This window comes from Mauremys reevesii, linkage group 21, assembly GCF_016161935.1.
Source record: "Mauremys reevesii isolate NIE-2019 linkage group 21, ASM1616193v1, whole genome shotgun sequence".
Lineage (NCBI taxonomy): Eukaryota > Metazoa > Chordata > Testudines > Geoemydidae > Mauremys > Mauremys reevesii.
The window spans coordinates 8,560,153-8,628,573 of NC_052643.1; the positions used below are offsets into that span (position 1 = coordinate 8,560,153).

The 68,421-nt window shown below is 51.7% G+C and overlaps 4 protein-coding genes across 8 annotated transcripts; 2 read left to right on the top strand and 2 right to left on the bottom strand.

Moving 5' to 3' along the window:
• Positions 1 to 3,455: 3,455 nt before the first annotated feature.
• On the bottom strand, positions 3,456 to 22,243 carry DRAXIN (dorsal inhibitory axon guidance protein). Of its 3 annotated transcripts, none has more exons than XM_039509537.1 (7): positions 21,827 to 22,243; positions 11,603 to 12,084; positions 9,641 to 9,828; positions 8,791 to 8,902; positions 7,634 to 7,723; positions 7,226 to 7,315; positions 3,456 to 5,250 (listed from the first exon to the last, which is right to left on the bottom strand). In XM_039509537.1, the coding sequence occupies exons 2-7, from the start codon at positions 12,060 to 12,062 to the stop codon at positions 5,138 to 5,140; spliced, it is 1,053 nt and encodes a 350-aa protein (XP_039365471.1). In that variant the 5' UTR covers positions 12,063 to 12,084; positions 21,827 to 22,243; the 3' UTR covers positions 3,456 to 5,137. The 3 variants fall into 3 exon arrangements, with proteins under 3 accessions (XP_039365471.1, XP_039365472.1, XP_039365470.1); XM_039509538.1 differs by lacking the exon at positions 21,827 to 22,243 and adding an exon at positions 21,462 to 21,718; XM_039509536.1 differs by lacking the exon at positions 21,827 to 22,243 and adding an exon at positions 12,715 to 13,317.
• A 3,664-nt stretch (positions 22,244 to 25,907) lies between these two features.
• On the top strand, positions 25,908 to 35,703 carry MAD2L2 (mitotic arrest deficient 2 like 2). The gene is made up of 10 exons (XM_039508979.1): positions 25,908 to 26,042; positions 28,180 to 28,231; positions 28,924 to 29,042; positions 29,687 to 29,758; positions 31,451 to 31,551; positions 31,682 to 31,776; positions 32,623 to 32,696; positions 34,223 to 34,315; positions 35,062 to 35,320; positions 35,361 to 35,703. The coding sequence occupies exons 2-9, from the start codon at positions 28,192 to 28,194 to the stop codon at positions 35,101 to 35,103; spliced, it is 636 nt and encodes a 211-aa protein (XP_039364913.1). The 5' UTR covers positions 25,908 to 26,042; positions 28,180 to 28,191; the 3' UTR covers positions 35,104 to 35,320; positions 35,361 to 35,703.
• A 2,174-nt stretch (positions 35,704 to 37,877) lies between these two features.
• Positions 37,878 to 46,320, bottom strand: LOC120387812 (F-box only protein 6-like). 2 transcript variants are annotated; one of them, XM_039508976.1, is made up of 6 exons: positions 46,202 to 46,320; positions 44,047 to 44,333; positions 43,035 to 43,161; positions 42,243 to 42,338; positions 41,549 to 41,684; positions 37,878 to 38,469 (listed from the first exon to the last, which is right to left on the bottom strand). In XM_039508976.1, exons 2-6 carry the CDS (start codon positions 44,303 to 44,305, stop codon positions 38,287 to 38,289), a joined length of 801 nt encoding a protein of 266 aa, XP_039364910.1. In that variant the 5' UTR covers positions 44,306 to 44,333; positions 46,202 to 46,320; the 3' UTR covers positions 37,878 to 38,286. The 2 variants fall into 2 exon arrangements, with proteins under 2 accessions (XP_039364910.1, XP_039364909.1); XM_039508975.1 differs by lacking the exon at positions 46,202 to 46,320 and adding an exon at positions 45,558 to 45,841.
• Positions 45,203 to 56,284, top strand: FBXO2 (F-box protein 2). 2 transcript variants are annotated; one of them, XM_039508977.1, is made up of 6 exons: positions 45,203 to 45,528; positions 50,633 to 50,908; positions 52,445 to 52,571; positions 52,664 to 52,759; positions 53,198 to 53,333; positions 53,786 to 56,284. In XM_039508977.1, the coding sequence occupies exons 2-6, from the start codon at positions 50,659 to 50,661 to the stop codon at positions 53,918 to 53,920; spliced, it is 744 nt and encodes a 247-aa protein (XP_039364911.1). In that variant the 5' UTR covers positions 45,203 to 45,528; positions 50,633 to 50,658; the 3' UTR covers positions 53,921 to 56,284. The 2 variants fall into 2 exon arrangements, with proteins under 2 accessions (XP_039364911.1, XP_039364912.1); XM_039508978.1 differs by lacking the exon at positions 45,203 to 45,528 and adding an exon at positions 48,638 to 48,703.
• Positions 56,285 to 68,421: the final 12,137 nt, after the last annotated feature.

Here is a 68,421-nt window from a genome sequence, read left to right on the forward strand (position 1 = left end):
GTATCGTATGAAGCCTTAATCAAAAGCCTTGAGAGATCACTCATGGGATACTTCCCTGAGGTTGAGCGTACCAAAGTAGGTGAGAATGCCTGATGGAGGCTGCTTTTAGGGACTAGTGACATGTGCTCATGCAAGGCGCAGCCAGGAAACCAACAGCCTTGATTCTTTCTCATGGAAGCCATGTACAAATGGCAGCATTTACACCATGCTTTATGAGACACAGACCCTGAATAGCATGTGCTTCAAATGCTCAGTGCTTCAATGGCTTGAACCTGAAGCAGTTGCCTGCACTGTGGACTGACCAGAGTGATGAGCAGTAAAAGCCACCCCGATGCTAAAATTAGTTCAGCCCATTACAGAGCAGAGAGAGATTCCCAAATGGTTTAATTTGTGCCTTGCAAAGAGCCTCCCATCTCCCTTTAACTCATCATTTTGGCAACTGTCACTTGTGGACAGGAACATCCCCGAGGCGCAGCGATATTTGCAGAGCAGGCAGCTGCTGAGATGATTATGGCAGATCAGCAGGTTGGCCTCTCTCTTTCATTCCTAATGACGCTCACTTTGGAGCAGCAGCTCCAAACCACATGTGTCATTTCTCCAGAGCAGAATTTTAGGGGAGGCTCTCTCACCCAGCTTCACTGCATGTGCACTCCTTCAGGAAGGGCGCTTTTGAAATTGCTCCAGGAAGTCCTGCTATGCTTGGTTTGGGGACAGTCCAAAGCCCATTGAGGTCAGTGGGAGACCTTCCAGATCCCACTGGATCAGGTCCTATACCGCCTGCAGCAGTGGAGAAGCTGGCCCTGCACGAATGCTTCATCTGCAAGAGCTTAACCTTTGAGGGTGACGTGCAGAATTGGGATTTCTTTGATTTTCCTACCTCTGAGTTTTCTGGGGTTAATGCCACAAAGGCAGCATGGCCATTGATTGCTGCAGTGGGGCTGGGAGACCCTGGAAGAGAAATGGAGAGGCCATAGACGCAACCAGCATTAGCATCTCTCCTCTTTCTCTGCCAGTGCTGTCCCGTTCCCGAAGCCATTGCACGGGCTGGCTCCGAAAAGCTTTGCGGCACCTTAGCAGTAAGTCAGGTCTTGCAGCCTGAGCCAGGGGGTCTGGGACGCTGGGCTCAAATTCAACAGCTTGGGGTGTTAGCGACTTGACAGCTTTTCCTTCAGTTGCGCTGGAATCCAGAAGGCCGTTTTCGAGCTGGTGCAGAAATCCGGAGGTTGCATTCCCATCTCACGCTAATTTAGCTGAGCAGGGCACACGCGGTCTGAAGCTCACCTCTACATAGAGCTTTTATAGTCAAGCCCCTGAACATCATGTCTTGCTTTGGAAAGCTTTTAACTTTTTGCAGTGGATTCTTTGTTCCCCCTGTCCCCACACCCGAGTGATAGATCTAGCAGTATCCCTTGATTTAGAACAGCAGCAGCCATTTTTGCAGGCATTAATGGACTAATGTGTCCTTTACAGCTAACTAATCCTGCCAGCCAGGGAATTTTGGTTGTCTAAATGCTGCTCTTTGTACCCGCCGGTAATTGCAGCTATGAAAACAAAAGCTAGGTTGAGGTCCCTTGGAAAGCCTAACGGCGCAGTGATTTGTAACTGTGTTTGCTGCTGTTTAAAGCTGCTTCCAGCTTGATATGATGATTTGTGCCCACTAGCTAATACACACTATGGCCCAGATCCTGCAGCGAGCTCCGCATGGGCAGACCCCTTCCCCTACACGGAGCGCCACTATCTGAGGCGGGGCTTCACCTGCGCACAATCAGACTAGCAACAACCGTGGCGGAAAGTGTGTCCTGGCAGAGCCTTATCAGCTGCGTTTTGAACATGGTTGTCGTCAGCAAACTGTGGGCCAGATCTAAGAACTCTGCAACTGACCGATCAGCTAAGAACTTTTGCCTTTAAACTCCAGTTGTTGGCAATAACATTGGCAGTGCCACCCTTTGTTATGAAGCCGGCCTGTCAGAGAGGCTACGCTTCTCCTGCAATCTGTGCTGGCTAATTGCAGTCCTCCTGTTTCTGGGAGTTGGACCCAAATTCACATGCTTTAGTCCTGTCTTGGACAGAAATCATACTACAGTGCAGCTACTGCCTACCCGAACTGTGGGTTTTGTCTTAATTGTTCCTTCACAAATTCCTCCCTCGGAATCTCTTTTGGCAGTGCAGACGCGCTTGCGTCCTATTTCTTATTATATGCACAGCTTTATAAAGTTGTCGTTATTGGGCCTTTAGTCAGACTTCACACTGTGGAGTGGGAACTGTTGCATGTGCACTTCCAAAATTTCCTATAACAGTGCGCGGCAACATTACACAAGAAGTTAGGGCAGAAAATGGAGAGCAACATGTCCCGATGAAACAGCAGAGGGAAGTTAGGGAGGTAGAATATAATGATTCAAACTGGAATGTGACCGGACCACCAGGGGTAATACCCTCACTCCTGCAAAAAAGGGCTGAGATCTTGGGTTTACCTCCAAAAGACATTACCTCAAGCAACACAGAACCTTTTCATGCCACACTGGGATGGGGCACCATATTTCCCAAAGAAGAACAGGACACCCCCAGCCGATTGCCTGAGCCCCTCCCCTCACAACACTGTTGTCCATGGCTAGAACCCTGAGGGGGGCCCTCATGAGGCTGTGCCCCCAGACCCTGGCACCCTGCCACCCCCTGCCCCAAGCTGGACTGTTGCCTCCCCTCCCCAGCTCTGCCTCCCCCACTGTGGGGGGGGGGGGAGCCTGGCATCTCTGCTTGCCCCACACGTTCCTCCACACTGCACCCCACTTTTTTGACAAAAGTGGGCATTTGTCCCATTGCTCTTGCCAGCTCAGCCAGAGCAAACGGGACAAATGCCTCCTTTTGGAAAAAAAAAAGTTGTGATGGCAGGGACAAGGCTTTAAAAAGGGACTGTCCCGGGATGTATGGTCACCCTTCTGGCTCAGTACTGACTCAGAGAGAATGACACCTAGTGTCTAACCACCACCACTTATCGCACAATGAAGTTAGCCTGTGCAACTCATTGCCACAAGATATTATGGAGATCAAGAACTTAGCAGGATTAAAAAGGACTGGACATGTATATGCCTAACGAGCATATCCAGAGTTATAATGGCAAGAACAACAAAAAGAATATTGGAAGGACTCTAAGCCCTCACACTTCAGAGCATAAGACAGCCTCCAGCTACTGGGAGTTGGGAAGAAACCTTTCTCTGGGGGCAGGTTATGCCATAGCTGCCTAGTGCCAGGCTGTTTTCCAATCTTCTGAAGCAGCTGATGTTGGAGATGGACTGGATGGAGCCCCAGATAATAATGAGATGGAGCCCCAATAATTCCTATGCATTATTGTCCAAAGTACCTAGGTGTTCCTCAGAGGTCATGGACCTAGCCTCACACAGGCTCTCTGACGGGCTCCTGTCCCAGGGATGGAGGTAGGCAAGGAAGCAGAAAGAGTGGGGCAAAGGATAACTATCATCTCTTTATTTACATCGCAACCAAATGCACATGCAACACGTCACAGGATGTACTACAAGGTAACAGCCCTCCCCCACCTTCCATCATCAGAAACGTTATTGTCTGTTCACTAGGAAAACTGCATTTCCCCAGAAAACTCCTAAAAATAATCATTAAAAAACCCACACTCCAAAGGAGAACCAAATGAGTGAGAGCTGCAGGCCGGGACATTTAGCTTCAGCCCATCCCAACCAGCTTGTCCTCCATGGGAGAGAGCGGGAGGGATGGGGAAGGGACAGGCTCAGGAACTCAGAGTCTGCAAACTGTAGTGGGACCTAAAACAGGGCATGGCCTTGTGGCTAGGTGAGTCTCGTTCCAGCCTTGGCTGCTGGTTGAAGAAAAGCAAAATCAGCATCTCCCCGTGTCCCAATGTCGCAGTGCAGACCCCAGGGACAGACCCTCTGGCTAACTGCACCAGCCCCCAATCGAGTCCTCTTGCCAAGAGCCCCCTCATAGATCTGCCTGGTCACTCAGATTAGAGCTGCTGGTCCTCTGAAAGGGAGCATGCCGGCTGGCGCCCCTTGCCAACAGCACAGCGCACCGGAGGCTCTGAAAAGTGGGTCACCAACATGAATGAACTGAAGGAGGGAGGGAGACATCTCCATTGTACAGAAGGGGAAACAGAGGCACAGAGCGGTAGAGTGACTCACCCTGACCCCACAGCGAGTCTCTGGCAAAGCAAAGAGCAGAACTAAGATCCAGTGACTCATCACCTACACATGTAGGGCCAGATCTTCGGGTGGTGTAAAATGGTTCCAACTCCCCTGAAGTCAATGGAGCAGCAGCCACATACACCAGCTGAGGTTCAGGCTCTTATCTTCCAAATTACCCCACACAGACACTGAGGTGTGGGTTCTGGACAGAGTCACCAGTGAAGGCGAGTGTTTGTCCAGTGTGTGACGTGGGCTATCACTAAAGCACTGCTTAGCCGTGCGTCACTGCCCCACAATCCTAGGTAGAGAAGAAAGAATCCAACTGGCTGTGGGCGATAAGCCATAGGGAAAGCAAGAATTTCAGGTCTGCAGAGAATGGGCATGTCCCATGCAATGGTCCGGTTCGGGGTATCCAATTTCCTGGTTATCTTCTCTGATCTCTCATATAGGTTTCAAGCAGGAGAGAACAAGGACACCCGCCCACCTGTCCCAGAACCCAGGATTCCCAGGGGAGCTCCTCCCAGTCTTCTCACAAGAAATAACCGAGGCGAAAGACTTAAGCCCTGGCTTCCATTCGACCTAAAGGAGGCAACTTCAGCTGCAGTGAGAAGAGAGTCTTGAATTCTTTCCCTCTCAGCAGAGAGAATATAAGGCCCCTTTCCCCTGTTTCAGAGGTTCTCAACTCAAGGGTGATGAACTGGTGTCAGGGGGCCCCAATCACTCTGCTAGATGGGAGAGGGGGGTCCCAGTGAGATGGGAGAGATGTCCGGGGGGGGGGGGTGTGTGGTCCTGGGATAGAAAAGGTGGAGAACAACTACCCTCATCTCATCACCAGAATCAGTCTTGTTAGGGCCCTGCCTGATCAGAGCCTGCAGCTTCAATCATTTGGTAGATATTTTCCCACCCCTCCCCACTGCTAGTTATAAATAACTCGTCCCTGGCCCTCCAGGCTGGAAATGAATCTCTGCCCCCTTCTACACGTTAATGAACGATCCCTGATCACCGCTGGCTGACTCCGGCTCCACACAACGCCCTTTCCTCCGGGTCACTCTTCGGTTCCGGTGAAATTTGGCATAGCAACGTAGCCCTGCACAGAAGACACAGATGATGAGCGTGAGATGGTCTAACTGCTCTGGGGAGTAATCTGGGTGTGGGTGTGCGCACTCACACACACACACACACACACACACACACGGAATTGTACTGGAGTCTGCGTGTGTGCTGGTGAACAGAGCTTTCAAGGAATTAGGCTGGTCCTCATCTTACAGTAGGAGAAGCAGAGGCAAGCTCAGCAGTGAGGACATACGACTCATGGTGACACACAGAGTCAATGGCAGAACCCACCACAACGGGGACTGTCCCATGAATGCTGGGTGAGCCATTTGGACCAGAATGGCAGAGAAGTCCCATCACCCGCGTTGGACCGCGCAGGGCTTATTGTTTTCTTGTCTCTTGCATTAGATGCTATTTAGCTCACTGCTCAAAGGTGACGTCTGTTCGTTTATGGCTGCGATTTCATTGGTGCAGACAGTGTGTTTCACAGGCGCTTCAGAAATTCCACTGACAACAATAAGGACAATCCATAGGAAGTTTTGCTTGGTCTCCCCCTATTACTTCCTATTACTGTCTAAGCGATCCCGCCTCTGGGAAATCACAGTTAATGTGTGGCTATGAGAGCAGCAACAGTCGGGGAGCTCCCCTTGCTACTTTCTCTCTCTCAAACTTCACGAGAGGAGGCAGAGGCGTCTGACAGCGGTGACTGAGGGCCCGATCCAAAGCCCACGGAAGTCCAGAGGAGTCTTTCCATTGACTTCTATGGGGTTTGGATCAGGTCCTAAAGTGTAGGGAACATGTGATGCTGGTTGATGTAGTCTTTGGTGAAGAAGTAATATATGTATACTAGGAAAGCAGCCTCTGTTTTAAGAAGATACCAATGAACAGCCTTCCTAAGGAGGGTGTTTCACTCTGGGAATTTGCCCAGGTCATTCATCTGGCGCTGGGACTTGGCACATGTGCCTTTTCTTAGTTAGCCTCTTGTCAATCAGAACCATGGGAAGTATTTAGAACGTTGGGCCAGCCAGTAGAAATCCCGGTAGCTCCACTGAGGACAATGATGTACGGCTGGCCCTGGGTATTGCCGGAAGGCCCTGCATGGGCAGCCCTGGAGACAAGAGCCCTCTTTTGCTCCACAGAGCAGGGACAGCACAGGCTGGGCAGTGCAAGCTTCCCCTAGAGAGAGACCCTTTCAGGGGTGAGAGGGGACTTCAGTCTCCCTGGCTTCTGCAATGAGACAGCCCACAAAATTGCCTTTGAGGGATGGATTTTATGATGTGGGCAGTTGTCCACTGGACTGATGTCACAGGTCATTGAGCAGATGGCTCTTGGATTTGGATACCACTGCTCTGAGCTGCATTCAGACCTGTCTACCAAGAGGGGAAAGGTTCTGCATGTCATTACCAATGCCCCCAGGCCATTCAGTTCCCCCATAAAAAAAACAAATATGATCAGAGCTTCGCTCGACTCCAAATTTATCCTACCACCATATCTCATGGGAGATCAACATACGATAAGGAAGGCATACTTATCATTAACTTAAGTAGCCTAAACATGAAACAGAGCCTGGGGCATCCCCACTGGGATTTCCATAGGAGCATCTTCCTGAGGCCAATCTATCACAGCATCATGTTTGAATAAGGTCCTGGGTCTAGAATATCCTGCTACAATGTACACCTCTGAGAAAAATCTACCTAGAAAGTATATAGCACAGTGCATTTTCAAAGCCCCTTACCGCCATTAATGGATTATTGCTCACACTCCTCTGCTGAGACTGGGATGGAGGGATTAATTTCCCTACTTTGCAGGTGAGGAAATAGAGAGATTAAATGACTTGACCATGGACATGCAGTAAGTTAATGGCCGAGACAAGATTAGAACTTGGGGACCCGGCTCTCAAACTGTTAGACCACACTGCCCCTCTATAAGCTCTGTAGCCAGCCACTGAACCAGTGATAAGAAGAAAACAAGGACTTGGGGGTCTCCCACCAGTGACGAGCTGAACTCACCTTGAGTGCACATGCAGTCATCATAACATTTGTTGTTAAGGCCTCGATTGTGCGGTTTGCAGAGGTGCTCACGCAAGTCACAGCAGGATCCTGCCAACACAGCGAGCGAGCCAGCAAGAGATGGTCAAAAGGAGAGAAACTGCAGCTGAATTATCTCCCCACTAGCACCTGCCTGGAGCAGGAATTCCTCCAGGTCACAGCCCCAGCGCGTTGTCAGAACATGGATGTTCACAGCTGGCTCCACATTCACCCCGGCACCCCACTCATTTCTCAAAATTAGGATAAATTAGAGGGGGATGTCACCCCTCCCTCCCCCAGCCCCAGAATCCAGGCCTGGATTCCGAACACTCCAGAGTCTGCAACCAACTCTGCAATGAATGAATTTGTTTTGATGAGGCTGGTGCTCACCTGGGAGGCAGTCAAGGTGATGGTCACATGGTTCTCCTTCAGCCGCCACGGTTTCATTCCCACTGCTGGGGCTCTTACTACGGTGTTTCTCTAGGGAGAAGAGCAAATAGCTGATGGAATTCAATGGGGCAGTATCTTTTCCAGCAGCCTGAACCTTCCTGCAGTCTGGATTGGTGAAGTAGCAGCATTTCTTTAGCAGGTGCTAAGCTACTTTGACCTTCTTCCATATTCCCTCTCACTAGTCCAAATGACCAGCACTCCCACTGCTCACGGGAACAGAAGGTCTTTGAAAGCTTCCGAGATCAGCACGCCTTCCTAGAGGTAGGTCCAGAACCAAACCATCCCTAGATCCAAAGAGCCTCAAACTTTAGAGAAGTTCTGATCTGGATCCAAACTTCTACAGTTCAAGTCTCACCTCCACTCCTCACAGGCTTCGTGGCTCATTGGAATCTCCCTCAGCCTGAGCCTAACCCAAACCACATCTTCTGGACCAGCTCAGGGCAAATTGCTCCAGAACATGAAATACAAGTGGATAGAAGAAGGGTTTAGCAGGAGTCAAAAGAATCAGCCCCAGCTAATGGAGATAGTTCTAAAAACAATACTTTCCATAGCTAGATTTGTGGATTAGCTCTTGAGAAACGATGACAGATTCCTTAGCCATTGGCACTAACACTGTTCTCTTTCCAGCTGAACCTGACAATACCAGATAAATCACTTGACACTGCAGAGATGTGGTTTGCTCAATACCGAAGCCGCGGGACCAGCGGACCCTCCGCAGGCAAGCCGCTGAAGGTAGCCTTCCTGCTGCCCTCGCAGCACCGGCAGAGCGCCCCCCGTGGCTTGCTGCCCCAAGCATGTGCTTGGCGTGCTGGGGCCTGGAGCCGCCCCTGGGTATTTGCATGGAAGCTTATAAAGCTAAAATGTGCATCCTCATCTTGACAGGCACAGAGTCTGGGTACAACCATGGCAGGGGTGCATTAGATATAATCAGTTGCACAATCTAACCAATGCAATAAGACAACTTAAGTTTTTTGGCTGTCTCTCCTACTCCTTCGTTCACCCCCAAGTCTGTCCTTCAATTTCCCGGATAGCTGGGACCCCCAAGCCTTAGAGGGATGGTGGAGGGTACAGGTAGCAATAGTGGGTCCCATGGATACCTTTCCTCTTGGCAGATGGCCACGTTTCTGGCTTGAGGTCTTCATAATCTGTCCAGTCAAACAGAGCCATATCCAGGGTGGGCATCACGTCCCCATCTTGCCTGACACGGGCCTGCAGATGACAAGAAGCAAGGCAGTAAGTCGTATGCCCTTCTGTAGGGCCCTGCAGGCAAATTTCAGCAGGTACTTTAAGGACACTAACTCCCCAGAAGTGGGGATTTTTACCCCCATTTCACAGATTGTTCAGCATCGGCCTCACTGTTCCTGTCGAAGCCAAGGATAAAACTCCTGGTGACCTCAAGAGGAGCAGTGAGGTCCATGCTGCTTGCTTCTGAAAATCCTACACTGTGGCTATAAAGCAAGACAGTGGCAGAGCCCAGGACGAGGACTCATGAGTTCCTGGCTTCCAGGTGCATCCTGGGTCCACTGGGACATGCTGGAGATGTCTCAATCAAAGGAGGTGATCTTCCTGAGTGAGGAGATGCTCTGGTTGTCTCTGAGGAACTTTTTAGGGGAGCTTTTGCGTCAGACAATACACCTGGAAAGTGGATGCCTGAAAGGGGCATTGTAGCTCATGGGGAAGTTCTGGGGTCTTACACTGGGTGGGGAGAAGGTGTTTTTCAGTCGAGAGCTGATCACTGTGGGGGAGATGGTGGCACCAAGCAGCTACCTGTTTCCTCTCCCAGGAGTCTGCTGTCTCCAGGTGGGAATAGCCAGCCATCATCAGCCTCCATACCACCACCGAGATTGACTTAGGACAGCTGAGCACCTAACTCCCTCAAGTCCCTTTGAAAATTCCAGCAAGCGGCAGCGGTGGAGAGTCCAGTGCGTTTAACAGATGCACCTTTACCTGGGGCCGAAGGGATGCGGCTGCAAGAGCTGGTGGTTCCTCAGTAGAAGCTGCTGTCTCCAGTGTGGTGAAGAGGAGCACCGTGGGAGCCAGACCTGTGAATTCCTCCACCTGCAGGTTTTGAAACTGCCCCTCAAAGTTTTCAGGCTTCTTATACAGCGAGCTCGGCCCAGGGTCAGGGCCTTTGCCTACAGAAGGTGACAAGGACAACGACTTCATCTTCCTCATCCCTTCCCTTGCTAGGGGCAACCGAATTTCCCCTGGGGATAGTTACACCACAACACCACCTGCAGCCTCTGAAGCTGGATCCGGACATCAGATGCACTTGGAACTTAAGGTGTGTGGGGTGAGGGAAGCAGTTCAAATCCATCTCATTCCAAATCCATCTCTCCTGGGGGAAGTTCCGAAGGGGCTGACACAGACTTTTATTGATTATTAATTATTATTAATCTGTATTGTGGAAGTGCCAACCCAGCAGCCGATGATGCTTGGTGCTGTACAAACAACAAAATAATCTCTGCCCCAAAGAGCTTATCTGGGAATGCCATAGAAAAACAGGGCATGGCCACTGATTTAAAACTATATTGTGGGATTCAGTCAATGCTCGCTGGAGTCAATAGGAGTAGAGTATGGCTGAGTGCTTTTGAGTAACCCACCCTTAATTGGTAAGCTTGTAACTGTCTAATTTAAATCAGGTTGAAACCAATATAGTTATGCCACCACAAACCACTGTGTGCACACACTTATTTCAGTTTGAGAGTTTATTTTGGTTCCGTGTACATCTGTTCCTAGTTGACTGTTTAAGATAAACTGAAGCAAGAGCGTCCACACAGCCCTTTGTACTAGTTTAACTAAATCAGTTTAAATTTACACCTTAAGCTAAATTTATGTCTACACAGGAAGATTGCAACAGTCTGGGGAAAATACTGCCTGAAACCAGCAGTAGTGTTCTTTATTCTCCCTCCTCTAGACCTTGTGTGAAGCAGTCAGTCCCATAAGAAAGCAACCAAGGGCTCTTTCTTTTAGGGAGGGCAGAAAGAGATTGAGGTGAGCCCTGGGAAATATCGGAGGCCAAATTCTCAGTTGGTGTAAATTGGCATAGCTGCATTAGCTCTAATAGAGCGATGCTGATTTACACCAGCTGAGAAACTGGCCTCCAGAGTCATGCATATACACAGCTTGAACTGAGAAGCAAAGCAGCCCCCTTGTTAAATTAAAGCAACTTTTTAATTCTGTTAGCGTAATTTGGCACCTGCAAAATTGACATGTTTCACACCACTTTGCTAAATTGGCTTGACTGAAAATCGTGAGAATTCAAGTTTTGATGCAAAATAAATAAATAAATAAAAATAATGTGGCTGAAAATTGTTTTATGTATGTATGTATGTATGTATGTATGTATGTATTCATTTCCAATTCTGGTAACGTTCCCAGGTCAAGATTGGAAGTTTTGAACCTTGCTGAGATGTGTTTGTAAACTGGACCAGTTGAGGAAAAGAAACAACAATAAACCCCCCAAAGAAGGCCAAAACAACCCAACTCCCATGACATTTCAGGGTTTCCTTCCTTCCCAAAATCAGATCATTTTTACAAAACAGCAATGAATTGTGACAACCTGAGATTTCAACGTTTTCACATTTTCTTGTGCATATTTTGTACATATGGCCACCCACCGGATCACACCTGCCCCCAGACACCCTCCCATGCTCCTCTCCACCTCTGCACACACACACTGTCCATTCCCAATCACCCTCCTCCCTCACCCCCAGAACCCCGACACACTTCCCTTCCCTCCCACACTGCCCCTCCCCAGCCACGTTCCCCCTCACACACACACACACACACACTGACCCGCCTCAGACACCTTCCGCACACACACTTCCCCTCCCCCCACACACACACTTTGCCCTCCGAAGCAGCCAGGAGACCTTGGTCCCTTTGAGTCCCTTAGGGTTCTGCTACCTCTGTGTTGTTTCAGCCTTTCCCTGCGGCTGTGCCGCCGGTGCTCCCGGTTCTGCTTCTTCCCCCTCTCCGACCCCGGGGACTGGTTCTCTCTCTCAGGATATGGGAACTCAAAGCCCAGAAACACGTCCTTCTGCTGCTTCAGGGCAGCGGGCCGCTGGATTGCTCCCTGGTCCTCCCCCGCTGGAGTCCCGCTTGCCAGCCTGAGGGCCTCCTCTCCAGACACCTGCCCTCTGGAAGTCATGCCATGGGCCCTGTCCTTCCTGGCTCCACCATGCCTGCGGTGGTGCCCTGCTCGGGGCTGATGCTGCCACAGCTCCTCGTTTTGAAGGTTGTTGTTAGTCTCTGGGATGTTTTTGTCCTGGGTGCCAGGGTCCAGGGAGCCCACTGGGCGGATGTCAGAGAGAACCAGGACACAGAAGAAAAAGAAAGGGGACAAGGAGCAGGAGGAAGATGCCATAATCCTGGGCGCCTTGCCGCACCTGAGGTAAACATATAATCAGCATCAAGCTCATCAAAGAATCCAGGCCTTGTACAGCCCACAAAACCCCCTGCCCCATACCAGGATTGAGATCAGCCCTTTAAACACATCACACTCACTGGTCCCACAGCTGCACTCCAGCCTTGTGGGACTGTGTTTTTATCCCTTAATAGCATCACTCTGGATGTTCTTGTTAGCCATATAAAAGTCTCATCCTGGTCTGAATCCTGCTAGGCTCCTGGCCTCCATGATATCATGTGGCAATGAGTTCCACAGGCCAACCGAGCATTATGCAAAATAATAATAATAATAATAATAATAAAAAGCCTCTCCTTTTATCAGTTTGAAATCTTCTGCCTTTCAGTTTCATTGAATGTGGCTTTAACCTGAGGCTCTCAACATGCTTTACAAAGACTGCCAAGTGTTGTGATCCCCTTTTGAGGAACAGGGGAGACACCAAGAAATTAAGAGTGTTGGTCAACATCACCAACTGGCAGAGCTGGGAACAGAATCCAGGTGCTCTGACGCTCACTCCTGCCCTCTATGCCACACTGCTGACTTAAGAGGGTGAGCAGCACTGCAGAAGGAGAGTGGCCAGAAGGCAGCATCATCACATGCTGAATTTACTCACCCCGTCCCATGTCTCCTCCTGGCAAAGAGAATGCAATCCTTGCAGATCCTGCATTTAGCAAAACCTTGCATCAAGAAAAACAGCCGAAGGAAAGACATCGTTCGCTCAACGAGCCTGTTACGTGGGAAGACACTGGCTCTGCAGTTGCGTCTGTGATACAAAGAGTCTCCAGTCCGGGGAGTCCTGACTCAGCATGAATGAGGTGTGCGTTTGAGAACCAGTGAGTAAAGGGGACATTCCAGGCTAGAGCCCCTGGGCCAGGACTTCAGCTGGCATAAATGGGCAGTTTCTTTGATTTCAGTCAAACTGAGCATTGGCCCAACAGTCCAACCGAACCTCACCAGCTAGGAAGAGCCCTGACCTCTGGGGGAAGTCGGAGTCCAGAACCCACGTTGGCAGCTTAGCCCCACCTCTCACCTCTCGGGACACCAGGGGTCAATGACTATAACGTGCAGGCAGGGCCAAGGAGCGCAGCAAACGAGGAGGGTCCTTGAGACTGGATGCACATGGAGCGCAGGGGCGGGGGAGGCCAGGACTGAAGCAGTATGGAGTGGGAGGCGGGCCAAGACTCAGGACTGAATGGGAACACAGCATGAAGAGGCTCAAGGCTGGCAATGAAGGAGTCCCTCCTCCTTGGTTACCTCCTCCTATTCCAGCCTTGGTTACAGCAGCATGTGCAAGGCCTGCAGGGGAGGAGAGGTTCCAGTTGCATGTGCAAATGAAGGTCATTAATCAATGGTGATGCCTCCCTTTGATTTCTGACTAGCCCCACTACCTTTCCCTTTTACCTCCTGCCAGCCGAGTAGGTAGAGATGGGATCCTGGCTCCGAGAGCAATGGTGGGGCAGCCCAGTGCCAGCTGCCGGGCTGGAGCTGCCTGCCAGGCAGGTGGGCATTCTGGGCCTCCTCACAGCCGGTTTGCTTGAAATGAAAATGTCAGAACTGGAAGCAGCCGATGGCCTTGTAGGGCAGGCGATTGGCTTGGGGCTGGGCTGCACCAGGGAAGCTAAAGCAAAGCAGGGTCTGAGAAAACCCTGGAAGCGTTCCATTGAAGGGTAGCCAGGCGGCAGACGAATGCGTCCAGTCACCTCTGTTGGACTGCCAAGGGTGGGAGGGCTGTCTCGTGTGCCCAATAGGGGATTGGGACTGGGATTCTGAGCTGCTGTTCTTGGGTTCCGTTCCCTGCTCTGCCACCCTGTGGCCTCGGGCAAGTCACTTCACTACTAATTGCCTCAGTTTTCCCATCTGTGAAATGGGGTTACTGGCGTCAGGCGGATTGTTAGGTCAGTAAAACTATTTGAGATCCTTAGATGGAGTGGCGAGGGCAAAATAGTATTATTTACTTCTCTTTGTATTCAGATTTCTCACGTGGTTTCTTTACTGCTCGAGTTTTTGTTCTAAGACGGGTCTTCAGACCCTCATACAATCAATGTATGGACTTCACTGCCCTGATCATACACACCTTCTCTCATCCCTCCCCCCACCCTTCTAGTGCACCTATTGCCGTGGGACAGAGGTACCGTTATTAGCATGGCACTGAGGAGGCTGGTCCCCCTGAGTCTGGATAGAGCAATGGGAAGCCCAACCCCCGAAGACAATGACCATCTCTAGAATTTAACTGCAGCGCTTCACCTCCTCCGCTGGGTTAGGCCACAAAAAGGCTTCCGGGGCTGACGCTGGTCCTGGTGGACTCGGCTTAATATGAGATTGTAACAAAAACTATATCGCAGAGGAAGAACTGTGTCTCTTTAGGGGTGCAGAGCTTGGCACACCAACATCTTTCCTCCCCACAATTCTCTTCACTCCTGATTAATTTCCCCTTGCTCCCAGGACAGTGACCAGATAGCAAATGTCAAAAATCAGGACACTTTTTTCACCGGGGGGAGGGGGGGTTGCCTTTTTAAGACAAAGCTACTGATATCAGGACCTCTGGTCACCCCAGCTCCCAGTGAGCACCTCCTAAGTACATGCCTGCAATGGCTAAACCTCAGACCACTGCACAGCAGCCATTAACCCTTCAGGTTCCAGGCAGCCTCTATGGATTGTCCGGCTAGAGTCAGCATGACAAGAAAGCAGAGGAAAGGGGAATAACTAGCATCTCCTTTGATGCCAGACCCACCACTGCTTCATGAAGCCGACCGCAGGAGGCCTGAGATTCTCTTCCACAGTTAAGATGTTTTCCCTGAGTTTCAAACTATGACACAGATTCAGTGTAAATCCGGAGCGTCTCCCCTGAGGTCAGTGAAAGCTCCTCTGCATTCACACCTGCATTACCGAGAGCAGAATCTGGCCCTGAGCCAGGATAAAGGAGCCCTGAGCCGATAGGCCAGCTCACCTTTCTGAGGGTTAGCTCCCAGGAAAGCACGATGGCTGTGTCAGGGAGATTCAGTGTGCATGTGTTAGGAATCAAACATGAAAGACATGAGTTAAAAGGACTCGCCAAATGCCCATTACTTGGTACTGATAGAATCTTTACCACTGGCACATTTTGCTGGGGATTTGTCACCAGCACATGCGGAAGAAAGGGAAGCCCTGGCTGCCAGGAGCAACTGATGTGCTCATAAGAAGGAATTCTTCAGTCCTCTAGTGAAAACCCTGTTTATTCATCCCCAGCAAGCTCTGTCACAGCCGTCCCACAGCTACTGCGTGTGGGTCTTTAGAGAGTGGAAGGAGGCAAACCCTTCCATACTTTTCCACTCCCATCGGGAAAAGCCCCTCCCCTGGAAGTTAGCAGCGCTAGTGTAGACAGCACCCGTGCCTTTATTTAGGGCTGCTAATGAACAAGGAAAGCCGCTTGTCTAAGCATTGCTTTGCGAGGCACTGGAATCTCTTATTTGCCAAGGGAGGTCATGCTACAAAATAGCATTTCGTTTTGGTTCATGCAAAATCGAGAGTTTCAACTTGGAATCCATCTAGCAAAGCATCTGCAGTTCCCAGTCCAAGGCCAGTGAAACAATAAACATTGTTGAGCAAAAACAGTATCTCTGTGTCCAGAACATTTTCATCTTGTTTTTTTTTAAATGAGAGCAAACCAGTTGGATCTTGGTAACTCTGAATTCTAAGGACTGGGAACAGTGTCTCACCTGCTCATCCACAGGAGAAACGGGAGGGTACCAAGCGGAAGGAACAGCAGGTGCCAAGAGTGGATTAAACAGGCGGCTCTTGCCTGGGCCACACATCACAATCACTAGTGCAGCCACGAGCCCTTTGCTTTCCACTTGAGCATTACCCCATCCACCTGTTCTTCTGGGGACCTGATGCCAAAGAATCAGAGGCAGAACCCCCCTGCGGGGCTCAGTGCTGCTGTGAACTTAAATGCAGCTCTTCACCAGCTGGGAAAGTGCAGCACCCAGGCCCTGGGCCTAGGAGCTGCCCTGAGGGCATGATACGGTTTGGAATCTTGCAGGGGCCAGAGGGCTACCTCCACTCTGCACTAGATCTGCGAGCATGGGGAAGAGGGCACAGGTTTGCAATGATAATGCAGTTAATAAATATGTGGTATCATACAGCTCCTGCCATCAGAGGAGCTAAGAAGTGCTTATGCTGCTGTCCTGCCTGCGTGGCTCTAAAGACAACAGCATGCATTCGGGCCGCCCTGAGTTAATGGAACCGCCGCTCCATTAAAGAGCAACTCCTACAATGCCCCTTGTCAACATGGGACTCCTCCATATAGTGCATCCTCTTCTGCACCACCCAGTCATATGCCCAGATCCGGCTGCTATCTCTACTTCCCATCTCCCTAGGCCCAATCTTCTTCCCCTGCACAGTCTGCAAGTTCTCCCCTCCCATCTCCGGTATCCTTTGCTTTACACACACAAACCCATTTGTTTCTGACACTGGTCTGCATCTTCTCCGGCCTCCCGCTGCTGCTCTTCCCATCAGCAGCCAGTCTGGCTCCTGATCCTCCTCCCTCCAAACCAAGCTCCAGCGTAGCCTCTCTCCTGATTGAGCACCGCACTTGTACCAAGTCCCTTGTGCTGTGCATTTCAGAGACACAGCAGCCAGCATCAGTCTGACACCTCCACTCCACTCTCTTCCTAACAGGGAGATTCTTGTGTTCACCACACAGGTGTTGTTGTTCAGGCGGAATTTGCTGCCCCTGCTGCAGATGCCCTGCCAGCCTGAAACAAAGTTGTACATAGTGTAGAGACAAAAGTTCACCTCCTTCCTGGGATCCGGCTTAATCAACAAAGATTATAAAGTTCCCCCAGGCTGGGCTGCTCCCAGGGTTCCTCCCTCCGTGCTGCTTGGCCCACACCCTAGATCCCCATTCCTCTAGAAGCCACTCCTGACTCCCCTATCCAGGCAGGGGAATGAGTCACACCCCTCAGTGTGTCAGCAGGACCCACTTAACATTCCCAGCAGGATCAACACCTGCTAACAGAGTGAAGGGTCTCAAGCAAATACTACCAAGCCTGTAAATGGTCCTAAAACTACCCTCGGTGCAGCCAGGATGGTGTAGGGGATTATTAATGGGCTATAGCGCCTTCCACTTCTAAATCACCAGTTTGAATCCAACTTGGGTAAGTAGTGGCTGTTCAGCAGCTTATATAAGACATGAGTTTGTTGGGGCTCAGACCCATTCCTAGTGGGCCAGATATCTGTAGCACAAAACCCACCAATGTAATTGGCACTAATGTGCTCTGTCATTTGTAGTTGCTACAGCGAAAAACCAGGGACTTACTGTGCCACTGAAATGCAGCCATCTCCTGCCCCCAATTTAAAGGTGGCTCCTCAGGGATAAAGCAAAGACATCAGACCAACACCAAATTCATTCAAATATCTAATAATCCCCCCGCCTCCCACTCCATATCGGGGGTGGGGGGAGCAGGAGCTCTGAGCCCATGAACAAAGAATGTTGGGACTCTTGACAGACAGACAGCACAGAGGAAACCAGCTTGTGAGCTCCAGGGCTGAATCAAAATGGATTGAACAGAAACCTGGGCCAGATTTATCCCTGGCTTTAAGGAATAAAATTCGCGGTGGGAGTGCTACAGTGTACAGCTCTCATGGCGCTCCAGACAGAGGAACATAAGCTGCAGGGATAGACAAATGTACGTGTCTCTCTCATCATCTGTGTGTGCATGGCAGGGCTGATGGCCAATGAATCCCAGTCGTCCCTGCCAGGGCTCACGGTAAAGAGGGATCCAGGGGGTGACGGGGTGACGGATGGGCCTGGAGGAGAATAGAATGGGTGAGCTCTGCTCGGGGCTAGCAGACTTACAGCGAGTGGGCTGGAGTCAGGAGGATGGCATTGTGCAGATAAATGAGGTTTCTCTTCCCTGCTGGGGCTCTCTCCATCTGTTTTTCTATTTCTGCAGGCAAGTGCTGGGGAACTTCATGTTTCTCTCCCCTTCACCAGCATCCCCCACTTGCACTCATCTCAAACACCACCACCCCAGATGTAGGAAATGCACATGGCCTCGTCCCTGGCTTTGAGCATTTCTTGCATATTCCTGTCACCAATTTTGTAAAGAGCTTTCTGTCAGGACAGCTTCCATGCCAGAGCTGCCAGCCCAGGCATCCTCTTTCAGACCTAGCTCATGCAGACAAAGAAGCACTGTTACTTTCAGGATCCACCTCCTTCTTTTCCGAACGGTCCATGAACTTGCTTCAGCTTTCCTCACTCTCCTCTCTGAGCCCCACCCTGCTCCCCCTTCATTTGTCCACCCCTGGGTCCTCTTTGTCCCTGGTCACCAAATTTGGTGAAAGAGCCTTCTTCTCTGCAGCTCCGTTCTCGCTCTGTCGTTATTTAACTTGGTGTGGCATTTTACAGTTACTGCAAAAGCTGCTACACAAAAGAAAGTCCCAGGGCCAAACCTAAAAATCCCCCCCCCACCACTATGCAGCCTCTTGCTAAGCCTAGATGGCAGAGATGGTCGGTCCCTGCTGCCTGACCCACACTGTCTAATGTAAATGCTTTGCACTGCCATGGCCCCTTTCATCCAAGGATCTCAGAGTGCTTTACAGACCTTAGCCGCACAATGCACTTGAGAGGCAGCTCCTTAGGATTACCCCTGTTTTATTAATGGATGGAGAGAAGCACAGAGGGGTAAGACCCACATTTTCAAAAGTGCCACCTAATTCTGGGTATCTCCATTTTCGCATGCTCAACCCAAGACACCTTAACGGGGCCTAATTCTCCATTGTCCTGCACCCTGGGTGGTCACGAATCCCCCGTGCAAAGTGAGCGTATAACGCTACCATTCCAAATGGGCAGGGTTTTACGTCCACGTTAAGCTCACTTTGCACGGGCAGGAATGACTGCACAAGCTGCAGGCCGTGGCAAAGCAGGCCCCACGGGGGTTGTGATGGCCTCATCCCCTCTGCAAGTCAGGCCCATGGTGTCTCAAGCGGAGCACTGAAAATCAGTGACCAGTGGAAAATGTTGGGTTTGATGATCGATGGTAGAGCTGGGATGCCCTCCTGATGAGAAACGTAGTGTCACACGTGTAATGCTGCTCAAGCAATCCCATCTTCAGCAGCTCACATACAGTGGGAGGTTTGCATTTATACATTTGCCATCAGGTCCCCACTCGCCTCCAGGGTTTTACACTTCGGCTCTGAGCGGTGCTGGACACCTTGCAAATCTCTCCTCTCCCAAGAGATGGGCCTTGCCTTCCTATTATCTTGAGCCTCAATCCTCAACCTGTACCCTTGGGAATAACTCTTCCTCATGTGTGAGTAGCTGTATTGACTTCAGTAGCACTATGGCAAGAGGGTTGAATGTCCTAGAAGGTGGAACAGACAGATAGGACACGGTATGGAAATGGAAGAGGGGCACCTGGATGAATATGCAGTCCCCTCTGCTCTGCTTTCCCCCTGGAGCATCACAAAACGGCTGACACAGCCATCATTGGGGAGAGACGTGTGACCTGCTATCAAACAGGGTCTCCTCTTCCCAATAATGAGATTAAAATGGCAATGAGTCTGAGATTAGCCTCCAAGATATAGTCACTTGCTGTCACCACGGCACTGAAGAATCTCTAATTTCATGCACAAAGCAGAATGACAAATGGGGGACGATCAATAGGAAAGGACACTGTGCACTCCACTGAAAGGCATTCAGCCAACTGATAAAAAACACCCAGTGGAGTTACACCGGGGGGAGATTTGACCCAATACGCTTGATCATTTCAGGGGGTAAATGTCCCCATGTATCAGCTCACAGAGCAAGATACTGACATTATTCTTTGTGTGATAAGTGTTGATTTTTTTAAATCAGATTTCACAAGAGAAATGCACAGTTTTATAAAAGAGAAATGTAATGAGAATGCAAACCAATTTCCATCCAAACTCTGTGCTGATGGAAGACTTCACATATGAGTTGGATGAATGTCACATAAATGCTATATGATGAATTACCAGCGGTAATAAGCCATTAGCTGATGCCAAAATCATTTAATTCAGAATCACAACCTCACTTTCACCAGCAGAAGAAGATTAGAGGACAATCAGGGAGCAATTGAGTGAGGTGCGTGCGTGTGTTTCTCTGTGAATACAATTATTAGCTTAAAAAAAAAACAGGAAAACAGAAGCTTTTCATCATGGTAACTTTTCCCAATGGAGCAAGTGCAGGCTGAGGAGACGTCTAGGATCAATGGGACAGTGTGGCTACTCTTAGGTGCAAGAGGAGCTAGACAACTGAATGGCGAAAAACAAAGGGTAGAAAGCGCAAACAAGCAAACTCAGGAAGACAACATGAATGGAGTACCAGGATCTTAAAAGCAGCAAAGAGTCCTGTGGCACCTTATAGACTAACAGACATATAGGAACATGAGCTTTCATGGGTGAATACCCACTTCGTTGGATACATGCATCCGTCGAAGTGGGTATTCACCCACGAAAGCTCATGCTCCAATACGTGTTAGTCTATAAGGTGCCACAGGACTCTTTGCTGCTTTTACAGATCCAGACTAACACGGCTCCCCCTCTGATACAGGATCTTAAAGTGACCCAGAGCCTCTAATAGTATCCAAAGTGACTAAGATTTAAAGTAGCCGGGAAACAGCAGCAACCGTGTCTGATTCTCAGCATGAATGGAGAAGAGAGTGAGCAGATGATTAATTGTAAGGACTGACCCCAGTACTCATGGCCCCATCTCCAAAGATCTATACTAGATCAGATCGCTAGACAGGCCTAATCAGTGGGATGCTCTATAAATATTTCAGTTCCTAAGTCCCACCACCTTTCTGTCAGGTATTAAGAAACATCAGTGGCATCTGTTGTGCAGATGATAGTTAGAAGTGACTGTATCATGTCTGACTCCGAGGAACCCGCCACAACCGAAATAATGAACCCTGTTGGCAATGGGCCTGCATGTGAAATAAGCAATAAAATAACTAATAAAACCCTGGGAGAGACCAGACTCAGAACAGACAGTGCCTGAGGTGCCTTTGAATGGATTAAACTGCATCCCTACCACAGCCCTTCCAGCAACCACAGTGACTAGAATCAATAATACAGGAAGGGGGGGGGGGGAAATCAGGCACAGGGAGGTAGAACAACTCAAACAATGCACTAATGAGAGGGATCATGTCATAACAATGAAAGCGGAAGGCTGGCGACCTTCCCCTAGCTTAGCCATCGCTGGCTAAAAGTGACTTTAGACTGGCACCAACCAGGCACATGGGATCAGCAGCATGAGCCCCCCGCCCCCAGTCCGGGAGATTCTAAGCAGGACCATGATGTAAAGGCGTCACCCCCCCGCCCCCCCCACACACTTTTCCCAAGAATCAGCAGCTGTACCTGAAATCAGCACAGGCGAACTGGACCAAAGCTCAGGATTGCAGAGAGTGGCACGGGGGAGCGGGATCCCGAGCTGCCCAGGTGTGTGGGGGTGACGGGAGGCCCCCTCCGGAGGGGCTGTGAACCCCAGAGGGGGAAGGGATCGGGGCAGCCTAAGGAAGTGGAGGTGTTTGGGCCGCGGCGCAGTCAGCCACCCCCAGCATCTCACAGCTCTCCGCCGGGCTGAGAGGGAGGGATGGGCAGGGAAGGTGTGTGGGCGGGGGAAGGACGAGAGAACCTGCCCATTCCCTGCCCCCTCCCCAGAGAAGAGGGCTGAGCCCAGTTGCAAGGTCAGGGGTGCAGGGAGGGAGAGATCCGCTGCCTACCTGTCTGCAGCTCCTCGGCTCTGGAGTCAGCCCGGACGGCAGAGGCAGCTGGGAGGGGAGCAGCCGATGTGTCTGGCTCTGGGGGTGGCGGTCCACACCCGAGAGGAGGAGGAGGAGACAGGGGAGGGCGAGGCGAGAGGCAGTGGGGGAATGTGCAGAGCCGGCCGAGGAGCTGGGGACGCTGGGAAGCCCAAGGGAGAGGGGTGGGGTGGGGGGGATCAGATGGAGCTGCTAGCAATAGAGCTGGGGGGGGGGGGTGTTGCAATAGGAGGAAAGGGAGAGTGCGCGTTCCCGAGCCCAGGCGCGCCCCCGCGGGGCTGCTCCCCCAGCTGGTGGTCCCCAGAGAGAGAAGGAGACAAAGGCAGGAGACAAAGGCAGGAGGGAGCCCCCGGGGGGAGAAGTTGATGCCAGGCTGCGAGAGTGAGAAGGGAAGTCCCCCACCCCCCCAGTCACAGGAATCAGGTGTGGGGGGAGCTGCACAGCTCCACGCCTCACCTGCCTGCAGCTGCTGCCGGCCCGGGGCTCCGCTCCCGCCCCCGTTCACACCCGCAGCGCTTCAAAGCGGATTGGGGCCGCCTCTGGAGTCCCGGGGCAGCGCGCGGCGCGGTGACCGCAGGACACAATGAAATCAAGGCTCTGCTCAGCTGGTGGAGCGTCTGCCCGCGTCCGCGAGCCCCGCGCTCAGTCCCCAAAGAGATTAGTCTCCATTGCTGTCAAATGGGATGGAACAAATAGTCGGGGGGGGAGGTTGTTAGGCTGTTTGATGATAAACCCCCCACCCCCATCATACTAGAGAATGGTGTAAAGGTGGGGAACCCCCCCTCCCCCCAGCTCCTGATTTGGGGACATCTGTGTTAGCAGGGAAAAGAAAAGATAAAGTCATCACCCTCATGTACACGGGTCTCTTCAAAGCCAGGACACACCTGGGGTTTCACTTCCCTCCCTCTCTCTGCTTCTCCCACAACAGATTGTTTTAATTCCCAGGAGAGGGTTGGCAGTTCAAACGGTCTCCCCCACGTCCTTTCCCTCCTTCCTTTGCCACAGTCTCTATTTCTGGCTGGATTAAAAAAAAATATCAGTCAATCTTAGCTGCTTGGCATAATTCTTACTGCACTGATGTCTCCTCAGAGATGACTGTCACTTGTGTGTGTGTGCGCCATGGTATGTATCAGCATGTCTCATTTAGGGACTTTACCACAGAGTGTTACCGTTGAACATATAACTGCATCACAGAGGCAAAGGCCTGCTGTCCAGCTCCAGCATCCTTAACTCAGCCCTCTGGAGCACACACACTCTTCCGCAGGGCTCCAAATGTGCCCATTCATGGCCCAATCCTGCCATCCTTCCCGCTGTGCTGAGGCCTTTACTAGGTGAGTAGAACACGGGAGCTCATGTAAACCCTGGTCCTGCCCATTCATTCATGACTATTCCTTACTCAGGGAAGTAATCCTGCTGCCTTCTTCGCAACTACTCACAGGAGTTAAGGGAGCCGGGCTGCGCCACCAATGAAAGTACACCTGGGTTGTGTGGCAGCCCTGATCTGCAACGTCCTCATTGTTTTTGTGATTCAAATCTTCGCCATAATGTTCAGCGCACAGCTGGGGTTTTTGCATTCATTCATTTCAAAGGGTTCAGTTCTAATCCTGTTAAAATCAAGAGATGTTTTGCTATTGGCCTCACTAGGAGCAGGACTGGGTCCAAAATGTGCGCACTGGGAGGGCTGAAGCTTGGCATGCAGAATCTGAAACTGGTACTGCAGAGGCCTATTGCAAAAGACTCTAGATTTTACCAGGGCCGTGTCCCCCAGTGCACACATTTTAAAACAGCATCAGAAAAGTCCCACTAGATCTAGAAGCTTTCCTCCTAGGGTCCTGCACCATCAGTGCTGTAGTAAAAGGGTCCAGTGCACAAATGTGGAGTATATGAAATTTGAAGTGACTGTGCAATTCAATGCTCCCCTGTCAAACTAAATATGGTAGAGAAAATTTAGAAGATGGAATGACTGAGTGAGCTAGGAGAATCAATCTATCTAAGGTACTTCTACACGGTGGTATCTAAACACCTCACAATCTTTAATGCATTTATTCTCAAAACATCACTATGAGGTAGGGAAGTGCTACTATCCCCACTTTACAGATGGGAAACTGAGGCACAGAGCTACTACAGCGGCACAACGACTGCAGTGCAGCTGTGCCAGTCTTGTGCCCGGGCGGCTGCGCTAACCACTGGACCATCCTAGGGTGATTGGACTCTGACGCAACAAAATTAATTGTGTGTGTGTGTGTGTTTATATCTATCTAGCTATATATGTATATAATTTTTAATTCTCCATACCTGTGTTACTCATATCACTTTAGATTATTAAGAATGACAGAATCTGAAAAAAACTTTTTTTAATGTTTGCATGTAAATTTGGACAATGAAAATCACTGAAGTCAGTTTCTTTGTCTTTATTTATTATGTGTATATAGAGAATTTTGCTTTCTGGCTGTCAAGCCATGGCACAATGATGCCCAGCGTGGCACCAAAGGGAATGTTTACTTGGGTTTTTTAAAAATATAGTCAGTGGAATTAATATAAATGCCTGAAGATATTTTTGTTGGTTACCGTCTTTTTTCAAACAGGTCTGAGAGTTTTTGACTTAAAGAAGCAGAATTTGGGGCCAAATTTGATCTAAAAATGTCCCTCTAAGAGGGAGGCTCTCAAAAGGAGGCTGGATAGCCATCTGTCTTGACCAGGGCTTCTCAAACTTCATTGCACCATGATCCTCTTCTGACAAAAAAAGTTACTACATGACCCCAGGAGTGGGAGACCGAAACCTGAGCCCACCCGAGCCCTGATGCTCCAGGCGGGGAGGGCCAAAGCCCAAGGGCTTCAGCCCTAGGCGGGGGGCTTGTAACCTGAACGCTACCGCCCAGGGTTGATGCCCTTCGGCTTCAGCCCCGGGCAGTGGGGCTTGGGCTTTGGCCCCAGGCCCCAGCAAGTCTAACACTAGCTCTGGTGCCCTGGGGTCATGACCCACTTTGAGGTCCCAACCCCCAGTTTGAGAACTGCTGGTTTAGACACAACAAAGCCTGCACCTTGGCAGGAGGTTAGACTAGATCAGTGGTTTTCAAGGACTGGGTCGCAGAACGCAAGGCACTGGGTTGCCTTGCTCAGCACCCAGGGACCCTGGCGGCCGGCCAGTAAAAACGAGTAGTCCCACCTGTTCTGACACCGTGTTGTGCCCCAGAAGCGGCCAGCAGCAGGTCTGGCTTGTAGGCAGGGGGCACCAAGGGCTCCAGGTGCTGCCCCCACCCTGAGCACCGGCTCCGCACTCCCATTGGCTGGGAACTGGCCAATGGGAGCTGGGGGTGGGGGGGGGTGCCTGCAGGTGAGAGCCATGCAGAGCCGCTGTGCGTACCTCTGCCTAGGAGCCAGTCCTGCTGGCCACTTCCAGGGTGCAGCGTCGTCCGCGGTGCCAGGACAAGCACTAAGCCTGCCTCTGCACCCCAGCTGCGCCGTTGACAGGGAGCTGCCGGAGGTAAGCCCATGCCCCAATCCCTCCCCCAGCCCTGAGCCCCCCCAAACCCAGAGCCCCTTAACGCACCCCAACCCTAAATTCCAGACTATGTCCAGTCTCTGAGTGCAGCATTGCACATACCTATGGTGCTTAAAAATGAGTAGAAACAAATCTGAGAGGGACTCACTGAAAGCCCTTGATCAAGTCACTCACCGCTTTGTGCCTCAGTTTCCCTACCTGTAAAATGAGACCATCCGATGAAGAGAAGCATATTAGCGCTAAACTCAATTTTGAGCGTGTCACTGAGGAAAGAGCTCAGAAATGTGTTTGTTTTTAAAGTGATTTTTGATCCCCACATCGTCCTCCCCCCCCAGACTCCCCTCCAAAGGCCTGATTCAAAGCTCCTTGACAGGCTCGCAGTCCCACTGGCTTCGGATCAGGCCCTGCCTGTCCCGTGGGAACACACGCTCCGGAGACCCTTTATCTGCGGAGGAAGCAGGGACACTGCGTAGCCTCCCGCCCCCGGGGGACCCCCACGCCCAGCTCGGCAGAGGCCCCGGCCCCGCCCTCCAGCTGTGCGCGGCTGGTCAGACCGCGGGGCGCTAGGACCCGGCGGAAGGCAGGGGGCGGCGAGGCACGTCAAAGGGCCGCGCCGAGCGGACACCCCCCAGCCTGGCAACCGGGGCCCGGGCGGGCAGCGGCCACCGCCCCGCGGTAAGGGCGGGCACGGGGGGCATCGCGTGCCCCGAAAGGGGGGGGGCTGGAGTGGGGGTTGCCCCCGCGCGTGCCCCGAAAGGGGGGGGCTGGTGTGGGGGCGGGTGGCCCCGCGCGTGCCCCGCAAGGGGGCTGGAGTGGGGCAGGTGGCCCCGCGCGTGCCCCGAAAGGGGGGGGCTGGAGTGGGGGCGGGTGGCCCCGCGCGTGCCCTGAAGGAGGGGGGGGCTGGGGATGGTGGCCTCACGCGTAGCCCAAAAGGTGGGGCTGGAATGGGGGTGGCCCCGTACGTGCCCCGAAAATGGGGCTGGAGGCATAGGGGAGGGGGCCCTGAGTGTGCCCTAGGCTGGAGGGGGGGGGGGTTGGTGGGCTCGGTCCTGCGTCTGCCCTGAAATGAGACTGGGGTGGGGGGTCCCCACCTGAGACCCTGTTACTGGAAGGTGCCAAATTTCTCACAGAACCTACACCCCCCTCACCCCCCCCCCGCCACAAGGTGCCAGTGCAGGGTGGGTCTGGGGGGCGAAGCAGCCACCTGCTGCCCTGGAGAAGTCCTACTGGGGGTGGGCTTGTGCCGTGAGAGGGAACCGATCACTCTGGGTGGAGGCGGGGGGGGGGGCACTGCTGGATTCACGAGTGACTGCCACCGATTGCCAAATCCAGGCTTGCTCAGGATCCTGTCTGGCCAGTTGCCCTGAAAATGTAAAAAAAATCGGATGGTACCAAAATAAAGTAATAAGAGTGTCTCCATTGACAAGATGCTCAGGTTTTCATCAGCTTCCAAACAGCGTCATTAAGAATACACACAACCTCAATCCATTGGGACCTCCCAAACCCATTGACAAGAGCCCTGCTGAGTGGATCAGTACATTGTCTATCCTAACTGCTGTAATCCACGTACACACCTGGGGCCTGATGCAAACCCCACTATAATGGATGGAAGGACTGAGCTTAGTGGGTTCTGGGTCAGACCCATGGTCCCCCATCCTCACCATCGTAAGCCTTATGCTGGGGCAGTGGGAGGGTTAGCCATTAAAAAGTGTGGTCTTGTCTGGCAGTTGTCCACAGGTGGGTCCAGGTGTCTCTGTGTGGATTCATCCTCAGGATTAGGGTCTTTGTGAGAGGAAGGACGGTCTGAGGTTGAAGGTACAAGCATGAGACACTGGAGAGCTGGGTTCAGTTCCCTGCTTTGCCACAGACTTCCTGTATGTCCTGGGGTGGAGGCCTAGATTATTATTATTTTTAAAGGCATTTAGGTGTTGCTGCACTCAGTGACAGTCAATGGAATTTAGGTTCTGAAGTGCCTAAATCCCTTTTGGAAATGAAACTTAGGCTTCTAAATCAGTTAGGCATTGCAACACTGAGGGCAGCCCTGCCTAAATACCTTCAAAATCTATGGCATTACTCTTTCTGTGCCTCAGCTCCCCAGATAATGGCACTTCCCTACCTCATAGGGTGTTGTGAAGAGAAGAACATTAATAATGGTGAGGTGCTTAGCTACTGTCTAACAGAGGCCATATAAGTACCTCATATGGGAGGGGAGTTTGGTTTTATAAAACACTTTTTTCCACATCAATACAATTTAGTTGTTTGGCTTTAATCCTTCCCCTGTAGTGTTTACAACTCAAACACTGCTGCATTTTGTTAGGGCAGGAGAACCAGAAAGGGAAATAGACTAAGTTGTGAAACTGACTAGCTTACTTTCACTGCCCAGGCTAATGCAAAAATCAAACAAAAAAATACCCCCCAACAAACAAAAACAAAATCACATATCCCAAAATATTAATAAACAAGAAACACTCCCATAAACAAACCAGTACATTCAGATTTGCAATTTAAGGTGTTATCAAGAACGTGAGGACGGATGTCATCTTATGCAAAAATATGATTTGTTACCCACTATCCCTTGAACGGGGCTCCTGAGATCCGATCTGCGAGAAATCCCAATGTCTATTCAAGTAGATGGGGGGGGTATGTGGCCTTTGAAAATCAGAACCCTTTGTTGGTTTGTGTAATAGCAGTTAGTGTGGGCGCAAATATCTAGAGTGTGGAATTTTGCTGCGGGTATGGAGGTAATGGGGGAGAGGGATCTGAATGGTGCCATGAGCTGACAGGAAAAACTCCTTTCCCAATTCCTTCCCAGGTTACTGGAAAGATGACCACCCTCACCCGGCAGGATCTCAACTTTGGACAAGGTAGCGTAGCGTGCTCCTCTCCAGAAGCTCATGAGGCTTCTTGCTGGCACAGGGAGTCCTGTGGAGATAGAGCTGGCTCTGCCTTGGAGTGTTGGTCTTCTACCCCTCAGCTACTGCTGCGAATGGGGTGAAACATGGTCTGTACAGGGAAAATGGGACCCCTTTATGCCTTGCTGGTGGGTTGTAGTATTGCAGGTCAGAGGTTATGATGACCACTGCACTGCCCTGTTATGATCTTTGGAGCCACAAGCTAAGCTGGGGTAGCTCTGGTCATACTTGGAAGTGAGACCTGTAAGGAGCACTTATAATCCTGGTTAACTTGCATAATTATATTTTTACATGGGTATATCATTAAATTCTGCCTTCCTCCAGTTCACCTGCAGTTTCAATTGGATACAGGATTTTTCTTTACTTCCAGTCATAAATGGTTGTATAATGTTGCTGTGGTGTTAAATAGTTGGCACATTCCACCCTAGAGGTGGTTGTATCTCAGTGGTGAATGCAGTGATCTCAAGGGTAAAACGCTTTGGGAGGACCGTCATGTCACCACAGTTCATAAAACAAGCAGTGTACAGATAAGATGATGATCGTGGGCAGCTGTTAACCAGCAGATTCCTGCAACCAGGACATATTTGCTGGGTTTGTTTTTCTTTACCTGCTTTCCTCCACCACCTCTTTGTTCTGTTCTCCAGTGGTTGCAGATGTTCTCTCCGAGTTTCTTGAAGTGGCTGTTCATCTCATCCTTTATGTTAGAGAAGTTTACCCCATTGGGATCTTTCAGAAGAGGAAAAAATACAATGTACCAGTCCAGGTAGGCGTCTCTCCTGTAGCTTTGTGGCTGAGGAAATACACGGTTAAACAGGGAGCATGCTGTATGTTCAAAAGCACTACAGAAGAGGTAGGTATTATTATGAATGCTTAGGCTCAAAGAGGTGCTACTAGAATGACATTTGTGGCCATGGATGAGCTATTAGAGGTGCGTTTGTTCTGGCTGGTGCCTAACTGAATTAGTTTATATTTGAACAAATGCAAACCCTTAATTATTTTCAAAGTGAATTGAGTGGTCCTGAAAAGGGATCAATTAACAACCCTGGAGTTTGAAATGTTACACTTTTATGCACAGAACAGATAGATCACAGGCAAGAGCAGTACAGATTTCCCCCATGCTGCCCCCACAATGTGCTGTAATCCTGGCAGGGAGGGACTGTCTCTAAGAAGACCTGTTGTGAGGTAGACACTGGTTAGGCTAGTTGTCAGCAGACACCATTAGACTTATTTCCCATAAGCCACTGCACAGTTATCAGATGCCAACAACTTCCAGTCACTACTTACCTCTGCTGGATTTGAACTGCCAACCTAGTGGTAAAATATTCCATCACAGTAGCAACCCCCTGAGGCCCTGCAGCCCACCAGCCCTTCTGCTATTTGATCTGAGTTCTCATTCTGTTTGCACAGATGTCCTGTCATCCAGAGCTGAATCAGTACATCCAGGACACGTTGCATTGTGTGAAGCCACTGTTAGAGAAGGTGAGGCCATGCCAGAGACCCTCGTATGGGGCATACTCCCTGCCCCAACTGTGCTAGTCACAAATAGAGAACTTTTACAGAGATTTGTATAGAGCAGTGATCCTCAAACTTTTCAGGATCACATTCCCCCTAACCCTGTCCACACCTCCCTCCCCCAGGGGCCGGGGCCACAGCTCCTGGGGGAAGTGGGGAAACGCGGTAAGGGGTCCAAACCTGGGGCTGGGAATGGAGCCACAGCCAGGGGCTGAGGTTGGGGTGAGGGCTGGGGTCAAAACCATGGCTGGGAGTGGGACGGGGGCAGGGCCGCAGCAGAGCTGGGGGCAGAGCAGGGCTGGGTGGCATTCTCTCCCCGCCCCCCATGGGGGCTTGCCCAGGTCTGCCACTCTTCCCCCTTCCCTCCAGTTCCTCTGCACCCCCCTAGAAGGGATGCACCCCACAGTTTGGGGACCACTGGTATAGAGTTAGTGACCTAATCAGTTTCCCCACAACCAGGGTCCAGGTTTGGTGTTATTCATTTATTCACATTGAAACAGGTAAAAGGACACCAGCAGACTGCTAACTAATATATATGTAAAAGCAGCAGAGTGCTGTGGCACCTTATAGACTAACAGACGTTCTGGAGCATGAGCTTTCGTGGGTGAATACCCACTTCGTCGGATGCATGTATCTGACGAAGTGGGTATTCACCCACGAAAGTTCATGCTCCTATATGTTTGTTAGTGTATAAGGTGCCATAGGACTCTTCGCTGCTTTTACAGATCCAGACTAACACGGCTACCCCTCTGATACTTAATATATAATGTGTCCTTAACGATGGTATGTTACAAATGATTAAAATTGAAACACTTAAAAATAAGGCTTATAAATCCTGAAGACACTTAGTCACTAGTAACTTTACTCACGTGAGCAGCCTTGTGGAAGTCAGGGAGACTATTAATGCAAGTGAAATTAGACACCTGCTTAAGGCCCCAGTCCGGCAGTGAGGTCTGGCCGTGCAGAGCTCATTGCCTTAGGCTGTTTTTTAATCTTCGCAGTTTGGCGTTGCTCTCCGTTTGGAGGATTGAAATAGGGCAGTTTCACTTCCTGGTTAATTTTCATCAATTTCACTTTTGAGCATTAGCCACAAAGCTGCAGTGGTTAGTTGCCAAGACCACGTGGTTTATTATTTTTCAGCACTCTTTCCACTGTAACTCAATAGATAATAGTCTGTTGGCTTTAGGATTTTTAAACGCTTATTTTTACATAAACTAAATTGTGGAGCCAAACTCGCCTTACTGGTGCTGTGAGTGTGAACTGTCCTCTGCCTTGTATTGTGATTGAGTTGGGAGGGTATATTGCGAGCCTCGTGTCTAATCCTTGCGGGGAGGTGGAAGCCTATGATGGCTGCACGTTGCCTCTCCCTGTAGCAGTAGCTAGAGAGGGAAATGTCCGTTGTGGTGGACTGCAGCTCCCTACAAGTCTTGGGGGTAGTCCCCCAACAGGGATCTCAGATCCAATAATAAACTGATAGGGCATTTGATTGTAGCCAGAGCAATCCAGCAGCCTTTCTAAAGCACTGGGAAAACACTGAAGTGATGTGGGGCTAGAGCAGGTCAGCATGTTCCTGATTCATAGGGAGCATCAGAGACGGGGGGAGCAGAGGAAAAGGGATGATCTGGCAGAGAGCTCCTGACTTGGTGTCTGTGCTTGCAGAATGATGTGGAGAAGGTGGTGGTAGTAATCCTGGATAAAGAGCACCATCCAGTGGAGAGATTTGTCTTTGAGATCACTCAGCCACCTCTACTTTCCATCAGGTAAAGGTTCCCTCCTCCCAGCCCAGTGCAACCAGTGCCTGCTTCCTTCTCCCTGTGTTCGACTTTGGGAAACAAGTACCCCTCCCTCTGGGCCAGGGAGCTCCCCTAATGATCTCTGTCTCCTCCCCAGCTCGGACTCGTTGCTGTCCCACGTGGAGCAGTTGCTCCGTGCCTTCATCCTGAAGATTAGCGTGTGTGATGCTGTGCTCGACAACAACCCCCCGGGTAGGACTGAAAGCCTCCTCTTCTACAGGTCGGGCTCTAACTGCTGCTCCAGTGTCAGCCTCACTGCCTGATTTTACATACAGCTCTTTGCGTAAGGGATGGTAAAATGTCTTTCCTGTGGCACCTTATAGACTAACAGATGTATTGGAGCATGAGCTTTCATGGGAGTATACCCACTTCATCGCTTCAATACATCCGTTAGTCTATAAGGTGCCACAGGACTCTCTGTTGCTTTTTACAGATCCAGACTAACATGGCTACCCCTCTGATACTTGACACTAGAGAGAGTTTTGCACAGCTGGGCTCACTGCCACTCAGGCAGAAATGGAGATTAAAAAAAAGTACACGGGATTTAATCCCCAAAAGATCACAGGGCATGGTGCATATTAGACATATGCAGCATCACTGAAATGCAACCAGCTCTAGGGTGGAAGGCAGCAGCCAACAGGCAAAGAGCATCCCGCTCAAGAGGTGAGGGTAGAAATAAAATGTTGATCATGAGCACTGGAGCAGAATCCGAATCGTATAAAAGGTGCCCTGGGCCAGTTGCATCAGGGGCCTGGAGTTGGCGATAGGTTTACAGGAGAGGGGAAGGTGGAGACCATGGAGGAGTCCACGGTTTCTGAAGTGGTGCTAAGGAGAGCGCTAGCAAAGTCAGAGAGATCAGGAAATGACAGATTACTTCCCCAGTCGCTTTTGGAAAGGAACATGTCTTGGTATTTGCCTAGCTGTGGATGAAACATGCAGAGAAGCTAGCTCTGTCCGGGCACTGCCCAGATCATACCCTGATCCCTCTGGCCATCTGATTACAGAGCCTTCCTCTCATCCCTGCCCCATCCCTTCTAGGCTGCACCTTCACTGTCCTGGTTCATACACGGGAGGCTGCCACGCGAAACATGGAGAAGATCCAGGTGATAAAGGTAGGTGATGCCTCTCTCTGCTTGTTGCTTGCAGTGAGCTGCATGGTAAAGAAGGATGGAAGTGAATTAAGGTGCTGCAGCTTTGGATTCTCCTTTCCTCAGTGGGATTATATTATCATGCCCTGGAAGGGCTGGGCCACAGCAATTCCTGGTGTCTCGAAGAGCTCTCCAAAGACCTCTCCGTAACAAGGAGGGTGGGAAGTTTTGCACTGGGAATGTACATGCAGTGTTGCAGGTGTCTGCCCTTTGAGGGGCACTGGGCCCCGCCTCACCTGCGACTGATCAGGTGATTCTAAAAGCTAACAAGTAGCCCAGCTGGGAGAGCAGCAGGGAGGCTCCTGTTGGAGATCCTTGGACTAGGGCCAGGAAGCAGGTTGGCTCCTGAGGTGGGACCTAGAGCAGGGGTTCTCAAACTTCATTGCACTGCGACCCCCTTCTGACAACAAAAATTACGACATGGCCCCAGGAGGGGGGACTGAAGGCTGAGCCTGCCCCATCCCTGCCACCCTGGATTTGGGGGCCAAAGACTTCAGCCCCAGGCAGGGGCCTGTAATCTCAGCCCCACTGCCCAAGGCTGAAGCCCTCAGGCTTGGGCCCCTGGCCCAGCAAGTCTAAAGTAGCCCTGGCGACCCCCAGTTGGAGAACCGTTGCCGTAGAGCAAGGTAGATCCCAGGCAGATGGCCTGTAGGCAGATTGGGGAAGAGCCGCCAGGAGCGAGGCCCTGACTGGCAGCCCCTGGGTCAGGGGAAGGGACTAGTTTGCGATGTGGAATTTGATACCAGTTTTACATGAGACAACTCAAGCTGAGACCCTGCGAAGAAGGGCCTGAACCAGACAGCGGGCAGGGTGGCAGTGCCCCGAAGGCTGGGTGGACAGGCCAGGCCGGTACATGCTCACAACACCCCCTGGGGAAACGGCAGGCCTGTCTTCCAGACGGGCAAGTCACTACAGGCTTGATCTTGTGAGGTGCTGAGCCCCCTTTCCCCTATGGATACGTAACCCACTGGGAGTTCTGCTTAGCCCAGGGCAGAGGTAAGGTCTGGAAGTGGAGGTCGGGGGAGGAGGAGATTGAGGTCTCTGGGTGCACAGGGTAATAAGCGCTTAGTAATCAAAGACCTCGGCTCAGGCTCTGTGTTAAACCCTGGCCAAGGGATGGGCGTGGTGGGCACTGTCAGCGTGCGGACTAGCAAGGTTTCCCGGTATAAACCACTCTTTAAAGCTGGGGGCTCCCTGCTACCTCCCCAGCCAGGCATGTGCTCTGCCTCTACTCCTCCCCCAGCCTGATCTATGGTCCCCCTCAAATCCTCATGTTCACTGCCCCACCCCCAGCCCCTCCTTACTCCTTTGCCATAGACCCAATGACTGGGAAGGGGGGGGAGCACTTGTGGGGTGCAGAAGGCCGGAGGGAGGGGCAGTAGTGGGTCCCTGCCACCTCCACCCAATGCTGCTCCCATTTCCAGCCCTCTGAGCCAAGAAAGGGAGGGTGCTTTCTGCAGTTCATTCCCCGTCTCTATTCCTGCCGCCAGGATTTCCCATGGATCCTGGCAGATGAGCAGGATGTGCACATGCATGACCCCCGGCTAATCCCCCTGAAGACCATGACCTCGGATATCTTAAAGGTGAGCAGGGCGCTCCAGCCCAGGCTGGCATGGGACTTCAATCTATGCAAACTCCCCGGGGTGAGGGGAATCTGGCTCCCACTGCTGTCATCTACGGGGCAACGGCTTAACACGGCTGTGAAGTCTCTTACCCCAGCAGGAGCTGCTGACACACTGAGTGCACTGAGCCCAGGCAAGCTTGGGAGGGCAGGACCTTCCCCATCTCAAGTATGAAACCTGTTTGTGGCAGGATGCACTGGCCCCATTATCCCATCACCAGTAAGTTCAGCCTGGCTCAGACCATCTACGTGTACCGGGGCTGGGGAGTGAAGTGCCCAATGGGCAAGCCAAAGACGTCAGAGGCGAGAGAGGCCACGGCACACACTGCTGGAGGGCTGGGTTGTAGCTCCTGTCTGTCAAAGCTGTTGGGTTGTAACCCCTGTCCACTAACGGTCGGATTGTGAGCAGCTGAGCACCTCATGGAAATGTGCCCAGCACCCCGAATTCCCCTTGGGAACTGTGCTCTTAAAGGACTGGGCCCTAGAGCCAGAATACATCCCTGGACTCAATCCTTAGCTTTTTGGTGCTGCTCCACAGCACCCGTTTACATCACCTCATGCACATAGACTCTGCTCACAGGTGCAACCTATGGAGAAGACCCAAGCTGATTAAGTCTGGTTTCCCCCGTCTACAGTACATTCCCCTAAAAGTATTAAGCCAGTACTGCTGGGTTACCTTTCTGAATCCCTTCTGTTACTCTCGTCTAGATGCAGCTTTATGTAGAAGAAAGAGCCCACAAAGGTACCTGATGCCGACTCTTCCCCTCAACTTCAACCTTGTCCAAGGCTCAGATCTTCCAGAAGAATCCAGTGTCTTCTAGGGGGACGCGGCGTATCTTGTTAACAGGTGCTTCTTCAGCTGGCCTCCTGAGTGACTTAATGTCCATTGAGCAGCTCCTGATGGCCAGGCTGCCTATGGATTTAAAGTGCTCTTACCACTATACTGTGTGTGTGTGTGTGTGTGTGTGTGTGTGTGTAGGTGTGTGTGTGTGTGTGTGTGTGTGTAGATCGTTACAGCAAATCCACAGATGCAAGGTGTGAGGGATGTAATGGAAACTGCAAGTGGGAATCGGTACTTCTCTCTTGCTCTTTCTGATCCCGATTTAAGCCTTTAGAGGGCAGCTCAGTTGCACATTGGTACTTGTTCGTGAATGTCCATTTTGTGTACATACCTCTGAGCATCCGTCTGGATAACTTGGCCGTGTTCTGTTGGAAGCCTAAGCTCCTGTGACTCCACCGAACTCACTAGACTTTCAGCAGGGACGAGTGGGGCCTTATCTACAGTGTGTGTCCACTGTGAGTGACTGATCTGTAGCCTTGTCAATAAATACTGAGCGAGTTCTACCATCACGGAGCTAGGCTGAATTGTGTCCAAGGCAGCTTCCCCCAGTGTGGTAGATGCACAGGCCTGTACTGGTGAGAACCATTTCTGTGACCAAGTATAACTGGCACTATTGCACTTGCGCTCTCAGTTTTCAGTGTTAGACACAGGTGATGGCCCCGTGTTTCCATGGGCAAGATCTAGGAAGGCTGGAGAACGTCCGCAGGATTTCTTTGGCGTCCCAATCTCCCCCTGTACACATACACCTCCAGGAGGAGAGGGATTCAGCCCTCCAATCCCATGGATCCCCAGGAAACTAGAGCCGTATGCACAAGGTGCTGGGCCTCCCTCTCCCACACCCTGTCTCCATCACAGCCACTGCGGTGACTTGCTGCCACCACTCAGGCTTCTCCCAAGGAGAGGAGGTTCCCATGGCAAAGGTAATACAGCATCAGCCACTTGCCTCTCAATGAAGGGTCTCCACTCCATCCTGTGGGGGAACAATAGGCAGGAGCATTGTCCATGTAGGATAGGCCCATCTCCTGCTCAGCCTCCCGCCCCGGTCAGGGCCCTCTTTGATGTGCAGTGCTGTTACTCTGCAAGCTGAGGCGAGAGCTGGAGTCTGTTCCTTGTCTGTGCTCCTACAAGATTTGTTTGAGGGAGGGGCTTTGCAAAAAGCACTCGAAGTTGCTCAACTCTGTTACCACTGAAATTTATGGCAAAACTCCCATTGACTTTCCTGGGAGCAGTCCGGGGCAGGTGTCACTTAAGTCTACACAACACCCTTTAGAAAAAACAGGGTTGCAGAAGGCCTCAAAGGGGCCTTCAGAATCTCGTAGTACTGGTGAGGGTGGAAAAGGGAAGAACATCGTTTGACTATTGGCTCCTAGACTGTGGTGACAAGGCTGGCACAGAAACACCCTCCATAACGAATCAGTGAGCTGGCCAGCATGGAATCACCTACTCCCAGGCTCAGAGAGCAGAACTCCATTAGACAAAGGAGAGTAAAGAAATTGACTGGGATTATACATAGCACTTTATTCACACCTATTGGCCAGCCAGTAGCATCAGCACTTCAGGGGTAAGGCAGACAGTTTACGAAGAGAAAAATAACCCCTCTCTTCCCCACCCCCAAATCCCTTTCCTTGGTCCTAGGATCACCCTGCACCTTCCCTCTATCCACACACAAAAGCAATAATGCCCAGGACTAGTGCACAGGGAGAGAGTTCTCTAGAGCTACAACCTGCTCCCATCAGCTTCATTTTACATAGTCAATCTGCAGCGCTCAGGACCACCCAAGGCTGAAATCAGGGTCTAGTTTCTTTCATGGCAAAGTGACATACAGGGGAAAAGAGGGCTTAGGTCCAGTGGGTTGTTTTTGTTTTCAGCATACAAAAGAGGCCTGGCACTTTCTGTTGTTGCTTTACACACAACACGCTGGAGACTCACCTTATTCTCCAGGGAAGCTTCTGTGCTGCCTGGAGAATCCAGATGTTTGATGAGAGATACCAAGAAAGCAATTTAATTCAGACTATTTACATCTTTACCTCCGGTGCCCCATGAACAGTTAGACGCAAAGCTCTTCAAAGATTCAAAACAGCCCTAACTCCTACGTGAGAGGGGGGAGTGAGTTCATGTTCCAAAGCAAAGTGCTCCAAGAGAGACTTGAACATTCTGACACTAACGTAGGGAAAACAACAACGGTCCCTGTCCCCAGATGGTCCCCTGAGAGTCCCTTCAGGCCTTAACCACACACCATGACCACTCCGGGTCTCCTTTGTCACCACCCTGGTTTATTATATTTTATGTTTACAGCAGCAGTGGGCAAACTACAGCCCGGCAGACCATTTAATCCGGCCCTCAGCTCCTGCCGGGGAGCAGGCTTGGGGGTTTGCCCCGCTCTGGCGCTCCCAACCCCCTCACTGCCCCCCCCCCACCCTGAACTCCTCATTTCAGGCCCCACTCCAGAGCCCACACCCCTACCCCCAATTTCGTGAGCATTCAGGGCCTGCCCTATAATTTCCATACCCCGATGTGGCCCTCAGGCCAAAAACGGTGCCCACTTCTGGTTTACAGGGAGCCGGCAGCATCCCCCTTTGCTTCTGGGTCAGGGTACAGTGACAGTGGTAGTAGCAGCCAGTTCTGCCTCCCCACCAAGCTCTTCAACCTGTCAGATGTTCTATAGAAACCCACAGGCGAAACCCACAGGCACAACCCTCAGTCCCTGCCCCCTATGAAGGTCTCCTTTAAAGAGGTGCTGCTGGGGACTCTGGTGCCTGTGCCGCAGCCAAGGCCAGGCCTTTTAGAAGAGGCTGATTTCTTAGCAGACCGTAGCCCCGGAGCATACTCCCTCCTGTGGGAAAGACACTCGGCTGCTTGGCCTGGCTGATGTCCCTGGTGCGAGATGCAGGAGGTTAAAATGGAGTCCCAGAGAAGACAAGTCATTTCAGAGGGCAGAGGTTGTAGGAGGCTTGGTGTCAACCAGGAGCACTTGTTCTGCAGATTCCAGCCAGGGTATGAAAATACAGTCATGGAGAGGCTGGGGACAGAGCGAAAAAAAAAATGTCTGACACCACCCCAAGTCTGAACTGGGAGAGCTCACGCAGATTACCTCAAGTGCTAAGAGCTGGAGTCTGGCTCGTGGCCTCTCTACGGTGACCTCCCGGCTCAATGGTGATGCTGCTGTTCGTCACTCTGCACCCGTACCATCCTGCCCAGTACTGGGTGTCCTGTCCTCCGTGTTCGAACAAGATGTGACGAACTCCAGCTTGGTAGTTGTGGAAGGTGTAAGAGATCTGAGGGGTAAGAAAGGGAGGAAAAAAATCTTTCATTTTGCCCGATGGACTCAGCCCCGTCCTGTGATTGTGAGCATGTCTGTACTAAAAAAATCTCAACACTAAGCCGAGGCAGCTGGTCTCAGAGGCAGGTCAGCCCGGCCCGGCAAGCAAGTGGGTCTCAGAGCCCTGGCTCCAGCCCAAGCGGGCTATTTTTAGCCCTGTAGCACGAGCCTGGGTCAGTTGATGTGCTGCTATAGGGTGGGGTTTCGTTTGTGTTTTAAACAGCATAGGCATCCCCTATGGTAAAGTAAGAGCTCTGGCCTTGTGAAGAAGTTAGCTCATGAACATCCTCTCTGAGCTGGAAGAGGGTTAGAGACAGAGGCTTGCGTTGCTCTATACGGAAGGCCAGAAAAGGTTAAAATAAAGTTAAAAATCCAGGCCCTGTCTAGCCTGGAAGCCTCCTTGATATCTATAGTCGGATACTAGATGCCCCATGTTCTCCCACATTCAGTTCACCGTGGCAGTGGCTACGTGGTGCAGACGGGCCTGGGGCGTTTAACCACTGTGTTATCCTACCCACGGCACTGGAAAGGATGTAAGCACCTTGCTAAATCAGGACCTTGAGCATCCACTCACTTGATTTCAAACCAGTTGCAGGGATTTTGACACATCTTCCATTAAATCACCGAGGCCTGGTCTATGTTACTAGGTTTAGGCTTATGGTGTGCACAAACCACTGCCTATCATGCTGGCCAATATCATCTCATTGTTTCCCTGTGCTGCCCCTCTATATCCCTCTGTGGTCTGTCTTATATTAGATTTGGGGCAAGGCCTGTCGTCTTGTTCTGAGTTTGCATCACACCTAATGCAAAGGTCCTGGTCCTTGACTTAGGCTCTGAGGCACTGCTGCAACAACTAATGATGATGATGAAAAACTCGGCTTCTGTCAGCATAGCTGTGCACACATCTACACTCAAATCCGAGTCCTGCCAGCACAAACCTGAACTCCTGCCAGCGAAGTGACACGAGTCCCTCCACCTGGACTGTGTGGATGCTGTATTACCTACCCTGGTACCAAGAGTCCTCCAGCAACAGGCCCATGATGCCACTGTTGCTGCGGCAGCGACCGCTCTGCTCTACGTGTTGTACGTTGCGGTGACTGGACACCTGCCCCCCTTTGCTGATAAACCATTCTAGGGTAGACAAGGCCTGAGGCTAACGTCACTGCACCAGTTACACTGGCTTCATGTTTAGAAGGTTTATCCTCCATCCCCGCCACATTGAGAAAACATTGAAATAGAGTGAGCACCCACTTCTCCCCTCTCCCCTGGCTATTCTGCCAGGAAAATCAATCTTCCTGCTATGTCTGAAGTTAAAAAAAGCAAGCAGAGAAACACCCCTCCACCCTCTTTACCTCTTCAGCACTTTAGCTAAGTCACACAAAGCACACACCCAATTTCTTAATCCTTTTCAGGTCACCAATCAAACTTCCCTTCTTTTTCTGACAGATCAACTTCCCCTCTCGCTCAGGGCCAGCTGCTGCTTAGCAATGACTCCTCTGGCTGCCACCTCTCCCATATAAGTAACGTTGAGGCCCACAGCATCATTCATTCATTCATTCATGCCCGTCACCCCAACCGGGGTATGGGCCGCCAACACTTGAAAACACTTTCAGGAAAGAGGAACATCACAGGCCTAAAACAAAGGGTGCAGGGAACTCGGATGCAAAATTAAAGACACACTAAAAAGAGGAACTACTGGCATTTGACTCAGCTTGGCTTTTCGATACAAATAAAAAAATTGCTTTGACAAAAAACTTATAGCAATATGGCCAGGGAGGATTTGGAAATGCCAGTGCAACAGCTGGTGGTTAGCCAACAGTTCCCAGCAGCAATAGCAACCCAAACAGGAAGAACTAAACCTGAAAGTGAAACTAAACTCGATTCTCAGTGCTGTTACAGAGGAGGGGAATACAGATCAATTTTCAAAGCTTTTCAGTTCATATTTGATCGGTGATTTGGTGCCAGACATAGAGAAATCTGTTTACAGTGTATTTATTGTTAAGGTAAATTCCTGTAGTGGCAGGTTTATTTGAAAATATTTGGATTTTAAATTTTCTCCTTTAAGCCTTGCAAACCAAACAAAAAGTTTTGCTAAAGCAGGAGGCTGAAGTGAAACTATGCCGCTCTAGCTTCACATTCGCCACACTGAAAAATAAACAAACTAGAACAGGAATAGGCACATTCAGTTTTTAAAGTGCTCAGGTTTTAATACGGGGGTTAGCAACAGGCAGGACATTTGTTTAAAACATAAAATAAAAATGATTCCTCTGACAATGGCATTGTCTACACTGGGAATTACCCTGATTTCAATCAGTTGTGGCCGGCAGCCAGCCTACATGCTCAAGAGCAAACCCTCCTATACACAAGAAACGCTGCAAAGTCGGGGCTAATACACAGAACAGACACGGCCAGTGTCCCTTAAAATTGGGGTTTATCTACACAAGACAATCGGTCCAGTATAACTTGAGGGGCTGGGTTACAGTGCTGTGCTCTTCCTCTGGATTAAGAGTGGCTTATCTGTTTGGTTTAATTCGATTAGGAACAGGTTTGAAAGAAACCAAAATAGTGTCTACACAGTGGCTTGCACCAGTTTAACTATAATGGTTTAAGAGCCAATTCAAAATTATACTGGTGCAACTTTCTTGTTTAGACAAGTCCCTTGAAACCTCATGATAAAGTTGGTTCAGGTTTCAGAAGTAACTTTGCTCCAGTCTCAATCAAAAGAATGTCCATACAGAGCACAAGGGACCTGACTGGTCATGTTCTCCATTTATTTCAACCCTCCATGTTGAAATAGATGTGGGACGTGCTGAGCATCTGCGACCCCTGCTGAACCCAGCTCACTCTCTCACAGCTGTGTTGCTTCTGCAGGGCCACTAAGGAATAACTTTAGCGCTGGAGGCCCAAAGAGAGCAGATGTGCTGGGGAAGGAGGACCCATTGTTATCCAGCCATTGTTCAGATTAGGGTCATGTGTTAAAACCACGGCACTGATCTAAAGCTGCTGCCCACACAGCTAGTCTCTGGATTCCTCACCTCTCTCCACTCTGCATCACTCCACTGCTCTATGATCACTGGTTCGGGACAGAACTCGTGAAGGACGATGTAGTCTGCAGAGAGCAGCTGCACACGGAGTTCATAACGGCACCCACAGTCAAACCTGGCAGCATACCTGGAGAGACAGTGAGAGGTCAGGCACTGGGAAGATGCACATACCTACCGGGACAGTCACCGTTCTGGGGATGCCTGTTGCCAGAGACAAGCCATCCCTGCTCTTGGCATGGCAGGGGTTAGTCATTTTATACAGGGGCTCGGAAATGGAACTGGAGCTAAGCTGAAGCCTGCCAGTGGGATGGGAAAGCCAGCTTGCGCCCCTTATCTGTAATGGCATCTCCAGTTCTGTAGTAACCCAAAGGTGGTATTACTATTACCTAGCATTCTTCAGAGTACCTCAAAGAGCTGTACAGATGGGGAGTATCATCATGGCCTGGCGGGGAAACTGAGTCATGTGAACCAGTGACAGAATTCTGGAGTCCCGGCTCTGTGACTTTCAACACTAGATCATGATCCCTTCCAGACTCAGGAACAGAACCCAAGTCTGACTTGTTCCTTATTAAATCATTACAGTCCCCGGAGCTAGAGTCAAAGAACTCCACTGATGTAGTCCCAGCTGAAATCCAGAGTCATCCTCACATATGCAGAGAGTCTAGTTTTTAATGTGCATGCTCACCAGTCCTTGACTACAATATCAGGCCGTATTTCATCCATCAGCTGGTCCCAGTAACCCTCTTTCTTTAGGTCAATGAGCTGAACCTTTAGACACTGCCTGGGAACAGATCACATAAGTTTTTAGCACCACATGCAAGTTGTACATGTGCCTATTTCCTCATCTCTCCACTGGAGTTTAGTGGTTCCTTTTAGTTAAAGCCCAGGGCTCCTCCCTAGATTAGTAACACCCCGGTGTTGTGCGGTACATGCCGCTAGCCCAGACAGCACATGGTGTCAGAGATGCAGGAGCAGCAGCTAATCCTCACCTTTGACCCCTACTCAACTGCTTTCATTGTGGGTCGCTGGAACCAGACACACACTCAGAGCTTGAATCTGACTATCCCATAGGTTTGGAACAAACTCCGTTCAGTTTTACTGGCAAAGGACCGCGAGGAAAGCTTCTGTCTAGGTTACACCCCATTTACCAAACCTTTACACAAGCTGTTTGGCCAATGCTTTATATTAGAAGAGAAACAAAAACCCGAGCTGTGAGGAGCTTCCCGTCTCCGCTAAAAAGCTCTACTGGTTTTGACACCATTGGGTGCCCTTGAGACGTTGTCTGAGTGGCAGTATGTCCCGTAAGAGGGCAGAGAGGATGCTCCCTCTGTATCTCCACAAGGTAACTAGTTACTTCTTCCTTTCTATTCCTGGACCCAGCTCCACCCGCCTGCATGGAGTCCGGTGTGTTCTCAAACAGCCAGGGTGCCCTCTTCCCTCCAGGCCCAGCTTCAGAGCATGAGAATCTGATTCTTACCCGTAAGAGGTGACAAAGTATTTGCGCACGTGTGGGCTGGGAAAGTCTCTCCCGTGTTCCCCAGGCAGATCCTCGACTTTCCATTCATTTCCCTCGTTCGATTTCAGAGTCCAGAACTGAAAGCTCTCTAGGAAGGGATCGTGAAGGGGACAGTGAGGCCACCCAACCCGCAGACGAAGGGCTCATCCCCAAAAGGGGCAGCAGAAAGGTCTGAGAACCTGAAGTTTTCAGCCCTCACCTCAATTTTCCGCAAGAATCTAATTTTCACTTTAAAAAGCGAGTGGCGGGGTGGGAGGTGGCAGCTTTGTCCCAGGGATAATTGCAGCAGCCTGGGGATCCATTCCCAGTGATTTCAAGGTGTATCTAGTTTCCCTACTGCTGAGTCTCCTCCTAATCTACGCTACCCATTTCTCCCCTGGGTGAGCCTGGCTGTCAGCCAGCACTATCCCTCACAGCAGCATTCAGCACAGACCCAGCCAACTCATGTGCTGCCGCCACATTACAGCGGCCTCGTACGAAAGGCTCCCGCTGCACACTTCCACAGCAGGCCACGAGCCTGCCCAACCCCCCTCACCTACCCTAGAGCGACCTGGGTAACAATTCCCCATTGCTCAGCTGCACCGGGGCCACCGCAGGTTCGGAGGCGGGGAGTGGAGGAACCATCAGGCTGCAGCAGCCGCTGATTTTATCACCATGTCATTTAAACTGGCTACACACTTTCATGCCGCCGAGGCCCTGCCTCTGCTGGAGATTTGGTCTGGTTACACCCATAGGTGTAGCTGCACCAGTGCTACCCTTAAGACTCCACGGATGCAGCTTTACCAGTCTACGCTAATGGTTGCGCCAGCACAGCTAAATCAGTAGCCAAACACAGATGACTGTAGCCAAGGCAAATCCACAGCGTAGGTGGGGCCTGAAAGATTAGACCTAGGGCAAGGCTATAAACTGACCAGCCTCCTAGCTGCTGGGGAATTCCCCTCCCGCCGCCACTTTCCAATACAAAGGAACAAACCTTCAGCACAAGGATTTTTGAGTAAGTTCTTCTTCACGCTGCAGAGGAAATAGAAGATCTTCCAGTCCTGGATAGTCTTGTCCCACTTCTCATGATTAAAGCCCTCCCGCTGACACTTGCGTTTCCACACAGTGGCTAAGTTGATCACATCCCGCCAGAGGACACAGACCAGCTGGCAGTTACAGATCAGCTCCCGGGCGGGGACCAGGGAAAAGAGTTCCACCAGGACATCTTCGGGCAGGTCACCGATGTTCGCCATCTTTCTGTGGGCCCAGGGCTCCAGCAGCCTGCAATGCAGACCAGGGAGAGAGTCACCAGGCACAATCCGCCCAGAAAGGGTGGGAACACAATAAGCAAAGCAGATCTCCCATTGAATTGTGGTGGGAGGGGAGGGAATGGAAGGAGAAGGAAAGGGAGTTAGGACATGGAAGTCAGATTTATAAAGCACTGCACTAGGCAGACATCCCAGACTGCTGCACTGAGGCTGTGGCTACGCTGGCAAAAATGAGACCTGACAGCCACCAGTGTCTCTCACCAAGGGTGAATTGTGGTCCCATTTATTCAAGGCTCTTAAGGCCAGATGTTTAGGTGTATAAAATGCAGATGGGGCTTAGTTAGATGCCTGAGTCCCTATGGGAGTCAGGCACCTAACCTGCGTAGGCGATTCTGAAAATCCCCCCAGGCATCTATCTACGTCTTTAGGCTCCTACATATTTCTGAAAATCTGGCTCTTAGGCCACCTTTACATTGGATTTTGAACCATGTGCTAAAGCCAGGGTGACCAGACAGCAAGTGTGAAAAATCGGGACGGGGGTGGGGAGTAATAGGCGCCTATATAAAACACAGCCCCAAATATCAGGGCTGTCCCTATACAATCAGGACATCTGGTCACCCTGGCTAAAGCGAAAGCTAAACTCCATTCACACACAGATCCATTCAAACACGTTTCCAAGTTGTGTTGGCCACCTGCAGGTTGACAGGGCCTAGTTGATCCCAAGACGCATGGCCAGGCATCTCCCTGGTGGGATTTGCAGCTGTGTAGGAGAAACCTTGTGCAGATGGGTCCTGAGCTGGGCTGCCTCTGCCTACCCGTGGGGCATGCTAGCCCCACCCACGTGTGGGCGTCAGTCAGTACGCAATGCCAGCCACCCACATCCTCCAGTCAAACAGATTCACTTTGCCCTTTCCCATGCCACAAATCCTGCTTCTCTCCCCAGCCCAGACAGGAGATCCTGCGCTCCATCTACACATGCATGGGCCCTACGATTGCCGCTGAGGTTACCACCTCGTGGGTCTCTGACCAGCCTGGCCATATTTTTTCAAATGGACTTGCCAGTTGCCAAAAAATAATTTAATCTGCCATTGTGGGTTTTTTTGATGTGGGTCTAAAGATTTGCATTATTCTCACAACACGCTGAGATCGCCAACGTTAAAAGTTTCTGCGTCCAACTGAAGATAACCTGCGGGAGTGGGAACGTCGCAGTAAGTGATAACCACTGAAAATACAGCACCTGTCTGCCCTCCAGCGCGCAAGCGGGTTTGCGTCATACGGAGACATGCCATGTTATCTCTAGGGGATCTCGCGCCAGACACCATAGGGAGCTGTTGAAGGGTGGGGGTGCAAAGCTGCCTTGTGGTTGGGGCTGTGGCAGGCTTGCTTTAGGGAGGGGAGCAGATCTGGTTTTGCTGGTTTGTTTGTTTGTTTTTGCATTTCCAAGCTGGTAACACTAGTTGCCACCTGGTCAAAGGTTTTCCCAGGACGGTCCTGGCCTGGGAAATGTGTCAGGGTGCCCAGCACGCGCTGCACCCCGGATGTACCCGAGAAACGCCAACCCCAATGGGCCCCCTCCTGCCATGCAAAGCCCCCCGCCCCTCGCCCTCGGCTCCTGCCCCGCTGCCAGGCGGAGGAACCCGGCCTGGCCCCCGGCGCGGGGAGGCTGCCCCGGCCGCTTGCAGCCGAGATCCAGGCCGCCGAGCCCGGGCTGCCAGCTCGGCCCGCTGCCGCCTGCGTCTCCTCCCCCGGGGCAGGGGCCGGAAGTGCGAACCGGCCTCTCCCTCCCTCCCCGGGGCCCAGACCTCACCCCGCCCCGGCTCCCCCCCGGAGACGCCCCGGACCCCGCTTCCCTCCTGCCCGCCCGCCCGGCCGCTCGCTCACCGCCCGGAGTCGGGGCCAGCTGCCGAGTGCGGCCGCGGAGAAGGAAAAGGAAAGTAAAACAGCTGAGCGGAGCGTCACGCCAGGCCCGAGCTCCCCCTGCTGTCAGCTCTGCAGCCACCTCTGGGCGCTCGTTTCTACTCCCAGGGGCTGCTCTTTGTACAGCGCCTAGCGCACCGGGGCGAGGGCCACGGCGGGGGCGCCTGGGCGCTACCAGAGCCCCAGTAAATAATAAAGCTGAAGAGCGAGCAAGGGAGACAGGTGGTGGGTACTACAGGGACAAACACAGGATAGGAGCACCTAGGCCGCAGCTACCCTAGGAACTCACAGCAGCCTAGTTGGGTCGGACAGGGGGGCCATGAGGTGTGAGGAGCGGCCGGCCTGGCTTCCATCAAAAGCCTCTTGTGTAGATGCAGGTACACTGGGTAACGTTTGCTGGTCCAGGTTAGGGGGCCTGCAGGGCAGCGGTGGGAGGTGACCGGAGGCGGCTCTGCAGACAGAAGTGGAGTGTTGCTGGTATAAGCTGTAGCTGCACTACAAGTGCTTTGCCAGTATCTCTGTACCATGGTGCAAATCACTCCTTGTGTAGACGTGGCCCGAGCTGGGTGGACAGCCGGAGGGGCACCCTTCATGTTACCCGCAGCGTCTGTTATCACTTGCATCTGACTATTCTGTTATGGGAATCTGCTTCATCTTAAGGGAAAATGTACTGAACCAGGGAGGAATTAAAGTTACAAGAGGCAGAAGAATAAACCAAATTGAGGAAAAGGAAAAAGTTTCATTGTTAAAAAATTTAAAAAAAACCTTCAGAAAGAGGGAACCATTTTCGTGAATTATGCACGCAAGTAATTACTGTTCTTGCCCAAGCCTCTGTCATGGACTGAGAGCTCCTTGGAGCAGCAGTGTTTGGAAAGCACCTAGCAGGGAGTGGGCATTCACACAACTGAATAACGAGAAACGTGATTTAGAGAATGAGGGTAAGGGGCTGTCTAGGAAAATAATAATAATAATAATCACCTTATAAACAAACCCCTCTCCCTCCCCACTTGGATGATTAGGAGTGAAATCATTTTACAGACCTTACTTTTCACCGTCGATACCAAAACCAGTCAAAAAGCTAAGTACATAAGAGCAAATCTTTACAGCTCCTAACAAAACTGCATAGCCACATGATGCACTTACTGTAAACTTTGTCCTTCCTGTGTCCCTGGGGATAATTACTGTCACTTGTCGCTGGCTTTACTCTGCAAAGCGCAGAGCACCTTCCCGAGCCCTGCATATAGAGCAACTAGAATTATGGGGCCTGTTCCCTTTTGGCACATCACTCTACTCGGACCACAAAACTAGTTCAGGGTCGGCTCCTGCAAGCTCTTCCTGCAGTCAGAGCTGCTCATGAGGGTTGCAGGCACTTGAGACACCTTGGGCCCGATTTTCAGAAAGATCAAGTTGGGCATCCAAAAAGTGGAGGTGCCCACAAGTTAGAGGCCGCTTTTGAAAATGCAGCTGCCTGCCTGCAGCTGGGGAGGAGAGATGGGCGTGAGACAGTGGGAGGAGGAGGAAACAGGAGTAGAGGCATGGTTATGCAGATCTCCAGGGGATGAGGAGAGCCCCAGAACTGATGTAGAAGATGACAGTAAGGCAGGGGGCAGATTCGAGAAGGGAACATCAATTGCACTTAGAGACTGAATTTACTCATGCAGTTCATTGTGAACACAAAACATCCTAGTTTGTGAGGATGAGCTGTCAGGTCTTAGCCTCTCCCATTCCCTAGTAGCTGGGTATGGAAGGTGGCATCAGCCTACAGCCCAGCTGGGGTTTCTCTGCCCCTGGGGAGCCAGCCCCTCCGGGATCCTCCTTCCAGCCGTTTATACCACCCTCACCAGTGTGGTACATGAGAACCTGCATCTCACAGCCACTGGGTGCCCCTCAGCCAAGCACCTCCAATGCTGCAGCGCCACCCGGAGGTGCAGAGCAGCGCATCAGGGATAGATACGGGATACAGCTGGAGTGAGCCCTGCACAGCAGGCCCGATTCAGTCCCTCACATTAACGTACAGTTTGGTCTCCCCTTGCTCTGGGCTCTTGCATGAAACAGGCACAAGTTCCTAATGCCGGGGAAATACAGGGTGGCAAAGGGCACATTCATCCTCCCAACACCCTGGGAGGTAAGTGTCAACAGCCCCCACCTCCTTTGACTGGTCAGGAGGCAGAGGCAGAGAGGAGCAAGTGACTTACCCAAGCTCACACAGAGCCGGAATGAGAAACCAGGAGTCCCTGGCTCCCAGACTCACCCCTCCCCCCCCAGGTAACTCTCTAGCCAGGTCAGCAATATCACAAGAGCCAATACACGAGCACCTCCTGGATTGCAGCGGATGAGGTGCTGTCCCTTTAAGAGGGGAACCCATTCTGCCTGCTCGATGCTCTAGCAGAGCCCTGCCAGCATTAGTTACTTGCCTGCGACAGACCAATCCAGAACGGTGCCGCCGTCTCAGGAGCAGCAAGTGAGGTAGGAGCTTCTCAGCGTCTCCTGTTCCTCTCTCACTGCCGGGCTGGGATGCTGCTAGAGAGGCAGGCCTTTTGCACAGCCGCCTCGGCTTGCGCTGCAGCATCCTTGGTGCTCTACGGGCCTTGTTAGGCCAGGTGCTTTAACCCTGCAGCGCTCCCTGCTCTCTTCGCAAGGCAGGAGTGCACCTTTAAGGCTTGTGCAGAGAGGGGAACAGGGCACAGGAAAGGTTTGGGAAGGGCAGGGCACCTGGCAGAGGAGACCAGAGTGTGCCCCCAAATAGGGAAAGAGCTGGAATCGGAAGCTGTTCAGTTCATTGTGGACTCAAGTTAAGTTAAGGGGAGACTCTTCGGAAGGGGACAGGGGAGGACATGAAAGCAGGGCTGGGGGCCGAGGCTCGGGCAAGGCGGTGAAATGAAGGAGGACCGATGAGTCTGGCTAGTCCGGAGACGCGGTGAGTTTGTCAGTGAGGGTGCCGCAAAGGTGCTGCAGACGATGAAGTCAGCAGGGACTGCAGCCTGCGTGATCAGAGTCTGGCCTGTTCTGCCCTTCAGGAATTTCCTTCATATTAAACACTGAGCTTGTAACTTGGTTGGGTGGGAGGATGCTAATACCACCCCTCATAGCCGTGGAATTTTGCCATCTGATGCCAGTGCAGGGCAGATGGGAGACATCTGGAGCTCAGAGCTTTTGGGTTCAGAATACCAACAGCAGTGACCTCTGCATCCTGCCCTGCCTTACTTAAGTGACACAGCACTTCGTGATGTTGGCCTGGCTGTATTAATGCTGCCAAGGTTTCTCCAAATGGCATGTCAGGTTTGCCCGCTGGGTTCCATTCGCTCCCGGCAGCACACAGAAGATGGACCGAATAGAGCCTAGTGCTAGAAGAAAGCTATGATTGGCTCCTGGCGAGTCTGGTCAGGTCCCCTCCAGACTGCATCTTAGTGCAGCCTCTGCAGCTTCTCAACAGCAGGAGTCAGATGGGATAAAAGCACTGTCATGGTGCATCCCATATTAATGACATGCGGTTTGGAATCTGCACTCTCAGCTCCGGTTACTCTGTCGCAGCTGGCTCCAAAGGCTGGGCCAGTGGGAGTGGGCTTGGCTCAGTGACACAGAAGGTTTCTGAGTCTGCACACTCAAGTAGGGCGAGTGCTGAGGGACACGTCTGACCCTGTTGCCAGGATTCCTAGGCCTTAGAGGGAGGAGAGTCAGAGGGGACTCGATTGAGATATTTGCCATTGCACAAAGTGCATCATTCTGTACTGTCCTGTCACATGAGAGCAAAGGGGCCACTCTGTGATACGAAGGGCTTGCAAATTTCAAACACACCCAACTAAATCTGACGCATTGTCAAGGATTTACAGGGTACCGATCACCATGGTATCTGGACACCATTACAGGGCATACACCAAGACATTAGTCATCTTATGAAGGGAAACCCAACACCCTGCCTGCAGCTTTTTATCTGGAAGTGAATCCAATAGCAAGGCCAGGTGTCTTGCAGCTCTTGCTACAAACAGCCAGGTTCCTGCATAAGCACATTTTTGGAAGGATTGCATTCCAGAGGCACAGGCTGGCTAGTGAAAATGCCCAACCTCAAGCTTCACCCTTGGGCTGTTACATTTTAATTGTCTTACTTCGCTGCCATCGGAAGTCAGAGGCTTCAATAAGAAAGTTTTTGCAGTTCTGTAATAACTTAATATAGGAATAACCTACTCTCATGTTTCAGGGTAGAAAGTGCCCAGGGATCAGGAGGAATTAATTCCGCCTCGAACACTGGTGCCCAACAGCCTGGGGCAACATGGGCTGGGTTGTCTTTTTTCCCTTCCTCTCAGGCTGCAGTCATTGGCTACTGCCAGAGGTGGGATACCAGCCCCGATGGACCAATTACCTGCTCAAGGGGTGTAAATCCTCTCCCCTTGTTCTCAGAAAGCTCCGCCCAGCCTGGCCGGAGGATGGACGCCCTCCCTGAAGCTGTCCTGATCCAGATCCTGGCCTCCATCCCTGCGGTGGAGCTGGTGCTGGTGTGCCGCCTGGTCTGCTGCCAGTGGAAGAACCTTGTGGATGGAGCAGCTCTCTGGATCCTGAAGTGCCAGCAGGAGGGCTTCACCGGGACAGAGCCTGAAGAGGAGGCCGAGAACTGGCAAACGTTCTACTTCCTGAGTAAGAGGAAGAGGAATTTAATCAAGAACCCCTGCGGCGAAGGCAAGTGACTGAACGTTATAACACCTTCGCCTGGCGGGGGGAGGACCGGGCTGGTTACTGAGCATTGTGCATCTCCGATCACTTTCAGAGGCCCTGGGTTGGGGAAGAGATCATAGAATCATAGAATCTCAGGGTTGGAAGGGACCTCAGGAGGTATCTAGTCCAACCCCCTGCTCAAAGCAGGATCAAACCCAACTAAATCATCCCAGCCAGGGCTTTGTCAAGCCTGACCTTAAAAACCTCTAAGGAAGGAGATTCCACCACCTCCCTAGGTAACCCATTCCAGTTCTTCACCACCCTACTAGTGAAAAAGTTTTTCCTAATGTCCAACCTAAACCTCCCCCTCTGCAACTTGAGACCATTGCTCCTTGTTCTGTCATCTTCTACCACTGAGAACAGTCTAGATCCATCCTCTTTGGAACATGCAGCACCCGTCTCACTGTGTGTGAGACTAAATCAACAGCAGCTGGCTCTGGGGTTCCATTAGCAGGGGTGGTGGCCAGGTGTTGGATCCTCTTTACACAAGCACCTGCTGGGCTTTCCAGGAGGGGGGCACATGCTCAGGTCCACGTGGTTAGTGGCCAGTGCAGCATAACAACACTGTGGTGCTTTACCATCTGTGGTGCTTTACTGCATTGTAAGCCACCCTCCCCTACAACCTGGGGGCTTCAGCTCCAGCTTCCAAAGAGGAGGAAGGACTGTGTGCTGGTCAAGGCACAGGACTGCAGGGCCTGAGATTTGGGTACCTTTTGGCTCTGCTACGGATTCAGTGGCAATTCACTTACAGGGTTGGTTTCAAAGGGTCTCTGTTGGGCCAGGATTCTGCAGAGGGTTTGGCTACTACTGGGGTCTCACAACAAAACAAAAAAACAAGGGGAATTTTCAAAGAAGAACATGGGCAGCGCTTGTTTGAAAATCTGCTTTTAAATGATGTACCCAAGGCTACGTGGTGAGCTTGTGGCAGAGTTTAGAGCTCAAGAACCCCTGGTTCCTGCTCTGCCTATAGACCACTGGATCATGCTGCTTCTGGCTGTATCACTCACCAACAGTTGCTTTGCTTCCAACTTCCCAGTATAATTCTGGACTGGTTTAAATGATCATGGAAACATTGCAATCAACGATGGGGTTTGTAAAAGCTTGTTTTTACCAACCTGACATTTTTGGCCTAAATTTGACCCCAAAAGCAGCTCTCTAAGGCCTGGTCCACACACAAAGTCACAGCAATTTAACATCACACCTTTATTTAATCTGTTGCAATATGCACCTAGACCAGGCTGAAATGCTGGGCAGGGCTCTCTAGTGAAGGGAGGCTGCTAAGACACTGATCAGAGTGTTGGTGCTGAGAATCAAGGGCCAGATTACGATAGTCCTACCAACCAGTCCCTTGCACTGCACATAGTCAGTGGCTCGCTTGCGAAGTAAAGCACAACCCAAATCGAACTCCCTGCCTGGATCTATTAAAGAGAAATCCCCACGGAGGAAGGTGAAGCCATGTGACTATAACCCAGAGCCTCTCTCTTGTTCTGCTACCTGCAGAGGATTTAGAGCACTGGGGGGAAGTGGAGAACGGAGGCGATGGCTGGAAAATTGAGGACCTGCCGGGAGACTTTGGAAAAGAATTTCCCAGCGATGGAGTCCACAAATACTTCGTCACTTCCTATGAGTAAGGCTGCCCTCTTCCCTGGCTGGGTTCTACCCTACACTGGCATGTGAGGAAACAGGGACGCGCTCAACCGGTATCTTCTCATCTTCCAGGTGGTGCCGCAAGTCTCAGGTCATCGACCTCAGGGCTGAGGGTTACTGGGAGGAGCTGCTGGACACAACCCAGCCTAAAATTGTGGTAAAGGACTGGTAAGTTTCGGGGGGAGGGGTTGTGCTGTGCTGGCAGGGAGAGAGGGAAAAGGCCAAGGGAAGCAGAGAGAGGGAGATGAGGAGAGGCTGGAGCTGTGTCTACACTGGGCTTCTTTGACCCCTATTGTTTCCCACCATTGCTTACGTGGGCAGGGGTCCATCAGTGGGAGCAGAGGCAGCAGGTCACTGCTCCGTGCCTCTTGCAGACACACTGGTGAGAACACCAGCCCTGGCTCTGCCCTGGCGCTCCCCCACAGCTAGCAGCGGTGGGAGACTGGAACAAGCTCACTGTAATCCAGGCCGGGGGGGCTTTGCTTTCTGGACATGGCTTGGTGTAGGACGGTGCCCAGCCCGGGCCCAGCCGCACTGCTCTCAGCACCGGGCCTGTTTGCTGAGCGGCTGCGAGGGGCGAGGCTGGCAGCTTGGGTCTCTTTGCAGGTACGCGGGTCGCAGCGACGCCGGCTGCCTCTACCAGCTGCACGTGAAGCTGTTGTCGGAGCACGAGGACGTCCTGGCCGAGTACCAGAGTGACACCATCGCCATTCCACAGGACAACGCCGCTGACTGGACCGAGGTGAGTCACGGCGAGCAGCCGGGCAGAGTCAGGGTGACGGGACAGGGCAGCGCATGCCTTGGGGCCGCAGGCAAAGCCTGATGGGAAGGGGCTTCCCTTGGTGAGCTCAGCTGCCAAAGGAGCAGGATGGGGTGAAGGCTGGGTGGTGGGGGAGGTCTTTACCCCGGGGTCGTGTCTCTCTCCTCTTCTGCAGCTGGGACCATGAGGCTGGGTTCCATGCAGCTCATGAGTGGGTGGGGGAGAGGGAAGTGGCATGGAAGGAGAAAGTCCCTGATGGCTCCAGCGTAGGAGTGGGGCCCGAAGACCATCAGCGAGCCCATCTCCCACCAGCGGCTGGTGACCCCATCCCCACAGGGCGGGGTTCAAAGCCTCGCTCCCCGGAGGGGAGATTCAGGAGCAGCTTGTGACTTCCAGGAAGCCATTCTCTCTCTTTCTCTCTCTGCTCCCCTCAGCTCTCCCACACCTTCTCCGACTACGGCCCCGGGGCTCGCTTTGTGCACTTTGAACACGGCGGCCAGGACACGCTCTTCTGGAAGGGATGGTACGGGGTCCGCGTGACCAACAGCAGCGTGACGGTGGAGCCCTAGCTGGGCCATGGCCCCTCAAGCCAGACCGGGTCCCATTCACCGCAGCTGACCCCTTGGGTCCTCCATGGGCTTCGGATAGTTTCTGCGTGGTGCTGCTTCTGGAGACGCGGGAGCTCCAGGCTGAGTGTGTGTGAGAATGAGAGTGAGAGACTGCATGCAGCTGCCTATCTTTCCTCACTGAGTTACGCAGAGCCTGGGACTAGCTGGTTTGAGGTCCATTCATGCACCAACCCTTAGAAAGCTTTTAAAACTCTCAGCGCTCTCCCCTGCCCCACTCGCCCGACGCCCTTTCAGCCAGCCGCAGCGTCACTTTGGAATGGTGCCAAGGCTGGAGTAGGAGGAACAAGCAAACTGTCTATAAATAATTCCAGGACCTTCCCTCTCCTTTGGGCTGACGTCACCTCAGACCCTAAACCTCCCTCCCCAGCAGCCACGCTGAACAGTGACTCTCACAGTGCCGCTTACCAGCATCAGATCCAGTCCACTTAGAGAGGGATTCAGGCTTCGTCTGGTCGATGCTTCGAGAGAGAGGCATGGTCCTATGGTCTCAACACAGGACCTGGAAGCCCCAAGTCCCAGTTCTGCCCCTGAGCCCCTCTGGGGCCTGGGGCAAGTCTCTTAGCTTCTCTCCCCATCTATAACAACAGCTGCCTGCCTCCTGGGGGACAGAGCTCCTTGAAGTTTGCTGTGCTGGGTGGCTGGTTTCATTATTATTAATAATCATGCAAAGCAGCAGGGAGAGGAGGGCGTCTTTCGTCTTAGGCTGGGCCCAGGAAAGGAACATAAAGATAAAGGTGGAGTCTGCCTTGGAACCTGGTCTAGTTTTGTTAAAGATGAAGCAGCTTAGCTAGTATAAGCCAAAGTCTGGAGAGAAACCAGGACCTGGGCCCAGGCAGGTCAGCTGGAAATAATCCGGATGGGAGAGAAAAAGAGAGTGAATGGAACCAGATCCAGCAGCCCCAATGGACCTCTAGACTGGGCTAAATCCTGACCTCAGGCTTTGGCTTTTTGTAGGCAGGTCCTTAGAGAAACCTTCCTCTAAAGAGCATCTTCTGCCTCATCCCTTGGGAACCTTGGCCCTCCCTCTGAACCTCCTCTGCATGCCGTACCCCAGGTACCAGGGAAGGGCGTGCACGAGAGCCGCTTCTCGGCTGACCCACCAGGGACTGACCCAGGGACCTCCAGAGCTCAAGGTGTGACCTGCTACCGGCTTGAGCTACAGCTCCTGGGTGGGGAGGGCTGTGACAGGTTCACATCCTCTGCAAATCAGCCTCTGCCCCACCTCCATCTCCTCCTGCTCCCCTCCATCCTCCCCATCTCTCCGCTCTGCTTGCGCCACTTTTCATGCTAGCCCCAGTGCCTCCTTCCCAAGCACCCTCACTCCCCTCCTCTGGGGGACGTTCTCCTGGACTCCCCACTCCGACGCCTCTGGCGTTTCTTGGGTTTGAAGCTCCCGGGGACTGTATCTGTGGGATGTAGCCCAGGCTCTTACGTCGCGTGCTAGAGATCACAGGCGAAAGGGAAGGCCGGGCAATGCAGAAAGCCACATGCTCCAGAGCTGTGCCCAGGGCCTGCAGCTAGACCCCTTCCTAGTCCGGCTTTTGGAGTCTAGAGAAGCTGCTGCTCAGCGTCACCTGCCCAAGGATGGTACCTGGCAGTTTACACGGGGCCTCTGGAAACCACAGATCCACCTCGAATGCACAGGCCTGTATGCCAGTAAACACGTACGTGCAGACTCCCCCTTAGTGCCCCTTGACACAGCTTAGGGCTATGCCCACAACACCGAACAGAAAGTCCTAAACTTAGCTGAGCCATGACTAACCCCCCCCCCCCCGCCACCCAGCAACCAATCCTAGGGAAAGAGCCTAGGCGACCCCTTCCCTTAAGCAGGCTGTCTGCATGGCTAAGCTGAGAGAGAGAGAGAGTGTGTGAGTCTCCTCTTTGCCTCTGCGGTCAGGGCAGGGCACCCAATTTAATACCTTAGCACCAAATTGTGCCATTACCCAATGCAACATGCTCGTGTTTCTTTTGCAAAAGACAAGAGCAGTGCTTAATTTGTGACAGGGCGGCACCTCTAGCCTTGGCAGCTCAGAGCCCGGAGGCGCCGGGGGCAGCTCAGAGCCCCGGCACTTCTGGCCTTGCCGCGTCAGTTATGGAAGTAAAACAATCGCTTGAGCCCCGGCCCCTCTTTCATTACAAACCTAGCCCTGGGCAAGTGCTTCTGAGCCGCACCGCGTGTCCGGCCTTCTGTCGGGCTCTGCGAGTCGCCGCACCGGGACACATGGGCCCCTCTTGAATTCTAAGCCACTCTCCAAGCCGGATGGTCTCTGGCTGAGACCACCAATAAAGCACTGTGTGTACAAGCCCCGCCTGGAGGATCTGTCTGTCTCTCTCTGGGCTCAGCTCGCTTTAGTCCTGGCATACATGGGTGGGGTGGGCTACGCCAGCTGCCTCCAGCCAAAGGGTGAGTGGCCAGGATTCCTTCCTCAGGGCTGGATCCCCCACGCCAACATCCCAACTATACCCATCCCCTTAAGGAGCCGAGCAGGCTATGCTTGGGCAAAGGGGCCCATTGCCCCTGCTCTGCAGACCAAGGGCAGCAGCCCCATTGATCAAATGAGAGGTGGAAGTAAATCTGGGGACCTCTTGCAGGCAGCCCTGGGGAGCTGGGGGAGAGCACAGGAGCCGGCCCAGCACCAGCCAGAGCTTTTCACCCAGCACGTGTCCCCTCCCCTCAGTTGGGGCTCTAAGATCCAAGAAGCACAGTTCGTAGGAAGGTCTCGCCTCGGGCTGTGAGCCGGCCCCTGCCGAATGGGAGATGAGGCTCTGCCTGCTCAGAGACCGAGACCTCTCGCTGCTGCCTCCCAGGGACCCAGGCTTTCCTGGAGCCCCCGGCTGGCCCTCGAGTCCCCTCCCGTGCTCCACAATGCTGCCCTAGCTGGGGGACTGAAGCCTGGAGTTAACTCCCTGCTTGCAGTATCCATCCCTACTGCACACCCGGGCTCTCTCAGCTGCTCGTTAATGTCCAGCTCCATCTCAGCTGCCTGCCCCCTGGGAAGAGACAAGAGCCTGGAATATCCCTAGGGAATTGAAACAGGCAGCAGAGGGATCCGTGCAACCAGCCACGATACAATTCCCATGGCACCCATCCCACGTAACATGTGCCAGCCTGAGCTTCACCTCCTCAGGCACCGGGTGTCCCCATCTCTCCACCGGCTGACGGTGCATGTCTACAGCAGGGAAGTCCTGTGGCCGAGGGTTGGTTGAGGGAGGCCCAGTGGCTCAGCCTGGCCCTGTGGGGAACAACAGAGTAATCAGGATCCTTGGGCAAAGGAGGAGCAGCTCTGTGGTTAGAGAGCCTGGCTGGGGCGACTCCAGAGGGAGTTCCCGGAAACGCCCCTGACCCAGAGCAGTCAGGGGTGTGCACACGCTGAATGTACTCGGGTGGGATTCTTGTGCCACCCCCATGCCTGCCCTGGGCCTGTATCCGAGGGTGGGGGTTACCCTGGCAGTACCTCGTCCCAGTGGGCTCCTGCCCATTCTTTATGCCTGCACTCCAGAGCCCCCTGCCGTCTTTAAACAGGGGGCTGGATTTCCCCCTCTCACTAGCTTGACCTCTGTGTCACGCCACTGAAGACAGGGGAGCCACTCCTGATTTACAGCTGGTGTAAGAGCTCAGACAAAGGCCCGGGCGTTTCCTGCTCTGAGGGAGCCGGATCAGCGGAAGGGGGCCCACCTTCCATAACTGTGGCTGGCTGGCACCTCCTGTGCCCAGCAGAGGGCTCTGTGGGACCACAACAGGCCCATGATGTCCCCAATGCCTGTAAGCAACAGCTGGGCCCCTTGCAGGACGCACCCCAGCAGCTGCTTTGGCAGCGCCGTGCCCAACTCCACCATGACCTGCTGTCCCCGCTGCTCTCCGGTGTCTTTCTAGCCGCTCACGCCACGCATCCGGGTTTGGCGGCTGGACTGCAACTCACCCGTCAGTCTGCCAGGGCCAGGCTGCTGGGCGGGGGGTACGAAAGCACCGCCGCCCGTTAGGCACCTAACTCCCATGGACAGGCAATGGAAGTTGGGTGCCCGACTCCCTTAGGCCTGGTCTATACTGAAAAATTAGATCAACCTAGCTACAGCGCTCAGGACTATGGACGATTTCACGCCCTGCACGAGGTAGTGACGCCAACCTGAGCCCCGGCATAGACGCAGCGAGGCCGATGGAAGAAATCTTGCAGTGACCCAGCTCCCGTCTCTCGGCGAGGTGGTTAACTGCGTCGGCGGAGAAAACCCACCTGTCGATATAGGAGCGTCCACTCGTCACCGGAGCAGTGCCGCTGCGGGCGCCAACGTGGCCTTAGGCACTTTTGAAAATCCTGCCCCTCATGTCTGTTCTAAATGCTACGCACCTGCCCCCCTTTGCAGCACAGGTGCAGGAACCAGGGGGACAGGGGGTGCTGCAGCACCCCCAGGTTCTATGCAGGGCTCTGGCTGCTGGCCCTGCACCTGGGGGCTCTGCTCCCAGCCCTGCATGCGGGATCCTGGCTGCCAGCCCCGTGCCCAGGGCTCTGCCCCTGCCCCCAGCTGTGGCCCCAGCCTTGGCCCTCCCCATCCTTGTCCGCATTCCCCCCCCCGAGCCATGGCCCTGCTCCTGGCCCCAGCTCTAAGGTGCGTCGGGGGGGGGAGGGGGCCCAGACAAGGCTAAGGGGGGGGTGCAGCACCCCCACTCTAAAAAGTGTTCCAGCACCACTGAAGTGCTGAATCATGGACAGCTTCAGTGAACCAAAGGGTCTCCTGCCCCTTTCTGTAAATAGCAGCACCACCCCTAGCATTTACTTATTCCTTGTATTACCATAGTGCCGAGCTGTCCCAGTCATGGGCCACAGCCCCACGGTGCTGAGTGTTATACAAAGACAGGCCCTGCCCCCAAGGAGCTTACAACAGCACTTTCCATCAGCAGCTCTCAAAGCGTGTTGAAAAGCCCATTTTACAGAAGAGGAAACTGAGGCATAGAGGCTCCTTCTCCAGGTGTCCTGAGTTCCAGTCCTGTGCCCTATCAACTCAACCACACTGCCTTACCCAATGCCCACAGCAGAGTCAGCTTTGATAAGTTCCTCCTCACCCCAAGTGCTTATCCAATGGCAGTTACTCCGCTCAACCAGCTGGTGCAGTGAAGTGTGCCAGCCAGCAAACATCCTCCCTGAGTCCCTCTCAGCCAGATCCTTCTATGCCTGCATCCTCTTCCACTGCCCACCTCTCCCACTCCGCCCCTTGCTGCTTCAGCTCCCCTCCCTCCATGGTCCAAGACCCCCCCCGACACACACACACACACACACACACACACAGAGCTGCTACACTGTGCCCCTGCCTCCTGGGAAACCAATGCACCCCCTCCAGCAACTCCCTCCCACCTTTTCCACTGAATAAATGCGGGGGATGATTCCAAATGGAAGGGCTAAGGATGCTTCAGGTAAGGACATGCACGTTAAGGATGGCTGGATTAAAGACCCCTCACTTAAGGACGTGTCTACTAAGGATATCTAAATTTAGGTGATTGTATTAAAGATGTCGCAGTTTTACTTTTGTTCTTCTTTCTTTCAGTCTTCTGCTTTTTCCCCCTTAAACAAACTAGCCCCCCCGCCCCGTAAAATAAATACAAAATCCTGTCATTACTGGAACATCAACACTCAGAAACACCGAAGTCTTCCTCCCCAGCCTTGATTGCACCCCACCATCTGCCGTCCTGGAACAGACCTACTGCTTGTACCCGGGCCAAGAGCAGCCAGGGGAGTAATGGCAGCTCACACTCACACGGTGCCTTTAATCCACAAATTACGCTGCAGCCACCGCTGGGGTGGAATGTGGTTGCTATTGAACAAGCCCTCAGCAACAACGTCAGGAAAGGGAGAAGTCTGCTGTCTCTAGCTGGAACCTGCGGGAGAAGGGGATGAACGAGGGGGCGATTTTATGAAAGCAGAATAACATTTCCCCAAACGTGGCCAGGAAACCGGCACTAACCCCCTTCTTTCTCTGGCAAGAAAGTTCATCTTTAATGAACCCATCAACAGCTCAGGGAGACGCCAGGAGAAAAGCACTAGACACAGCCTATATTCAGCCCCTAGCCAGCCACAACAGCTGGTGTCCCATCTCGTAAGTGGTATCTGATGCACACAATGGCCAATCACCACCGTCGTTTTCCTTTCTGAAAAGCCCTCTCCAGCCAGCCCGAGCTATAAATGCCACGAGAATTGAAAGGCCTCTTTCATAACAGCCCCTGCAGTTAGCCGCTTGCAGAGGAACAGAACAGAACCGGATGGGGTCTGCCAAGGAAGCACTAACATTCATCTCTTTGTTGGGCCTAATTGAATTTCCTACATGAAGCAGCTATTATCATCCACAGGGGAGTTCTGTGGCCAGATGGAGGGGTTTGCTCCCCTGCCTGGATTCAGGATTGGGAGGGGCGTGTGTGGGGGGGAGAAACAGGAGGAGGAGAGGGGAAATCGATCTGGTATTTCTCGAGCTCAATTGCTTCAGTCAGTTTCCTGAGGAGATTGATTCCCTTTAAATGAAATGGCTTTCTGAGGCCGCGGCAGGGCATCAGCACACCCAGCTAGCCAGGATATGCTCCCGCTCCGATGCCAAGCTACCCCGACCTCCGCACCCTACCCCTGACATGGCCACCCCCTGCTGTCCTTTCTGGGGATCTCTTATGAAGACATTTAAGGGGACTGTGTAGCCTCCTGGTTAGAGCAGGGTACTGGGAGTCAGGAGACCTGGAGTCTGTCCCTAGCCCTGCCCCAGATTTTCCCTGTGATATTGGGCAAGTCACTTTTCCTGCTCCGTGCCTCAGTTTCCCCGTTTGTGAAGTGAGGCTAATGATGCTTTCCCCACCTTTGTGGGGTGCTTTAAGAATCCCAGGAAAGCAGCGGTATAAAGGCATTATTACCTCCATGCCACGTGCTCTTGATGGCTGGAGCACTGGGGGGTTTTAATCCTCCAGACTCTCAGACCTTGAGTCTCTCCGAACCGGGGATGAGATCCTGGCCCCGTTGAAATCAAAGGCAAAACTCCCAGGGATTTCAACAGAGCCGAGATTTCAGCCAAGCTCTCGCCATTTTCACCATATGCGTTAGCAGCCCAAGGCAGAGGTAGTTATAATGCACCAGTGCCAGCAGGGGGCACTCTGGCTGTAGCTTCAGTGAAGCAGGACTCCAGCTCTCAGGTTTTCCTGACTCTTTCCTTGGGAGCTGTTAACACTGCGGTGTAAAGTACCTGGAATAATTTAAGATGTTTAAATTTAATGCTGTATTTTGATTCCGGTTTCCAATTCCTGAAGCTGGTCTCTGCCCCAGACACTGCTTGGCCCTCAGCAATTTCCTTTTCTTCTGCCCATCCTAATTTTAAAAGAATTTTCAGTCTCAATTTCCATAGCCCATTTCAGCCAAACGAATCCGAAAGCTCTTTACTAACCTAAGAGCAACTGTGCTTTCCCTGTTCATGAATGCAGCCATCTCTGGTGTGGAACACTTCAACACTACACAGCTGTTTAGCACAGGAAGGGAAAAACTACATTACATTTAATTCAAATTACAGGGGGAGTTTAATGCCACAGTTAACCCAGCCAGAACTGAATCTCAGCATCCTGGCTGACATCTCACTCTTCCAAAGGCAGAGCAGCAAGAGCGTTGTTGACCACAGGTCAAGCCACTCAATTCAAGGAACCTCCAGCAGCACGGCCCCCTCATGCTATGCTAGGGCATTGGTTTGATACCACGCAGTAGTAAAAGTACCGTCTACTCAGCCACCAGCACCACTTCTGCAGCCCCCGGCTTTTCGCGAGAGGTCCCCACTCACAGTACTGACCCTTGACCCTGCTTATGAGTTGGCAAAAATCACAGCTGGGCCTGGCCAGTCTCTGGATTGTACCTGTCGTGGGAGACTGATCTGCCTATGGTGCCATGTCCATTTCTATACACACCCAGTTTGACACACGGCACCTACAGGGCGCCTGTCTTTGGGTTTCTTCTCAGTGCCTTTGCTCGGGACCCACAGACGTCTCTGTCGAGACTGGATGTGTGAGCGCTAGGCTGGCTTGCGACTGCATCACGAGCTGAGGCATCAACTGGTTCCCATAGGGACCTGCACGGAGCTTGCTGCCTGTTTGATTTATACTCAGACTCAGAGAGTTAGCAGCACCGGTCTGACCACACACTCACCAGGACATGGATTGCACTGGTTTGATATTGCACGTGTCTTACATAAGAACATAAGAACATAAGAAAGGCCGTACCGGGTCAGACCAAAGGTCCATCTAGCCCAGTATCTGTCTACCGACAGTGGCCAATGCCAGGTGCCCCTGAGGGAGTGAACCTAACAGGCAATGATCAAATGATCTCTCTCCTGCCATCCATCTCCATCCTCTGACGAACAGAGGCTAGGGACAAACATTGTTATAGTCCTAGCCTTCACAACCTCCTCAGGTAGGAGAGTTCCAAGTTGACTATCGCGCTCATGTGAAGAACTTCCTTTTTTTTTTTTTTTAAACCTGCTTGCCTTTTTTTTTCATTTGGTGACCCCTTGTTATATATGTATGTGATAAAATAACTTTTCCTTATCCTCAACATCACTCATGATTTTATATACCTCTACATGTCCCCCTTAGTCTCTCTTTTTCAAACTGAAGAGTCCTAGCCTCTTTAATCTTTCCTCATGGGACCTTTCTCTCTCTCTAATCATTTTCATTTGCTTTTTTCTGAACCTTTTTCTTTCTAGTGCTAGAATTTCTTTTTGGAGAGAGAGACCACATCACACAGTATCAGAGATGATGATGTATTGGATTTATTATATAAGGGCAAATATATTCTGTTTGCTTTTTTGACCGCCTCTGCACTGCATGGACATCTTTCAGAGAACTATCACCACAAACTCAAGAGATCTTTTCCTGACTCGTTGTAGCTAAATTAGCCTCATCATGTGTTATGTATGTTTTATTTATTTTTTCCAATGCATATTTTTACATTTATTTTATCCAAATTATTTTTTGCCATTTTGTTGCCCAATCATAGTTTTGTGTTTGAGATCTTGTGCTGAAGTTCTTCACAAATCTTTTTGGTCTTAACTATCTTTAGTTAGTTCTGCAATCTGCAAACTTTGCCACCTCACTGTTTACCCATTTTCAGATCATTTGAATATAAATTGAATATAGGGTGGGACTACTGAGACTGGGGACCACTAGTTACTCTCCTCTTCTGAGAATTTACCATTAATTCCTACCTTTGTTCCCTGTCCTTTACCAAAGGACCTTTCCTTTTATCCATGACAGCTTTATTTTACGAGAGAGCCTTGGTGAGGGACCTTGTCAAAAGGCTTGGAAAATCTAGTACACTATATGTCCACTGGATCCCCCTGTCCACATGATTGTTGACTTCAAAGAACTCTAAGATTAGAGTAAGACATTCATTTTTTCTTACAGAAACCATGTTGACTATTGCTTCAAGTTTTTTTTTGTTTTTTGTCTTTTATTTTTTTTTTATTTATACTTTTTTGTGTGTTTAATTTGCCCGGTACTTAGTTAGATGTAATTTCCGGGATCACCCTAGAGCCTTTTTTAAATTATTGTTTTATTTATTAGCTAAGTTTTCATTGGGTACGGCTTTTAAAAGCGAGGACAAGTTAATAGTTCCGCATCTTCACATTTGAGTTCTTTCAGAACTCTTGGGAATGCCATCTGGTCCCGACTGACTTGTTAAATGTTGTTTTTAATTAATTCCAAAAACCTCCTACTGACACTTCAATCTGTGACAGTTCTCAGATTTTGTCACCACTAAAAAGCCAGCTCAGGGTTTGGGAATCTAACATCCTCAGCCGTGAAAGACTGAGCTGAGAATCCTCTTTAAGCGCTCTTTTTTTTTTTTTTTCAAAAGGGGGGCCCCACTGGTGTTTAGCAGGCTTCCTGCTTCTGTACTTAAAAAAATTTTTTTATTACCTTGGAGTTTTTTTTGGCTTTTTCTTCAAACTCCTCTTTGGCTTTTCTTCAATCCAAAGGTCCTGGCTAGGCAGGAGGGAGACACGTACTCTGGTGTACGCTAAGGCTCAGGGTGCTGGGGGAAGAGACAGGCGGGTGCTGGGGGGAGAGGCAGGCGGGTGCTTTATTGCCTTCCAAGGCAGGCCCTTTAGACTAGCTGTCTTGGGGCCTAACGGAGGAGTGGCTCTGAGAGGCTACGCTGATGCTACAGGAACAGATGGTTTTCTGGGGCACTTAACAGCAGAGCTGGGTGAAATTATTCAGACAAATAGTTTATTCCCTGAAAAGGGCAGTTTTGGGTCGACAAATGATTTGCAAAGTTGGGTGGAATTCAGCCAATAGTTTCACCACCCCCAATTTCCCTCCACCCCCGCAAGAAGTTGAAATGTTTCCTTTGGACCTTGTGGAAACACAATGCTTCAACTTTTCATTTTGAAACGACGTCCTGGTTCAAAGCAATTTCATTCGGACATTATGTTAGTTTTTGTTTTTTTTTAAAGGGCAAAAAGCAGCCCCAACCTCCATGACCCCCAAACACACACAGCTTTCAGCTGAAACAAAATATTTCTTTTGACCCAGCACAACAGTTTGTAGTTTTTCATTTTGGCGAGAAAAAACCCCAAGCCCGGCAACTCTATAGATTTGATGTGATTTTTCATTTCACTCCCTGAACTGAAAAATCAATGGGCTGCTCAGCTCTGCTCAGCAGGGCGGGTGCAGAAGGGAGCTTAGCTAGAACGAGCTTAGCTAGAACGCTGCTGGCTGAGCTCAACCGCAAAACTTCTCACTCACATCCCAATCTCCTGCTGCTGTTCGCCCGCCCTCACGCAGCCAGTCGCGCTGGGCCTGGCCTATGGGTGAGGCAAACGCATGCTGAAGCCTGAGTCCTGGATACAGTACACATGCCCTTGGATAACCGCCTCTGCATCATTTGAGCAGCCCAAAGTTATCCAGTCGCCGCTGCTCTGCTTGAGGGAATAAAAAGACCCATTACACAGCAAAGCCACCTGTCACTCTCGAGGGGACGACAGAAGGGGGGCGGGGAAGACAGGAAGAAATCAGTGCACAGAGCATGCCGGGCCAGGCTGACGGGAGGCTGGGGACGTGTTCAATCACAGCGTAGGGGAGAAGCTCAGTGATCTCCCACTGGAGATAAGTGGGCTTTCGGTAATGAGACACTTTCCCAGGTAGCACTTGGGAGCTGTGCGCCGCGGAGATGCAGGCAGCATTGTCAGGTGAGCCACCAAGGGGGGGAGAGAGACATGCTTGTCGTGCCAGATCTCTGCTACGCCAGGGCCTGAAGCTGACTGGTTAAGATTAGAGAGAGAGAGGGGGGGTGGGGGTGTGTGTGTGTGTGTGTGTGTGTGTGTGTGTGTGTGAGAGAGAATCTCTACAGCTGCTCCCCCCGGCGTGCGCACACACACACACACACTCCAACCAAGAACACCTCGACTTCTGAAGCCAACCTCCCAACCCTTTGGATCCCTTGCGACAGGACCACTCCAGACAGCGGGAGGCCGTCCTGTCGGGAATGCCTATCAGTGGCGTCTCCCCTGGGTTGAGTTACCTTGAGCCAAACCAGACCTGCCTACATTTGGAGTTGTTTTTTCCCCACAGGGCCAGGTGCTCACATCTTAAACCCCATCACTGTAATGGGTGGCATCAGCTTGGGAGGGCAAAGACTGAACTCACCTCTCGCCCATAAGGGAAACTTCTCTAGCCCAGGGCAGAGGGAGGCACATTGGAGGGGCTGGTTAGTGGAAGCCAGCCCTGCCTGTGCTGCGATGAGGCAGTGCAGCAGGACGCAGAGCAGGGCATATCCCTGGGGATCCTTTCCCAGGTAGGTAGAGTCTGTCTCAGCTCACCTTCTTGCCTTCCACCGCTCCAGCCCCAGGGCTCTCCATCACCGGCAGACCCAGGAGATCAGAGCGCAATGTCTCTGCTGTGCTAAGCCTCCCGTCTCTGGGAAACGGATTCATCTCCCCTGGAAGCGGGAGCTTCCCAAGGGGGCTGGGAGGGAAATCTCACAACCACGTGAGTGGAATCCCCCCAGGGTCCTGTGGCCAGGAGCGGCTCCTCTTGTTCACATTCCCATACTGTGTATTGCAAAGCGAAGCAGATAACATCCTGATCCAGATATGAGTAATGACTTCGCATTTTTTTTTGTAAATTAAACCTAATCTTGTGTTGACTCTGCTGTACAAGGAGAAATAATGAAGAAGATTAAGATGAGATCTTGTTCACTCTTGCTGAACAAAAGCCAATTAATTGCCGGCAGGATGACTGTGAAGTCTGATCTTAGCCAAATACAGGCAGAGAGGGACCAGGTGGAGGTGGCCTGGTTTGGTGTAGCGATAACTCTGGCAGGACGGATGAATTTAATGCGAAGAAGCTTTTAGCCATGTGCCCCCCCCTCGCCAGGCACCTTCCCAGGCATCCCTCGACATCAGGGGTTGTGCAAATGGAACAGGAGGGAGGGAGGTTTCTCACCTGCCATGCAAAGATGGCAGGATGTAATGAGAAGTTTCCAGCCTGGCTTCTTTGGCATTTCCCCCCATCTCCTGTCGTGTTATCAGGTAACTGGCGGGAAAGAGGGGAGCAGGAACTGATGGAACTGAAACCACTGCTTCCCTGATAGATTAAAACCATGGCATAAGGGCCAGCAGAGACTATGGCATTTGTTGAGAGACACTGGCAGTGGAAGACCGTGGCACGTCATGGGAGACAATGGAAGAACGTGGTGTGTGAGGACTGTGGCGTGTGATGGAAGCAGACGGCATGTAGAGAAAGACTTCGGCAGTGGCAGATGGCGGCACAGGGCGGTGGCCTCCGGTGGAAGCCGACGGCCCTGGAGCACCGTGGCACCGGACAGAAGCCAGTGGCATGGGATGACAGAACCTGGCACAAGAAGAGGATTGGAGTCCCAGCAGGCACTGGTGGGTCAGGAAGAGAGAGGAGAACGCCCACCTCTTAGTCACTCTCCCACGCCTGACTGCAGTGGCAGAGTTCCGCCAAGCAAACACCCGTTCAGTTCATCACCACTCCCGCGGCCTTGACAGCACCGAGTGCCCTGCCAGGGAGGGAATCCATAACCGCCAGAAATAAAAGGCGCTGAGTGAATTTGTGGCCGATTTAGTTGGAGTTAGAGGAAATACTTCTCTCTTTCACGCTGGTTAAAAAAATAAAAATAAAAATGGAGCCCATTCCAGGCCCTCAGCGCTCGCACTGACAGACAAAAATGACTTAGGAGGTGAAAAATGGGCAAGGAAAGTGATTTTCTTTGCTTGCGTTGCCGGGGGGAATTAGATCTTGGTTTTTTCGTCACCACCCAGTGGAATAATCCAATATATTAAAGCTAATGTGCTTCTTGTATTTATTGCCGTGTGTTTGACCTAACAGAGTTTTATTCCTACATTAAGAATGAAACCATTCTGGGACGCAAGCTGCAAAGCCCTAGATCAATTACTGCCATCTTCAAACAGCAGAAAAATGAATTATTCCTCGTAAAAAGAAAAAAAACCTTTGAAAATAATAATAAAAAAACCCTGCCGTCCTTTCTGCTCACACCATGAATTCTGCACTGCAGATTCAACTGAGTTAGATAAAATTGAGTTTGGTCTCCAAGCAACATTTGAAAAGCAGGCAGTGGTGTAAGGCCAGTGCTTTGCAGAAGTGCATGTGCACGCAAACACTTCACACCCTCCTGCATCCCAGCTACCCCGGCTCTGTGACCCCAGCTCAGTGGAACACCGGGCTGGTTCTAGGGCAGATGATAAGCTGGATTCAGCCCACAGATTTTACGCTGTGCCCATGTTAGGTCACGTTTTATTAAAGTGGCAGAGAGTATACAGGAGGGTCAAAATCGATACAAGAAGGCTGTAGTTGATAAATAAAAAACAACCCTTGGAAAGCCAGGCAAGGCAGGGTGTGAAAGTGCTGAATTTCACCTTAACTCTGCCCACTTTGGGCTTGAGCTAAAGCCAATTGACGCCAACAAGGAAAGACTTCCATTCAATTTAATAGGCTTTGGCTCAGCCAGCCTCCCGTTGTTATGTGGGTGGAATTTCACCAATATGTGAAATTTCCTTCATGCCTGTGAGTCTCCAGTACTGAGGACAATGCTCTTTTACGGCACTAATTGTGCCCTGGGGGATTCTCATACAGGTAGACACAAGAACTTTAAAGCTACATTAATGACTTGGAATCATCTGTGTGGAGCATGCCCAGACTTCATGACAGGCCTTTAGTGAGCTGTGGGGAAGGACTGCCCTCCGTAGAGTGTTTGTCTAGCCTGCCTTGATGGGTAGGTATTTACATGTCCCTCATAACCAGAGTATCTGAGTGCTTCACAATCAGTGGATTCTCTCCTCACAAGCTCCTCCCCTCTCCAGGTGGAGATGTATTACCCAGGGTGCCAGCAGCTGTATGCACGTTACCCTGGTACATACCATTGGAGGGGCACCGATTTGAGGGCAGGGCTGCC

What these genes read in the sequence shown, in the direction of transcription:
- LOC120387812 (XM_039508975.1), bottom strand. Translation starts at nt 45,604, where the DNA reads ATGTCTCCGTATGACGCAAACCCGCTTGCGCGCTGGAGGGCAGACAG. An exon ending in GATATTGTAGTCAAGGACTG is followed by an intron (nt 41,685 to 42,242) that starts GTGAGCATGCAC and finishes CTGTCTCTCCAG; the next exon opens with GTATGCTGCCAGGTTTGACT. An exon ending in GTGATGCAGAGTGGAGAGAG is followed by an intron (nt 38,470 to 41,548) that starts GTGAGGAATCCA and finishes CTTACCCCTCAG; the next exon opens with ATCTCTTACACCTTCCACAA.
- DRAXIN (XM_039509536.1), bottom strand. Translation starts at nt 12,812, where the DNA reads ATGTCTTTCCTTCGGCTGTTTTTCTTGATGCAAGGTTTTGCTAAATGC. An exon ending in AAGGCTGAAACAACACAGAG is followed by an intron (nt 9,829 to 11,602) that starts GTAGCAGAACCC and finishes CACCTTCTGTAG; the next exon opens with GCAAAGGCCCTGACCCTGGG. An exon ending in CCGCATCCCTTCGGCCCCAG is followed by an intron (nt 8,903 to 9,640) that starts GTAAAGGTGCAT and finishes TGTCATCTGCAG; the next exon opens with GCCCGTGTCAGGCAAGATGG.
- FBXO2 (XM_039508977.1), top strand. Translation starts at nt 50,659, where the DNA reads ATGGACGCCCTCCCTGAAGCTGTCCTGATCCAGATCCTGGCCTCCATC. An exon ending in CAAGAACCCCTGCGGCGAAG is followed by an intron (nt 50,909 to 52,444) that starts GCAAGTGACTGA and finishes TGCTACCTGCAG; the next exon opens with AGGATTTAGAGCACTGGGGG. An exon ending in ACGCCGCTGACTGGACCGAG is followed by an intron (nt 53,334 to 53,785) that starts GTGAGTCACGGC and finishes TGCTCCCCTCAG; the next exon opens with CTCTCCCACACCTTCTCCGA.
- MAD2L2 (XM_039508979.1), top strand. Translation starts at nt 28,192, where the DNA reads ATGACCACCCTCACCCGGCAGGATCTCAACTTTGGACAAG. An exon ending in AATACAATGTACCAGTCCAG is followed by an intron (nt 29,043 to 29,686) that starts GTAGGCGTCTCT and finishes CTGTTTGCACAG; the next exon opens with ATGTCCTGTCATCCAGAGCT. An exon ending in TGAAGCCACTGTTAGAGAAG is followed by an intron (nt 29,759 to 31,450) that starts GTGAGGCCATGC and finishes CTGTGCTTGCAG; the next exon opens with AATGATGTGGAGAAGGTGGT.